The sequence below is a fragment of the Eucalyptus grandis genome, chromosome 2 (genome assembly GCF_016545825.1).
Source record: "Eucalyptus grandis isolate ANBG69807.140 chromosome 2, ASM1654582v1, whole genome shotgun sequence".
Lineage (NCBI taxonomy): Eukaryota > Viridiplantae > Streptophyta > Magnoliopsida > Myrtales > Myrtaceae > Eucalyptus > Eucalyptus grandis.
Window position 1 is genome coordinate 49312473 of NC_052613.1, and position 63172 is coordinate 49375644.

General features: G+C 40.0%; 8 protein-coding genes across 11 annotated transcripts in view; 3 read left to right on the forward strand and 5 right to left on the reverse strand.

Moving 5' to 3' along the window:
* Positions 1-5293, reverse strand: part of LOC104433348 (heat shock protein 90-5, chloroplastic) — a 7428-nt gene extending 2135 nt beyond the window's left edge. The window contains exons 1-14 of the mRNA XM_010046050.3: positions 4911-5293; positions 4440-4513; positions 4180-4305; positions 3994-4087; positions 3802-3885; positions 3535-3678; positions 2744-2860; positions 2218-2265; positions 2055-2135; positions 1766-1870; positions 1551-1691; positions 900-992; positions 558-635; positions 218-472 (exon numbers count right to left, since the gene is read on the reverse strand). Of these exons, the coding sequence (XP_010044352.2) occupies positions 218-472; positions 558-635; positions 900-992; positions 1551-1691; positions 1766-1870; positions 2055-2135; positions 2218-2265; positions 2744-2860; positions 3535-3678; positions 3802-3885; positions 3994-4087; positions 4180-4305; positions 4440-4513; positions 4911-5183 (1713 nt within the window). The 5' untranslated portion in view covers positions 5184-5293. The remainder of the gene's footprint in view (positions 1-217; positions 473-557; positions 636-899; positions 993-1550; positions 1692-1765; positions 1871-2054; positions 2136-2217; positions 2266-2743; positions 2861-3534; positions 3679-3801; positions 3886-3993; positions 4088-4179; positions 4306-4439; positions 4514-4910) is intronic.
* A 1028-nt stretch (positions 5294-6321) lies between these two features.
* Positions 6322-9441, reverse strand: LOC104433349 (alpha/beta hydrolase domain-containing protein 17B). Its single transcript, XM_010046051.3, has 6 exons — positions 8833-9441; positions 8642-8678; positions 7958-8194; positions 7797-7844; positions 6948-7396; positions 6322-6822 (listed from the first exon to the last, which is right to left on the reverse strand). Exons 1-6 carry the CDS (start codon positions 9132-9134, stop codon positions 6750-6752), a joined length of 1146 nt encoding a protein of 381 aa, XP_010044353.3. The 5' UTR covers positions 9135-9441; the 3' UTR covers positions 6322-6749.
* Positions 9442-19370: 9929 nt separating this feature from the next.
* Positions 19371-22104, forward strand: LOC104433350 (DNA-3-methyladenine glycosylase). Its single transcript, XM_010046052.3, has 5 exons — positions 19371-19812; positions 20810-20867; positions 20956-21039; positions 21152-21293; positions 21402-22104. The coding sequence occupies exons 1-5, from the start codon at positions 19419-19421 to the stop codon at positions 21678-21680; spliced, it is 957 nt and encodes a 318-aa protein (XP_010044354.1). The 5' UTR covers positions 19371-19418; the 3' UTR covers positions 21681-22104.
* Positions 22105-22985: 881 nt separating this feature from the next.
* LOC104433351 (transcription factor BIM2) lies at positions 22986-27279 on the forward strand. Of its 2 annotated transcripts, XM_010046055.3 has the most exons (8): positions 22986-23374; positions 23777-23858; positions 24228-24297; positions 24381-24476; positions 25231-25434; positions 25516-25631; positions 26662-26794; positions 26956-27279. In XM_010046055.3, exons 1-8 carry the CDS (start codon positions 23257-23259, stop codon positions 27055-27057), a joined length of 921 nt encoding a protein of 306 aa, XP_010044357.1. In that variant the 5' UTR covers positions 22986-23256; the 3' UTR covers positions 27058-27279. The 2 variants fall into 2 exon arrangements, with proteins under 2 accessions (XP_010044357.1, XP_010044355.1); XM_010046053.3 differs by having other exon boundaries at positions 22988-23374; positions 25231-25631.
* A 2312-nt stretch (positions 27280-29591) lies between these two features.
* LOC104433352 (protease 2) lies at positions 29592-39375 on the reverse strand. Of its 2 annotated transcripts, XR_005548356.1 has the most exons (12): positions 38765-39375; positions 37935-38095; positions 36701-36923; positions 36481-36625; positions 36156-36362; positions 35875-36009; positions 33558-33686; positions 32202-32590; positions 31498-31714; positions 30870-31063; positions 30434-30781; positions 29667-30021 (listed from the first exon to the last, which is right to left on the reverse strand). XR_005548356.1 is itself a non-coding variant. In XM_039306492.1 (11 exons), exons 1-11 carry the CDS (start codon positions 39130-39132, stop codon positions 30586-30588), a joined length of 2364 nt encoding a protein of 787 aa, XP_039162426.1. In that variant the 5' UTR covers positions 39133-39375; the 3' UTR covers positions 29592-30585. The 2 variants fall into 2 exon arrangements, 1 of the variants encoding a protein (XP_039162426.1); XM_039306492.1 differs by having other exon boundaries at positions 29592-30781.
* Positions 39376-39917: 542 nt separating this feature from the next.
* On the reverse strand, positions 39918-45024 carry LOC104433353 (arginine/serine-rich coiled-coil protein 2). 2 transcript variants are annotated; one of them, XM_010046060.3, is made up of 7 exons: positions 44881-45024; positions 44186-44333; positions 42555-43388; positions 42263-42406; positions 40868-40971; positions 40691-40759; positions 39918-40558 (listed from the first exon to the last, which is right to left on the reverse strand). In XM_010046060.3, exons 2-7 carry the CDS (start codon positions 44316-44318, stop codon positions 40064-40066), a joined length of 1779 nt encoding a protein of 592 aa, XP_010044362.2. In that variant the 5' UTR covers positions 44319-44333; positions 44881-45024; the 3' UTR covers positions 39918-40063. The 2 variants fall into 2 exon arrangements, with proteins under 2 accessions (XP_010044362.2, XP_010044363.2); XM_010046061.3 differs by having other exon boundaries at positions 40223-40521.
* Positions 45025-50866: 5842 nt separating this feature from the next.
* LOC104433354 (uncharacterized protein At5g39865) lies at positions 50867-52780 on the forward strand. The gene has a single exon (XM_010046062.3). It carries the CDS (start codon positions 51341-51343, stop codon positions 52580-52582), a length of 1242 nt encoding a protein of 413 aa, XP_010044364.2. The 5' UTR covers positions 50867-51340; the 3' UTR covers positions 52583-52780.
* Positions 52781-55958: 3178 nt separating this feature from the next.
* Positions 55959-58571, reverse strand: LOC104433355. Its single transcript, XM_010046063.3, has 4 exons — positions 58421-58571; positions 58269-58336; positions 58068-58128; positions 55959-56728 (listed from the first exon to the last, which is right to left on the reverse strand). The coding sequence occupies exons 1-4, from the start codon at positions 58530-58532 to the stop codon at positions 56553-56555; spliced, it is 417 nt and encodes a 138-aa protein (XP_010044365.2). The 5' UTR covers positions 58533-58571; the 3' UTR covers positions 55959-56552.
* Between the last annotated feature and the right edge of the window lie 4601 nt (positions 58572-63172).

Here is a 63172-nt window from a genome sequence, read left to right on the forward strand (position 1 = left end):
AAAAGTGAAATTTTCAGAAGGAAACAAAATACTCCATCTTCCTATTCTAATAAATGTTAAAGTTAATCAACCAGAGATGAAGCCAAGACTAAACCCTCCCCATCCCCCTTATTTTTTAAATTATACAGTGACATATATTTATCAAGTCCGCTGCATCAGAACAAACAAATTACTAGATAAGGCTCAATGACACTACAAGCAAAGACCAGGTACATACCTCAATATCCCTTTGAACCAATTTCTCCAAGAACGGAGCACTCTTTGCACTCTTCAAGCTGTCAGTTGCCAAATAATAAATGGCATTTTGTTTTTCACCCATGTTTTCAACATAATTGTCCAAGCTCACCAACTCCTCCTCACTTTTGGAAGTGTAGAATCGCAACAATGGTGTTATTCGTTTATGATTCCCTGAATCCTCAATGCATCCCAACTTCAAAAATCTCCCAAAGTTTTCCCAAAATTTTTTGTAGTCCTGAAAGCACACGAATCAAAGTTTTCAAATTGCAGCAAGCAAATCCAACTTATAGACACAAGAGAAATCTCCAATTGCTTCCCACCTCCTTATTTTCACTTTCTGAAAGCTCTTGAATCATGTCAAATGTTTTTCTTACAAGTCTCTTCCTCATTATTCTTACCTGCAAACACAGTGAAAGAGAAAGGTGGCAACTTATAGAGGTTGAAACTGAACCAGTCTGGAGAATATAATGCTCGTTTGTTTTAACAGGTAGGTGACAAAATAATACACAAGCACAACATTGTACTGAATAAGTAGGAGCCAGCTGTCAGCACAACCAACCAAATGACATGTGGATGTAAAAATCTATTAAGTGAGAACTGACAAAATCCATATGTAACACAACATTTCGCAGAACCAAAAGAATTGACAAATTAAAACTTACGATTCGGCTTTCTTGAAGAATCTCTCGGGAAACATTGAGTGGAAGGTCATCTGAGTCCAACACACCCTTTACGAAGCTCAAGTAGCGTGGAAACTGCAAACGCCGGATATCAATTATTTAAGTATAATACTTTTCTCCCAAACAGAATATTTAGACCCATCAGGCACATCAGACAGGCAATCATATGGAAAGCATATCATCAGAACAAAGATAAAGAATAATTCTTTTAAGTGGTTATAAACTATTAAGCCGTATGTTAAAAATATGGGGCTTTATGTCCAGCATACAGGATGGTTTGGTTAATCTAAATTGAGGCATAATAAGTTTAATCTCTGCTACTTATTAGACAATGCATAAACAGTCCTTAATAAACACCATATCTCAACATAGTAAACCTAAGACCCATCAGTTCATTAATTTAAAACACTGGACAGACATGCAAGAAGGTATAAAGTAGTGGGCGTTTGTAAGTGAGTCTAAGCAGCCACATGCTGAAACTACTGGAATCATGAAAAATAGCAAGAATGTTCAAGAGTATAAGAATTAACATGCCATTGCCAGACTTATCAAAAACCCCACACAAACCTGAAGAAGAAGAAGAAGAAGAAGAATCAGTTCCTCTATTCAGTTTGAAGCTATATTAAGACTTACCAGTTCACCATCAAAATCATCAGAAATGAACACACGCTTCACATACAAGCGTATATTCTTTGTTTTGGGGTTTATTACGTCTTCATTGTTGAGAGGTCCCATTCCTGGAATATATAAGACACTCCTGAACTCCACCTCACCCTGCACGTATTTTGAGTCAAGCTCCATATGGAGAAGAGTATTATGCTAGATGAATGAAGAAGATTATGCAGTACCTCAGTGGTGAAATGAGTGTACGCAAGTGGATCAAGAAATTCATTGAAAGTCTTCTTGTAGAATTCTTGATAGTCTTGTTTCTCAACTTCTTTGGGGCTCCGCATCTACACCATGCAAAGGACTATAAGTTCAGCAGGACACTGTTTGCAACCACGCGTTGACATGGCACAAGAGCAAGCAACAATACTCACTCAAAGAAAATATCAGCAGAAAAGAATAATTTCAATAGCATGGAAATGTGTTCATGAAAATAAGTAATTAAAGAAAAAACGACTAAAGACTACTTACCCATATTGGTTTTGTCTCATTGGTCAATTCCCAGTCCCAGTACTTCTCAGTTTTAGTTGTCTTCTTCATCTTTTTCTCCTCCTGCATCAAAGAAACAAACCCACTTAAATGTCATAGTAGAGAAAATGACACCGTTAACATGTGTGAATGCTGCATAAATTACATCTGGCTTTGCTTCTTCTCCCTCCTTTGGTGGCTCCTCCTCTTCAACCTGGCCAAATTTAGACATTGACATCAGTAAACTAATAACTGCCACCATTTTAATCAATGACAACACCCCTTTTAGCGCAATAGCAAATAGACATCCTACGTTATCTCTATAATAAAACCTGCATAAATTAGTCAGTGTAGGTTCAATTTTTAGTCACCGGCGTCAACCTGAAAATTGCCCAATTGGATAATACTGGACAGTCCACCAGAAAGTTGTCACAGTACAAATGAACGCATTGTTGATATTATACACTTATAATTATCTAGGCAAACAAATCAGTTCGAGAGGAAATTGATACCCGAAAATTCCAGGCGTTATACATCAAATAAGAAAAAAAACAAAGAATTGAGTGGCTATTCATGATTCTGGCTTTCAATTTCCAAACAACTCTTAAAAACATAGAGACCATTTATTCACTGACTTCAACCCTAGCAAAATCTCAGAAAGAAAATTACACATTGCATACAAAGGGACCCACCTCAATTGTCCTCGATTTTTCTTGCCACGTATAGATGGGGAAGGAAACAAACTGTGAATAATTTTTCACCAGATTCTGTATCTTCATTGGCTCTGAAAACTCGTATTTGTCATCCTCCTGCAACAAAAAAATTGATAATACTGTTAAACTACCATTGCAATCGATAGAAACTGAATAAATGCTTTCAAAAGCAAGAAAGCTGATTGTTAAAATTATAAAAAGGAAAGTACCATATTGTCCCCAAGGGGCATGAAATAATAGACAAGGAACTCTATCGCTAACTGAATCAAGATAAAGCAGAACCAATGCCATCACATGCTATCTATCATCAAGGTCTTTCTCAAAGACAGCCAGAGATTGAATATCTGGTATAGAGGGAGGATATATTGCAACTTCAAACCACAAGCATATGGCTCCCTAAAGTAATTCTCCTACTTACAAGTATAAAAGTTCAAACCAGATTCTAAAAGGGCAAGTAAGTTGGTGTCAGTGCACCAACTCCAAGAAATTAATTTGCACAAAAAAGTCAGAGAGAATAAGTTGTTTTACTTGCATAAGATATACGTTGACTCTTGACTATTGAGTATGATAACCTCTTATGTAAACTCCTTAGGCTTTAGTATGATTTGTTGACACATATTAGACTCAAGACGTCACACTCTTCATAAAACTATAAGCAATAATTGCAGCAAATACTAAAAGCCTAAAAATTAATGGAAACTAATTAAGGTGGATACATCAATTTTCATGGCCAATAAGTCACCAAAGTGTGCAATCAACTATCACAATACCCGCAAGTAAAGAGTAATTTGTGTTCCGCGACGAAGAAGCTTCTCAGGATCTGTCTCCTCTCTGATCGTATACGAACTGCTATCAGCTAATGATTCCCACACATACTGCTTATCTGATCTTGGGCTTTTTGTCGAAACAACAACCTACTAGTCAGGAAGATGAGCATTGCCTCAGGAAAATAATCACTATGAAAAGTGTAAATCACCATGCCAATGTAAAAGAATTACAAATAGACAAAGGTTCATTAATGGTTAGCTAAAGAACACCTTCTCAGCCACTAAAAAAGCAGAGTAGAAGCCAACACCAAATTGACCGATCAATCCATTGTCCGCACCAAGATCCTTATTTTCCTGAAAGTATAAGATTAAAGAGTTAGGTTCAAAATTCTTGATATCAATTGTACACCAACCAAACTATCATATGATGGAGTTCAGGGAGATGGAAAGCAAAACAAGAACCTTCAGAGCCTTCAAGAATTTTGAGGTACCACTCTGAGCAATAGTTCCAAGACAGTCAATGAGCTCCTCCTTCGTCATTCCAATACCAGTATCTCTGAAATCTCAAATATCACCATCCACATCCCACGAATTTCTCAATTATTATAAAATAAAACCGTATTCATCTATAAGCTACAACAGACTTACGTTATCGTGATGGTTCCATTGTCAGGATCTGGTCTGATTCTTATCTCCAAATCACCGGCATCTCCAAGAAGAGCAGGCTCAGTAACACTCAAGAACCTCAACTTATCAAGAGCATCACTAGCATTGCTGATAGAGGGGGAAAAAGGAAAACCAATTTTCAGCCATAAATCACAAATAAAGGAAAAACTTCAAATCTTCACCGAGAATTTAGAAGTCGTTCCACAAAGAAATGAAGATATATGCGCAAGTGAAATACTCACCTGACAAGCTCTCGAAGAAACACTTCTTTGTGGCTGTATAAACTATGGACAATCAAATCCAATAGACGACTGACCTGCAAAAACAATGAAAAGTTTAAATTTATCAGCGCAGAAGCGGAGGATGCAGTGCTAGACGATCGGAATACAATCTACAATTCACATTGAGATCACAAGTTCTCCATAACGATCGACCAATCATACTACCTTTCAGAGTAAATCCTAGTGTACTCCTCATGTCATTTTAAAATGTTCTACATGCCAATCTCCTTCAATATTTCACAACGTTCGGCAACAATCACTTTTGAAAAGTAATCAAGCTTTCATTTTTAGTCATCAGTCATGCTCTTAATGCCAGAAATACCGGACATGTCAACTGTGAAATTAAAACCTCAATTCTCACTCAGTTCACACCCAACAACTGCAAGAACTCGGACTCCAGCGTGATCAATCAAAAAACAAGGCGAAACCCACCTCAGCTTGATACTCAAACTGCTCGCCGGAAGTCTCGCCAGCCTCCTTCTCAGCGACGGCGGACTCGCAACGGATTGAAACCCGATTGTTCCTCTTCTCGAGCTTCCACTTCAACCCGCCGCACGAGAACCCCGTTCTGAGCCCATTTTGGGGCAAAAAAGCGCTCCTCAAGCTCAAGACTTTATTGCCCTTCTTCAGCGAAAACGAAGACGACGACGACGGGAGCGAAGCCAGAGGAGCACCGGCCAAGCCTCTGCTGAGCGCTGGAGCCATTTGGGCCTCGGAAAACCCTAGATGGTTTTTGGGAATTTGCAAAGCTCTTATCTTTTGAAGACGGGAGACATAGAGTAGGAGAGAGAGGGGGTGAAGAAATAGGGAGGAGGGTTGAGAGAGGGTTTAAGAGGAGGAGGGTTCTAGAAGTTTGAGACGCTGGAGAGGGAGTCTCTCTGCTTGGCAGTATGTGGAAAATTGTAAGGCCTTGATGCTGCCATTTCAGCAGCAACAATATCCTCTTGAAATAATTTTCCTTTCTTCTTCATTTTGGTTAAATAAAAAACAAACTCCTGTACTTAGAGTAATCAATGCACGCATTCCAATTTCAACAACAATCAAATCATGTCAATTTTACTTAAAATTTCGTATCGTTCTATGTTTGAAATGGAATACTTCGATTACATATAAAATTTATCTTAAAATTATGTCGTTTACTTTTTAATTTTTTTGGCATTTTTTGTAAGTGGAAGGTTTGCTACATCCTAGGATTTACTAGCATCCTTGCACTAAAATTGCATATAAGATTTTCTTTTATTATGTCGTTTTACTTTTTAATTTTTTTGGCTTTTTTCCGTTAGTGAAAGGTTTGCTACATCCTACGATTTACTAGCATGCTTGCACTAAAAAAGGTCATCTGGAAAAAAAAAATTGGTGTGAGTTTGGTATATGACAGGATCTATCAACATCTTGAGTTTGCCCAACAGATGAATCAGCTCACGAGATTGGTTATAGTTGGCTTTGGCCGAAAGACCAAAAAAGCTAGCGCTTTGAAAAGAATGGCCGAAATAGAGAACGAGGGAAGAAGCTTGCACAAAGCTCTTCTTTGTCTGTTTTTCTTCTGTTTCCAAAGTAGGTGGCACAAAGCTCTTCTTTGTTTGTTTTTCTTCTGTTTCCAAAGTAGGTTGCACAAAGCTTTTGACAGTGGGTATGCACATGGCTCATCTTCTTCACGGCTTCTTGTGCATAACAATTGCAACTCAGTGGCATGTGGACACTTGGGCAGATTCTACAGTTCCAGTGAAGAGGACCAAGTGCCCGTAGGGGTACAAGGGGATTGGTTTTCTCGCTTTTTAGACCTCCAGATATTCTTTCCGCTGATTTTGATCAGGTAATCAAGCAGCTACCTTGTACAGTTTAATGATACAAAGGATGTTCTTCAATACAACCTTCCATGACAGAACTTCCAGCTAGCAGATGCAGAAAGAACTGGAAAACCGTAAAAGATGCCGACTAGGTGTATAAACACAAGATGCCGACTAGGTGTATAAACACAAGATGCCGAGTACGTGTATCAACAAAAGATGCCGAGTACGTGTATAAACTAGGACTCAAATGACTAGAGAATCTAGAGATCACCTGATCTCTGGATCCCGTTCTTAAAGTGAAATTTCAATCACCATAGCAACAACACAGTGCATGATCATCTAATCCTTCCACTCTTTATTCATTTGCACTGGAGCGCCATGAAGATATCTGAATATCAAATGGAACCTGGTAAATAAACTCGATTGGCAAAAGAGAGTATCTGTACACAAGTTGTCACAAGCATTGGCACTTTCCTCAGGCTCAGGCTTCTAAAGCTGTTGGCTTCAAGCAATCGACATTGCACAACCCGACTGACCTCACCATATCTCCCAACCTGCATCATATATTTCAGAATGCAAAAACTATAAGATCAGTAATGAAGTATTTACAGTAGTCATTAACTGCATGGCCTGCAATTTCACAATAAAAAATAAAATAAAATAAAAAAATCAAACTAACCGGTCAAAGCTGTTCCTAGCTTTCTCCGGCTGATCTGTGCTGTTTCTTGATTTCATAAGCCGATCCACGCTCTTTCTTGATTTTTCTCTCTTGTCAGTGCTGGATCTTGACTTGTCTCTGCTGTCCGTACTTAGCCTTGCCTTATCCTGTTGCCCAGTGCTCGGCCTTGATTTCTCCCTATTATCCGCACTTAGCCTGGACTTATCCCTACTCGCTTCAGTGGCAATCAGAGGAAGTTCAGAATTATCTGTACTTTGTTCAGATACATCGCGAACACGAGGTAGTTTCTCAATGGCGGATATGAACTTCCTGAGATGCTTCAAGTACTCAGGGAAGACCTCCAAATTACAGTGGCTCCCTCCTTTAAGCCATAATGGTTCATACTTTTCTTTGCACTGCTCCCACAACTGCTTGCCGTGGGAGCAATCTACTACATCATCTTCAGTTCCCTACAGATAAAACAAGATGCAAATTTATAATAAAGCTTCAGAAAGATATTCATGTGAAATTATGTTTGCTTTCAGTGCCATGGTGCATCTCAAGAAAGGAGACATAGAAAACGCTCCTCGTGGATGTGATTGTGCCCACTGATCATCATGCAGTGGCTAATTATTTGCGACTTCCATTTTCAAGTAAATCCTCATTGTCTATGTCACACCTTTTTATTTCTAGACAAGGTTCAGATGATTTTGACATATCAACGACAGATAAAAATCATGAAACTGGTGAGCACTTATGTAAGAGAGAAGATATGAACATCAGAATAAGTAAATTGTTTCGCAAATTTGGAGCCACTGCATGGTGTACTGTGGAGTGCATTCACAAAATGAAAGCAATGTGTAAACTCACATGAATGACCAGAACCGGGCAGTTAACCAGAGGAATTTTGTCAATATTCTGCAACAGAGTAAAATTAGTAGCTCTCAAATAGATGAGGGGATCTATTTTGGCAATTTGAAAAAATCATCACAAGTAATCGAGAAAAGAAATCATATCACAACAAAGGAAACCTTATATATGTCAAACCAGAGTGTTCTCTTCACGGGATACATGACTCGAAGACCAGACAAGATTGGACTGTGAAGAATTACAGCCCTCAAACAAGGCAACCGTATGGCAAGCTCTAGAGTAGGTCCACTTCCGACCGACTGACCGTACAATATTACGTCTTCCTCCTTTGCTCCGTATGTCTCTTGAAGGCACTTGTAAGCCGCCTCTATGTCAGCATACGTGTCCTGCTCACTCGGCTAATTCAACAGATACTAAACTGAATCAGCTCAGCTGGCATTCAGATCTAGCTAAATCTCAGCAAAACAAAGAGAAATAAAGTTACGACTCAAGCACCACACTAGCAGACCACAATATCCGTGTCAACCTATTCTCTCCGCAGAAAGAGTAACTTAAAATGGCCATGGAAATGGAATGCTGGATCTGACCAAAACAAAAACAAAAAAGACAAAAAAAATGGAATGCTGGAAAATCCGTCCACTAAAATGACAATTGTTGCAACGGATGAATAGTTCATCATAGAAGAATTGTGAAGTCAGAGTCCCTCGTCTATCGTTTTACAACGGACAAATCAGAAGGTTTGACGTACTTGGAAGACTACTATTTCGCCCTTGGAAAGACAGATGATTCCATCACATCACCATGCACTCTACACCGAACATATAGAAAAGACAAAAAAATCGTACCTTTCCCGAAGATTGTCCATACCCTGAATAGTCATACCTGAATTCGGCACAAGAAACTCATCACTTCGCACGAAATTTCTGTTCACTGCGAAATTTCTGTTCACTGCTCTCTCTCTCTCTCTCTCTCTCTCTCTCTCTCTCTATCTCTATATATATATATATAGATAAAAGATCAAATCTTTTCGACGTACCCAAGAAGATTGACGCCCAGATGGAGGCTGAGCTCCACGAAGATGTGATACATCTGTCCAATATCGGCCGCGTTCCCGTGGGAATAGAGGAGGGTCAAGGAGGCCGACGGGTGCTTCACGTACACGGCGACGATCTCGTTCCCTCTCTTGGTCCTCAGCTTCATCACGTCCACGTCGTCCCTCTGGCTCACGTCGCTCATCCTCAGTCTCCCCGTCGACTCGTCCGCGTAGACGCGGTACGACGGCGGCGTCGGGGGGAAGAAGGCGAACTTCGCCGCCATGGACGACGTTGCAGAACCCATTATTTTTAGAAACAAAGAAAAAGGCAAAACCCAGAGAGAGAAAGTGAGTTTCCGGGGGGTGCGTGTCTTCTCAGTTGGGTTGGACTGGAAAAGTGGATGGACGAAGAAGACGACGGAGCATGACTTGACGTCTGCAAACTCTGCCGCGTGAGTGTGTGTGTTTCTGGACCGGTAGAGCGGGCGAGTTTCAATCCGAAAGGCAGAGGGCAGTGGAGCGAGCAGAAGAGGAAAAATGACAACTTTTTGGTGCAGAGAGAGAGAGGGAGAGGGAGAGAATATTTGTCGGAGTGAGGAAGGAGTGATTTCCGGCATAATAATTGTTTCGGAGCTGGAGAGGGAATGAGCCCCCTCCCCCCCATTTTCCAGCTCAGCAATTGGCCAACACTTTGATCCTATTTCTTCCTTTCTTTTTCTTCCCACGAATTTGAAATTTATAATATTATTGGTATGCTTTTTCTAATATCGAAAGCCAGTGGATTTATATGACGGAATAATCATTGATTGATTTTACGGATAACTGAATATGCAAGGGCGATCCTTTCGTAAATACTTTGGATTTATTGCTGATTTGTTCTTTCGTCATGTCCCATTCATTATATTGATCTCATTCTAGTACTAAAAATGACAGCGAAGTATGTCACATATATTTAAGAAAATTGATTGTATATAAATCTCATAATTTGCGAACTCTGAGGATTAAGACGGGGTAAAGCACAATACCCTCATGGAAATGAATTTTTTTCTTCGACTCATCACCGGTTCCAATGCCAATTCCAAACGTTGCCATTTTGCTGCTTATTAAAATCTAGTCTGACTTTAATCATAAGTCTGGGAGAGATGAATTTTGACAATTCTTTTTACTTATCTCCCAAGAACTAACTTATTAGCCAAATTATTGGAGTAAAGTTTGCCATTTTCGATGTGCTCTGAGTGGCTAGTAACATACATCCATTAAGAGCATGTCACTTTCATCTAATCAAACCCTATCAATTAAATATAAATTTTAGTCGGTCCAAAGAGTAAAAGAAATTCATAGATACTTAACATGCGATAATCGGGCAGAATGGATAAAGACAAGCGTATAATGCAAATAATACACAGCCTGAATTCGTTCGGATGGATGAATAAATTATGGGCGTATGAACAGATTTTTTTGGCATAAAGACATGACGATTTGACCACGACATGGTTCTGGAAATCTAATGAACAACAAACGTCGGTCGGGGAGAGAGAGACTTTTGGTGCCGTTAAAACGGATGAGTTGATGGGCCCAGTGTTCCCCATGAAACCCACGAATTATTTAATCAAAGAACGAATGTGGTCCTTGCCGGCCCACCAAGACAAAGTAGGAATGTCCTCTTATTCCTTATTTTCTATATCAATGACCTCTTCTTCTTCTTCTTTTTTTCATTTCCATTTTTCATTGGATTCTGTATTAATGACTTGTTTAATCCTGTCGCATCATCGCCTCAAAAACCGACGAAACCTTGTGGCTAACATTACTTGCTAGCAAGCCTAGCTTCGACATTTGCAGGGTCATTAGAAATGGCCGACGGAGATGTGGTCCGGTTATGTTTGCATAAATTATCTAATTCTTAAGATTATAGAATATTTTTTCCATGTAATTAAAGCTTTTTGATGGCCGCGGATAAAATCAATTACTTCAGAAATAAAAATCCACCTGCAAATTTCTTTTGCCTTTTTCTAATAAAAAAATTCCGGTTATCTCTACTTATAGATAAATAGAGAAAAACGATGTAGCGGATAGTTCATATTAACATAAACCAATTGCCCGCTTACTTTACCATTGAGATCCTAAAAGATTTTTCTAATTTTTTTAAAGTCAAACGTACCATTTCACGCGAAGGTTATTATTCCCATTTATCATTCCTAATGAAAAGTTATAAAAAAAAAAAAAGTAATTGGTAACTATTATTAGGCACATAAATACTTAGGTGATATTAAAAGGTTGATGATCACGGCCAAAAAGTGATTGCTGTAACTAGGGTGAGCATTGGTCCGATTCCACTCCAGAACAAACTGGTTTCAAATGGTTCCCAATTCCAATTTTTTGGAACTAGCAATATTCAATTTGATTCCAGGACACTATTCAACACCTTATTTTTTGTCTTACAAAGTAAAAAGACAGCATGTCTCCTTCCTTGCAAATCAATGTGGCATCTCACACTCGGACATTATTTTGCTTCTTTTTTTTTCACATTGTTTATCCTAATAAGGCGTCTCACATCGATCTACAAGGAAAAAGACATGCAACTATTTTTTTTCTTTAAACTTATTTAAAGAACAAAAGGTGGACAACTATGCTTAGTCTCGGCTCTCGAGAATCGGATTGGTTAGTTCTAAAACCGCTGGTCTAGTCCTAATTCTGGAACCAGGAGGTGAGTGGGAAGTGATAAGCCCTAGCTATTATAACTTACTTCCTAAAATATTGAATACTAGTGAAAAGCTACATCTATTTGGTAATCACATACAAAAATTATTAGTACTAAAACACACTTACTTTTATATAAAGCTCGAATATGGTGAAAGTGATACTTAATAATTAGTATAATCACTCAGTATTTGGAGAGTAGATTTCCATCAAATTATCGTTATCTAGGTGAAGTTTTTTACCAAGTAGTGATTCATGGATTGAAAATTCTGAATTCTTATATTTACTAATCCGAATTGCAGACAGTTTAGTTGGAAATTAATTTTTGATTTCAAGAAATCGCTTAGCAACATTTGGAATTGAAAGTTAAGTATTCTTGATGAAAAAAAAAACATATTAATTTTAATTTCAAGAAATCGCTTAGCAACATTTTATTCCTGATGAAGAAAAAAAAGCAATTATACATTTTATTTTATTTTGGCCAACGGAAGTATAGGTTGGTTGGAAAGTGTAAAAAAAAAAACTCCTTTAAACCTAAGCAATCATAAAATCACATGTCAGTGTTGACTGTTGAGTATAGCAATTTGCCGTTCAAGTCACTCAACGTACCTGGCCTGACCATTTCCTCTCGATTGCCTTCTCTTGCATTATAACTTTTTACGTTGGACTTGGACCACTAATGGTTAGTTGATCTGTCGAGGGAGCATTTCACGTTTCATGGCCAGCCTCATTATTTTTGGACACAAGTAACTCATGATGGACCTCGGTATGATCATAGTCTGGGATGATCTATGCCGATTCCTAGCTGGTATGCGTTTCAGAATCGAGCTAAAACTTGAATTATTACCCACAGTGGTGCCAATGTTGGTCGTACAAGAAAGAATACAGAATGTCTTTTCGCACAAGTTAGGATTCTCATACCAAGATTAAGTTGTCCACTGCGGTCCTAATATTGTCTAATCACACCAGTCTAATTTATGAGTTTGGCTTAAACATTATCAATGAAGTGATAAGTGTAATAGAAGAACTCTGTTAATTCTGTCTACTATGGTTAATAAAAAAAGTTAAGGCAACTTTTGTTAATACTTTCTTAAAACACGTGGTGGTAATGTCTTCTCCTGACGCGGAGAAGGTCATCCTTGCCTTTCATCGTCATCAACGCTCCTCTGCACGAAGTTGGGCCACAGTGAACACAGAGATGGTGGAGCCAAATTTGGCTCCAGCCTTGTCGACGGAGCCAAATCTGCCTTGATTGAAGGCCGCGGAACCAGATTTGACACCGTTGTCGAGTCGACCGTGGTGGAGTTACATCTACCGATGACCTCATCGCCAGAACTTGATCGAGATAGAAAAGGCTCGGCCGTAAGGCAACGAGATTTTATATTCTTCGTCAACGGAGGAGACCAACGAGCCCTGTGAAGAGAAATAGAGAGAGACCGTCGACAGGAGCGGATAGGATTGGCTGGTACAGTATCAATGGCGTCATTAGGAGGCGTTGCTGGTGCACTGGAGCTCGTCGCTCTGCCCAGAGAAAACATAAAGGAACACGGTCGGGCTGCAGATGTGCAGCGATGGGAGGATTGGAGCCGGGGGAGGTCGAAGTATATTTATCTTCATGCTCGCGGCTATGGCCGCTCGACAAACTTGCTGTAGCGGCCACTGGCAACGACCATCCATCGATGGAAATAGGGCGAATTCATGAGAAGGCACAAGTGTTCATAGTTTCAATGAAGTTATCCACTTTCGCAATCTTTGATTGCTGAAGGATTGTGTGGAAAGAGCTCTGGCATATCTTCCCCAAGTTATCGTCATTCTTGAAAAATCAAGGTTTTCGTGTTCTAAAATGTAATGTAGAGTACATTCTGTGGCGAAGGAACAATGTGTTTAACTGAGGGCTATTTTGTATAAGAAGATCCTTTCATTCCATTAAGCCTTCAACATACAAATCGGGGTTGCTATCTTTCAGTCCGTCCAAGTAGAGATTTGAAGTTTGAAATCATTCCAGAGATGGTGAGCGAGAAGGGACGAGAATGACGGAGATGGCTATGGTGGTATCGAGCAAGGAAGAAGAAGGTGCTAAGATCAAGAAAGAGTATGCCACATCCACACCTTCCTTTCCAAAAGATGATAAAAAAATGCCACGTCAGTGCTACATGTTTTAAGAAAATAGTAAAACAAGTCATATCGGCATTTTTCATTAATCAAGTTGAATGGGACTATTAACTTCCAGGAAAACGTTTTTCAAATTTTCGGTATTCATCTCACGGAAAATGAATTATTTGGGGAAAACATTTTCCATAAAGGGAAAAAAGTCTTATAAATTAGAGGAAAATGTTTTCCACTTTCCTCACTTGATCTCTCTTATCTCGCACCCCTATAAGTCCTCACCTCCTCCTCCTCTTACTCCTCCTTTTTCTTTTCTTTTTCTTTTTAATTCTTTATTATCCCTCTTCTTTTTTATTTTATGTTTTTTTTTCTTCTCTTTTTCTTTTTTTTCAAATTGAGTTTTTAATTCTTTTTCTTTTCTTCTTCCTTGGCCGATCGCCGGCCACTGTCATGGCTGACAACCAGCCACAAGCCAACTCCAACCTAGCCCAAGGCCAGATCCGACAAGGGTGAGACTTGAGCTCGTTGGATTGGGCGAGCCGCGAGCTCGCCAAATTTGGCAATTGCGTTTTGGTCGGCCTCCGAACAGCTGGCCATGTCGAGGCACACGGCGGCGAAGGAAGGATAAGGAACAAGGAAAAAAGAAAAGAAAGAAAAAATTAAAAATAAAAATAAAAATTCGATTTTAAAAAATAAAAATAATTTAAAATTCAATTTTTTAAATATATAAAAATAAAATTAATTTTTTTGGTCAATTAAAATATTAAAATTTAATTTTTTTTTGGTAATGTTTCCAAAAAAATCAAATTAGATAACGAATAATGGAAAACATTTTTCACTCAAATTTTAAGTTTCAACCGAATACTAGAAAATAATCATTTTCTTAGAAAATGACTTCCTAGAAAATATTTCAGAAACGTGATATTTTTCATGAAACAAACGGACGTTTAGTGATACTCGATACTCGATTGTACGAGTTGATTGCATATTTTGAAAATTTAAGGACCAAATTGCACTTTTACAACAAATTTACAAAATTCTGATGTGTTTAAAAGAACGAATAACCTTAATAGCTGGAGATTGGTCTCATGGTGCTTGCGCGAGCTCCCGGATGTTCACGGGACGGCAGTGACTCAATGGTGCCGAAACATTGTTTTGCGATGATCTGGTCCGCCGCTTCGCTTCGGTAAAACGGATCCCAGAAGACCTGCGAGTTCCCACGGTGGCATAGAATCGTGTAGGGGACTCGCGGCCCCATTCATCAGTTGCCTTTGATGACACAACATGACTTTCTCAGATCTGTTAACCCTGAAAGACAGATTATAGTCGGACTTGAAAAGTTCCTTTTTCTCCATCTGACGAAGGAAGATTGTTGGATTGCGGAAGCCAAGTGTGTGATGTGCGTGTATGGGGGGAAAGGACAAAGCTCGGCACTTCACGGCAGAGCGATAGCAAAAATGATGACAATGGGACAGCAAACGGAAAAAAGGGAGCAAAGATTAGAAACTTTATTGGATAATTTATTGCAAGTGGAGGAGCTTTCTTCTAGTGGATCTACTCCTAATTATCGTGAACAAACACCACTAAAGCCTATTCATAGGCCTTCTTTGGCTGATTCATCATCAAATAAATCTGAACATTGCATGCTGGCTATTCACTGGCCGCTATTTCTACCGGCCACTAATCAATCTAGACGCCGCAGTTTTCACCTGCCTCTCGTAGTGTTTTTCTGCCACTCCCAATTCATGCAAGTCATGCTAGAATTGAATAAGTGATCCAGAAAGTTCAGGAAATGTATCAATATTTAACACTCATCTTTGATCCATTTCCGCAATGCTCCGAACATACTTTGTAATGTCTGGAATTTTGCTTGTGGTAATGCCTTACTAAAATATGCCTACGACTTGTTCTTCCGTCTTGCAATAGTTGAGCTTGATCTCTTCATTATTTCATACTCTTGCATCAATTGATATTTAATGTCGATATGTTTAGTTATTTCATCAAAGATGAATTCTTTTATATAGCAATTGTGGAGTTGTAGTAGCATCATATTGGAGTCGGTCTATCTATGCTTCTCCAATGTCTTATAAAATTCTACAAAGTCATAGTGTTTGACTGGTGCTCATAGCAGCCACGACGTATTCAATTTCTATAGTAGACTATGCTATTGAGTCTTGTTTTTTGGACACCCATGAGAATATTCCAGAATCTAGAGTAAATGCATAATCGATTGTGCTCATTGTATTGTCAACTGAACCTATCTAATCATTGTTGATGTAGCCAATGACCTTAGCTATTGCACATGGGTGATACCAAGTGTTGTATTTTTAGTTCCTCGTGAGTATTTTAGAATTCTTTTGGTGCTCCAAAGTGAATTTGACTCAAACTTTGCATTAACCGTGATAATGGACTTATTGTGTACATGATTCCAATCGTGTAGCAATGAGATATAGTATACTGCTCTATAAAGAGTAACATTAGCTTTTTCTACTCCATCTTCATTTAGTAGTTTTTCATTTGTCACAAGCGGTGTAGAAACATTTTTACAATGTTGAATTTCTTCATGAGGTACTCGACATATTTCTTCTATGGGATGAAAATTCCTTCATTTTGGTCAACTTTGATGTCAAGGAAGTAGTGCATCAAACACAAGTCTGTCATCTCAAATGCCATCATCATTTCTTTTTTGAATTCTTGAATCATCTTTTCTCAATGTTCCTTATACATATGAGATCATCTACATACATAGAGACAATAAGAGTGTTGGGATTACCTTGAGTCTTGATATAAAATGTTTGGCTTGTTCATTCTCCTCTTAAATCCTTACTTGGTGAAGCATTTGTCAATTCCGCTATACTAAGCGTATGGTGCTTGCTTTAATCCATGGAGGGCCTTATTGAGCTTTGAAACTTCTTCTTCTTAGCCTTTAACAATAAAACTCGTGGTTGGTCCTCATGTATTTCTTCTTGAAGATATCTATATAGGAATACTGACTTCACATCTAGTTAATAGATCTTTCATTCTTTTTATTCTACTAGGGCTATGAGTGCCCAAATAGTATCAAGGCGAGGGATGTGAGCAAAAGTTTCAGTACAACCGATAGCTAGTTGTTGCAAATATCCTTTCTCCACAAGCCTTGTTTAATGTTTATGGATTGATCCATCTACATAGAGCTTTGTCTAATAGACCCACTTGACACTAACAATCCCTTTGTTCAAGGTGATTGACAAGCTCCCATGTTTCATTTTTCTTGATCATCTAGGTCTCTTCCTCAAATGCTTTTACTCTTCTTTGGATGCCTCTTCATAGCTTTCTAGTTCTAAGGTGATAAAGTTATAATAGGAGATTCTACAATGGATTCTTCTTGCGATGCAATAGGAGAGCGTGGTGGTGTTATGTCGTGAGTGGCAAAATCTTATATTTCATCTTCTCCTCTGTTGTTGACTCCTCACATACCGATACCGATGGTGTATAAGGTGACATACTTCTTCCCAATCTTCTCTTCCTCCTTGTTCCAAGTACCATTCTCGCCGAACTCGATGTCTCGACTAATTATTCACTTTTTCATTCTTGGGCTGTAGGCCCAATAGTCATTTGATTGGTCACTGTATTTAAGAAATATGTCTTTTTCAATCTTCTGGTCGAGTTTGCTTCTCTTTGATCAAGGATGCAGCCGGGTATTTAAAGATGCTTTGCTGATGGCAGTTCCATCCACTCCATGCTTCGGCTGGAGTTTCATCTTACTCTCATGGCCATGTGATACAACGGCTTTGCACAAGACCCAATAACAGTCAACCATAAGCCCATCAACGTGTGGGTCATTTAAGGTCCTGAGGTGAGGAAGGCTGGTGCCTAAACCAAAGGCTTAATTTGATACGGCAGGGGGAGCGAAAAAGGCGGCCGAACCAATCGGTCTAGAATCCAACAGCTGTTCGTCCGTATATTCAGCAAAGGTGGGCGAAACGTGGACAGAAAATCAACAGATACTCCCACATTTAAGAAAGACCACTCCACTATTTAAGACCTTCGTAAACTGGGAATCCCGGTCTATCAAAATAAGAATAAATAACCTAGAATCAATCATTCGACGTGAGAGACTTCTAATAAACATTAGCCCTGACTCCATTAATTTCATTCGCTAAAAGCTCAAACTGACTTGAGCATCGAAGGGTCCAAAATCCATGCCTAGAGGACTTTCTTACATGTGTTGTGTGTCGAGCGCAGAGAGCCAAGCCAATCAAACGATGAATTCGTCTGAGGAAGGTTGAGCCACAACTGTTGTCACTTTCTTTCTTTTTTGTCATAATCCATCTCAATCGACATTTAATAGTTTAGCCAAACCATGATAATTTGGTTTTGACAGTTTGCTTGGCCAAAAAGAGGGCTACACATCACTTTGACGAGGCCCGATTGGGTCGACTTTGCCCCGTTGCACTATGGATCATCAACACCAAAAATCTTCAAGTGGGCAGAGCATCAATGTCGATAAAGAACTGGCTTTTAGCCCAACAGACAAGCCTCGGCCGCGTACGTATTTTTCTGAACGATCAATTTGCCAGGGCCAGGGAAAATATTCTCCTTTTCAGTAGTCATTGCCTTCTCCTAAGTCCAATAGTACCATGTGTAGAAATGGTCATGCACTCGCGGTCGTGACGAATTCTGCTGCGCAAGAGAACCAACAAATTCACGCACACGCCGCCTTTGGAGTTATGGCTCCGGCCTGAAAACGAGACTTCACAGACCATTTGTCTCTGAAACCTGTCACGGTCAAATAGTTGACAGTGAAGGGAATCTACGAAACAATGCTGATGGATGAGATTTCTTTATCTGTGCAGGCAGAAGGCACGCCTCAATCCTTTGTGGAACTTGGAATTTATGAGTAGGGGTTAAGAATTCCAAACTGGACCCAGTTCGCTCGCATTGAGACAAACAAGGCAACTAAAAATCTCTCGTTTACTTAATTACTAAACTTCGCCTGTCCTGTAGAATAATGGAACTGCAGTTAACAATGCAACTAAATTCTGCAACTCCCACCCCCTGCCTCTTTCAGCTTTAGTTTCGTTATCTTCTTCACCCTCTTAACTATTACTCCCTCTCAATTTGGACAACAATTAGCCACCAATTCAAACCCAAAAACGAAAATAGATCACATAGAAGAACGATGCATTTTTTCGCGAGGAACCACAAATTCTAGCCATAAGGCATTTCACAACGTGCTAAATCAATGAAGTGTTACATTAAGCAAGCTAGGATGCAAAATGGATGACATGCAATCAAAAGGTTGAACCCTGAAGTTTAAAACGTAGTTGTAGTTCGATATTCAATCACTGCAGGTGCACAGCTGATGAACTGTAGCAGGGAAAGAAAGGGACTTCTTCAAATACGTATTAGTAGTATTATTATCCCATCGATGACATGACATCATTCTTACTTAAGAGGTTATATGTCATGCATTCTTTTCTGCATTTTCTTTATTGATCTTTATGATCTTCAACCATGGCTGGCGATTCTCGATTCGATCTACATATATGTTCTCAGCTTCATCATATAAACGCAGGTTCACAGGCATCTTTTTTGCTAAATGAATCTCGAATGCAACCGATGTTAATTTTTGCTTGAAACTCAGTAGCAGAAATTGTTCATACGCAAGGAAACATACCCTTCACCAACCTGCTGCTGGTCTGATTTTATCAACCCACCTTTCTTTTTCTCATTTAAAATCCCCCAAAGCCCTATAAGTCCCCATTGATAACCACCCCGGATGTTTTCCTTATCCCATCCAAACAATGTCTAGAGCCAGTGTTAGGAAAAATGTTCTGGAGACGAACAAATATCTCAATGAGAAGGATAAGTCAAGCCAAAGTTTCTTGTCCAGGCACCTGAAGAAGATATACCCGATCGGCCTCAACCGAAGCAACTCATCCCTCTCGCTCTCGTCCCTCTCCTTGTCGCTGTCCCAGAACTCCAACGACTCGTCCCTTACGGAGCCCTCTTCCCCACTGGATCACAAGATATCATTGGCCCTACGCCTCATCCGCCCACCGGAGAGAAGATCAGGAATCACTACGCCATTCCCTAGGACTGTTCGGTCAGCACAGAATCTAAACGTTCAGCCCGGAAGTCCGACTCCAAGTGATGGTGGGGAGGTGAGGAGATGCAACTGGATTACAAAGAACAGCGGTATGTTTTTGTGTCACATTGTTCATGAGAACGCACCAGATGACCTGTGAATTTTTTAAGCTTTTTACTTGCTGAAACATTGACATTGCTCATATTACGCGTTGACAGAGTCTCCTGTTTTTAGTAAAGATACCGCATGAGAAGAGATCAGCTTTGCATGCCTAACTCAATACGCATTATCACCATTTATTTAATGAAAATCTTATTATTGCAATACGTTGTTTTCGATGAGTTCATCACATCGACGATATCTTAGTTCAAAGACCTTTTCTTCGCCCCATCAATCGGTGTTTATTACCCTGTTTTCTGGCTTTTGTACTTCCAAGACGTTGATTTAGTCTGCTACTTACTCATTATCGATTAAGCAGCGTAAACCTCTTCGTTATACACGTGAGCCGAACCTGCCTTAAGAAGAACAAACAAAATAAGACGACAAAGCACCATTCCTCCAGGCAAAGTCTAAGCTTTTGCCATAGATGATGTGCCTCTTTAATATTACCAAACTGCACAGGGTCGTCAGGCAACGTTTCCACCTTTTTTTTTTAGTTTTTTTTCTTGACTTTGCATAGTTCCCAAATGATTCGAAGAAAGAGCAGCTGCGGTCGTTAGAGATGAGTAATCAGCTAGACAGCGGAAAGCGATGGTCAACCTCATAATAAAATCCGACAACTTGCCCCAAATTTAGTGTTTTCGAGCCTTCTTTACCAAGCACTTGATGATTTAACAGGCTCACCTTATTCCTAACGAAGGAACCTCGTCCTAGCTGTTGTCTTGTTCCCTCATCTTGACAAGAATATCGCAACGTCACTGCACCAACCATGTAGCATCTTAAATTTGTCAATGATTCATAATAATTAGTCCCCAATCTAGACAAGATACCAAACACTGATGGATCGTTCTAATATGTTCTCTTCCACCTACTTTGCGGTCTTAAATATATGCTAAACTCAATTCGGGGGCAATTAAGTTATTAAATGACAACATGCTTTGGTTACAGATGAAGTTTACGTGTCGTTTCATGATGAGTGCTGGGGAGTCCCGGTTTACGATGATCGGTATGCGAGACTGTCTCCAATTCTCGATTACATTGCCGGCTAACCTTTTTTTGTTGCGTTGCTTATCGTGGTATGCTACGCTGCGCAGTCAGCTGTTCGAGCTACTTGCCATGTCAGGCATGCTGATGGACTACAATTGGACAGAAATTTTGAAAAGAAAGCAATTATATAGGTAACGATCATCGAGTATTAGCTCGTTATCGGGCTTATTTCTATTTATTTGACTGAAATTTCATTCGTCTCGACATAAGTAGTTGGCCAAAATCATTGTGTTACTGATGCAGAGAAGCTTTTGCTGAATTTGATCCTAACATTGTTGCCAAAATGGGAGATGATGAGGTTGAAGAAATATCCTCCAACAAGGCAATGATGTTAGCAGAGAGCAGAGTAAGGTGCATTATAGACAATGCCAAATGCATTTTGAAGGCAAGCATCGAAGAACCTATACATTTGGTCACAATACTTTTTGCAGGTTCACGATATACAGATTATCGATTAATTAGCCGGACATGTGACTGGAATTAATTGACGCAGGTCGTGAGCGAGCTCGGATCGTTCAGCAGCTACATGTGGAGCTACGTGAACCACAAGCCGACGATCAACCGGTTCAAGTACCCGAGGAACGTCCCTCTCAGGACTCCCAAAGCCGAGATCATAAGCAAAGACCTGCAGAAGCGAGGGTTCCGTCTCGTCGGCCCTGTGATCGTGTACTCCTTCATGCAAGCCGCGGGCTTGACGATCGACCATCTCGTGGACTGCTACCGATACAACGAATGCATAAACTTAGCCGAACGGCCGTGGCGGCATATATGAACCGCCTCGGCCGAGAGGTTCACCGTTTTCCTTCTTCCCCATACAAAGGCAAAGGACCTGATTTCAAGAATTAGCCCAACTAATGTGTAGATAGTAAGCGACTATCTGAAACTGAAATACGTTATACGACCTTCGTATCTCTGTCTATGTACACTTTTTTTTTATTTTTATCAGTGAATCTTTTGTCTTTTTTCCGATTTCGTGCGCCTGTTTTGGTTCTTTACAGCAATTGGGAAACTGAACAAAGGAGGGCTCCTTTCGTGAATGCTGTCGTCGTCCCGTGTAGAATTGCGCAGCGCACATGGCCCATCATGTCGTGCCGGCAACAGGACGCGACAGCATAGACCACTCTCTTTCTCTCTTTTTTGTTGCTCGAATGGAAGTGCAAAGTTAAAATTAATGAAACGTCAGTGTCTTCGTATAAGCTTTGTTCAGTGGACCGTGCGATGCAATTGATGTCAATTTAACGAGTGTTAAAAGAAATCTTTCGGTATTTTGAGCATCGCTTTCATGTCGCCAGAATATAAATTTGTCAAATGTTTTCTGATTTTGTTATGTAACAAGATACTTGAAATTACATCTTAGTTATGAATATTACTAACAAGAAAAAACATCTTTAATGAAAAATGTCAAACGGAAATTCTATTGGAGTGAATGTATCATGCTCTTACTTGCCAAATCCATTTACCTTTTCAATTTAAGAAAGCCTCTTTTTTAATTATTCCTATAATGAACGATAAATAACACGTATGATTGTCGTAATATATTAACGCAAAACTCCATGAACATTACATTATGTCAATTTGGCTATTTTTCAGTTGGAAAATTATTGAGTTGGTTAGGACTAATACCTAAACGGATAACACGGCATTATAGGATTGGAGTGAGCCACCTTCCATGCCAAGAAGTACCCGACAATGGTGCCTAGCGTGAGTATTGTCTGACATACACATTTAATTCCGATATGAAATCGAAATCCCATCCTTTTAGGATAGCTTCCCAACCCATAGGATAGGACCAACAAAATGGATGAGCCGAATCGGGTTTGGATTAGCTTCGCAAAAAAGGTCAAAAAAAGGAAGCATTTTCGTAAATATCCTAGCATAAAAAAGGTAATTCATCAACAGCCGTAAATTCTTGTCGATTGTCAACATGTGTGCGCAGAGCACTCGTCAGGAAACGTGACCAAAAAAAAAAAAAGAAAAGACAACCTTTTCCGCCCCGAACCTCCGTGAGCTCACGGGCACCACGTGAGCTCGCCCGCACCGTATCGCGTCCCCATCACCTTCCTCCCTCTTCCCTCCCTCTTTCTCCCTCAATACAATACACAGTCATGGCTCCTGCAACAACGCATTTTTCGTGCTAAACAGTTGCTGTCCAAGCGCCCCTCCCACCCCATTTCTCGTACCCATCGAACCCCGCGTCTCCTTCTCCTTCCGGGTCTTCGCCGGTACGCCGATTCCCCATCGGACTCTCGGCCGGCGGCGGCGGAATTCTGTCTCCTCCTCCTCCTCCTCCCCCTCCTCCCGTTTCCGTTCCTGCGCGGCTCGCGCGCGAATTCGAGCTCCGCGGGAGGATGAGATCGGGCAAAGGGAGCCAGGAGTACGAGGATTTCGAGGAGGAAGATCTCAATTCCAAGAGAGATGGCCCGTCCTCGAACGTTTCCAACAGTAGCAACAGTGCGAATCCCAAAGGTACGGGCTTTCCCCCGATCCTGTCGCTTCCCGTTTGGGGATTCTCGCTTGCCCAATTGAATAATTTTTTCCCGGGGGGGGCGGTGATTTCTTGCTCGCCGTGCGTGCTGGTGGACGCTTGCTTGGTTCCGCCGGCTTTGGACCCGGTAGCTCCGCATGCGTTGTTGAATTGTGTGTGTTGGTATTGACTGACCATCCGGAAATTGCTAAATTTTGGGCCTTTGGGCGGTATGCGTTTCCTTTTTCAGTTCATTTGCTGAAAGTAGGCTTCTTCTATTTTTTTTGTTTGGCCTCTTCCGGGTATATTGACGTGTTGAGTTTGGTTCGGTGCTGAATTGTAGTTCTAAGTAAAGCGGGTGTTGGTCCTCTCTGAGTTGTGGGTATTTGCAATTTGAACTGCAGATAAGAGCAGTGATAAAGCACATGCCATAAGATCGAAGCATTCGGTCACGGAGCAACGGAGGAGGAGCAAAATCAACGAGAGGTATGTCCTTATCAGAGTGCCTGATTTGATTATGTTGTGTGTGATCAACCTCCCATGGTGAATTCTGTGAGAGCGTCACGGTCTTGTCAACAGCTTGACCATGATGCACCGTGTTCAATTGGTGATGGCATTAAAGTTGTGTTGTGTTAATGCACGGAAACAGGGTGCATGCAATCTTGGTCCTCCTATTATGTGACATTTAAATAAACTTTGCGTTATCGAGTATCGTTTTTTTCGTTCTTTCTTTTTAGTCCATCAGGATTCATTGTCAGCTCATCTGCTATCCCATAACATACAAGTAGCTTACCATGAATGATTACTTTTAGATCGATAGGGAGCTATATTTTCATGATGGAACTCTGGTTTCAGATTTCAGATATTGAGAGATCTCATACCGAATAGTGACCAGAAGAGAGATACAGCGTCTTTTTTGTTAGAGGTAAATTGAGTTCTTGAAGAAATCCTACTTCCTGTGGTTCCTGAAGATGGTTTGCCTAATTGATTGACTCTCACTGCCTGCAGGTAATTGAGTATGTCCGGTATTTACAGGAAAAGGTACATAAGTATGAAGACTCCTACCAGGGTTGGAGTTCAGAACCCACCAAGTTGATGCCATGGGTCAGTTATCGTGCTGGTTCTTGTATTTAACCAAATAGTTGATTGATGTATTTATATGTGGGCTAATGTGTGTTTGCTTGAGTGTGCTCCATCATGGTCTTCTGTTTTGATATATATTATTATTTGGATATGCCTTCTGTTTGTTCACTCTTCTGTTTTCTGTTATTTCTTTGTTAGACTTGTATTTATTCACTACCACAATAAGGATCCTGCACCCAATTTCTGTCGACAGTTGGTTCTGGGCCTTATATTTCTAAAACACAAACTTGGGGTGCATCTGTTGATGTACCTTATTCTGAGAGTTTTTCTCTATATGAAAGTTTTCTCTTTAAATCAAAGTCACTATTGTTCTTATGGCTAAGTTTAATTGTTGGGGTTTCATGCCTATTTGCGAGTTGTCTCCATTCACTGCATCATTTGTTGAATTTCTGCTAGGCAGCTTTGGATATAGTTTCTTGATGAATACATTTCATTAAATTAGAGGGACTGCTCTTCATTTTGCTCATTGCCACACAATGCAACGAGAAAAGTTACTGGAAGTGTACTACTCCAGAAGCAGAATGACATGTGGAAATTATTTCCTGAACTATGTGTTGAATATCTAGTAATTATTCTTTTCACACTATTTTGCGAAAAAGCAGCACATCAACATATATGAATTTTTTTTTTTTTTTTTTTAATTACGAACACGTGTGTTTTAATTTGCTTACTGAGTAGACTCCTCTTGGTAACTTTTGGTTCTTCCTCAAAGCAGAGAAATAGCCATTGGCGTGTTCAAAGTGTTGTCAGTCCACCTCAAGCCATGAAAAATGGTTCTGGTCCCGCGTCATCATATCCAGGAAAGTTGGAAGATAATAGCACTGGCACAACCCCAAACATGCTTGCCAGCTCACAGAATACATCAGAAATAGATCCTGGAAGAGATCTCTCAAGCAAATTCATGGTTCAGCAATCAGAGGTAGTCAAACAGGCAATGCACGTTGCTGTTCCTGTACCTGTCTCAGTCCGAAGTGACGATGTGATTTCCAATCATCTTCAGAGACCGTTTCCAGATGCTCAACCGATGGAGTGCACTGCAGACACTGCATCTGATCAGCAGGAAGATCTGACTATTGAAGGGGGGACAATCAGCATTTCAAGTGTTTACTCTCAAGGGTGAGCATGGATCTGTGTCTTCTATCTATATGTTTCAGTTATCAAAGATGGGCCTTATCTTCCTGCTACATCAGTACATCGCATTTCTTAGCATAGTGATGTCCATGGTGGCAGGTTTTTTTTTTTTTCTCATGATCAGTTTCCCCTCTTCATATCTAACCAGCAACCTGCATAAAAGAAATCTTCTATGATTTGTTCTTCCAATTCTCTAATTACCCATGTTGTTGATGTTGAGATTTTATCAAAGACACCTCTTGGAAATTTAGGTTTTTGATGACTGCCATTTTGTGCGATTCCGTTATTGGTTTTTAATTTCTATATATGAAACTTATATTAGCTTTAATATTGCAGTTACTATTTTATCCACTAAACTTATATAAGCTTCAATGTTGGACGTGGAGCAGTCGCTTTGTATTTTATGTTGTGAGAAACTTATATGGGCTGCACTTAGTATAAGCTTTGATATTGCAGTTACTTTTTTATCCACTAAACTTATATATGCTGCAATATTGGATGGGGGCGGCTGCTTTGTATTTTAAATTGTCAGCCATCTGGTTTGGAGGATGTGCACTATTCCATGTCCTGGTTCATTTCAAATGCTACTATGCAATTGCTTCCAACTTCTTTTTTAGGTATCAAATTTGTGCTTTATTCATTCTGAGCTTGCAACTACGCTGACTTGAACTTGGAGGGAGAACTATCTGAATTTGCATGTCATTTGTTGATTATTACAGCAGTACTCTTGAGCCACATAATTACAATATTGTATTTTACTTTGCTAAACCATTGATCCTTCTTATTTGGTGTTCTGTCTATTCACTTAATTGTATGTCAATTAGACTACCAAAACTTACCTCTCTGCTCACTCAACCAATGTGGTATTCTTACTTCATAGCAGCTGAATTTTCTAATCATACCATTGTCAGCTGAGTTGAGTCTGATTCTTCGGCATATTGTAATAGCATCATCTTCTTGGATTTACATAAATAGGTTGAAAAATTAATTTCAAATTCTATAACGCACTCTGCAGGTTATTAAATTCACTGACAAATGCATTACAAACCGCCGGTGTGGATCTATCACAGGCCAGAATCTCAGTCCAGATTGACCTTGGAAAGCGGGCGAATAGAGGAGTGCTTGCGACTGGAACGTCCATTCCCATGGTATGATGTGCGCAATAGACTTGGTTCTTTTCCTTTCACACTGGTGGTTATGCTTGTCTTGTTACCTTCACTTACCTTAGTGATCTAACTCTCTCTCTGTCTTCTCTGTCCTTTCTTCTGGTTCTGCTTTTTGTTTCCAACATTTTCTTGTTGCTCTTCAGGATCATGGCAGTCCTAATCCTGGCAATTCAACAATGGCCCATGTTACAGATGCGAGAGGTGAAGAAGGTTTGGATCAGGTGCAGAAGCGCCAGAAGACGTGAAAAGTTAGATGTTTCTTCCAAATCTCCATTTTCACTACTTCTTTACTTTGTTTCCATTTGACCTCTTCTCTCTCTCTCCTCTCAGGCTCTTGTTTTTTTCCCCTTTCTTTCTTTCTTTTGAGGGGGCGGATACCGTCTTGTCATCTCTTGTGGATATTTATGATCTGATATGGAATCGAATCGTCACTGTTTGATGTGGCTAATGGTTCAGAGATTCCATGATGTGTGGTGTGCTACATATGGATGTTCTTCATTGAATGCGGTTCCCTATACCGATAAACAACAGTCGCCAAGGGGCCTGTATGAATTAGCTTACATTCAGTTGATGAGCTATCAGACACATTCTGCAGAACACATCCACTAAAAATGGACAGCGAACTAATGGCAAACGAGTGATGAGAGCGTATAAAGTGACGACGGTCATTCATAAACCAAAGTCGAGTTTCATGATTGATTGGGGCATAATGTTGAAAAAAGGAACTCGAGACAACTGATTTGCTGGGCACTGGAAATCACTCACTTTGTTATTTTTATAGAACAATAAAGATGGCAAATTGCTCCTTCATGGATCCACAATTTTTACCGGATATGATGGCATTAATAATAATGATGATGATGCATCCAAACTTATACCCGGGCCTGGCTCTAATGTAGAAGAAAATAGGTCCATTAGCCCTTTTTCTTCACTCGGGATTGGATTTCAAATTCGTTGAAATGATTAATAAAAAATAGAGTCCATCTAAAATTAAGTTCAAACCCACTTTTCAAAAGTATCATCAAGGTCGCTCCCAAAAAGGAAAAGAAATTGCATGCAACCTAATACATATTCATTTTCGAGCGTGTGCATTTCTCACCGAAGCAAGCATTAGCTCGTAATAACGTAAGGTTCTCATAAATTCTGCTGAATTATGATTGATATTGACAATCACGTACGAGATTGAAGTCACCCTAACTTCAGAGTCACGTCGATCTCGGAGATTAAAACGCTTTGAGTTCTTAGAACAAAATTCATTCCATAGTCTTATCAAACTAATTCATCAAACTTTAGAGACGTGATTGATCGATTTATATGTTGCATCCGGACAACAAATATTAGTTGCTCACACGTCAGTATCTTCTGCAATGACTTTCTTCTCACTTCAATTAGGGCTTGAAAGGAACATTTTTTCTTTTTCGCAATAATTGATGTCAAGGAAGAAGGGATTATGAAACCCACTCGTCCCCAGGAGCCACACTGATTTGAGGTATTGTGCCGATTCGCTTCGCCATTTACCTTTTCGCTCAATGTATAGGCTAATCAACTGATTCATATTCACAAGAAAAAAAGAAAAAAAAACAAACTTATATTACCAATTAACCTTTAGCCAATGCTTAAAATCATTCACTTAATTGTCACCAAATTAAAATAAATTTAATATAAATTGCTAAAATCATATCGAAATTATAAATTCTTATGAAAAAATACATTAATTTATATTATATTAAATCTATAAATTCATATGAATATAAATAAATTTATCTATATCAAATTCATTTTCAACATTTTCGACCTACCCATAACAGCTGACCTCGAAGGAAAGACCAGAAAAGAAGCGGCACTAAACAGCGTCTCCTTTTCATTGTTATCCCCTATTTTCTCCCCTCTTGGCCCCTCACTCTCAAACCCAGCCGATGTGGGACAAAAAGAAGCTGAAGTACTCTTAGACCCGTTTTGCCTCTCCTCGTTTCAAAGGACGTACATGATTTCGCACCTCGCCCGTGCTGATGAAATTTAGCTGTTGAGACTAATCACCTGTGGATAGAAAGATATTGTACAAGTGGACTCTGGTTTTAATAACAAATAAACATATTAGCAGGAGATTCCCCGCTGCGGCTATGGGAGTTTTGAGGACTACCAAAATCGTTGAAATTAATCCAATCGACTCCGTTTGCGCAAAGAGTAACTAAAATTTGCAGTAAACGGCAGCCGATATCGGCCTGCTAGCAGAGGGTTTTGGGGGGTTGGTGTCAGTTTACATACCATAGGTCCCGGGTTGAATGCCTTCTGAAAACAAATATAACATTTGCAAACTCAGATATGCGTTCTTGCTTAATAACTCAGATTTGCATTTATGAAAACTGAAACACGGCTTAAGTTGATTAGCGATGAGTTCAACAGGTGAGGCGCCATGTACTTATCCATGATGATTCCCCACTGAAGACAGAGAAAAAGAGGGTGATGGGTTAATAGATGGTGGAATTTGCCATCGGATGACCGCAGCTGTCACTTAAGTTAATGCTGATGAATACCGGCGACAGGAACACAATCTAGCAAGAAACGCACATCCAGCTTCTGGAGGCCTTTTTTCTTTGACGAGATAGGTATGTTAAATACAGCTCTAGTTCGAGGGGACGAACAAGAAAACATATTAGCCACCACCAGTCCAGCAAGGAGTGGGGAAAAGGAATCACAAATAGAGGGCATTTTCAGTGTTTAACTGGCCTGTTACTAAAACTTGCTCGCTGCAAAAATGATACCGAGTCAATTTAGCAAATGAAAATCAACCGTCCCTGTAAATTTCAGTCATAGCCTGTGTAACCAAGTGCAAATCAAAGTGACATGGTGCAAGGGAAAAACAGCCTTAAGGATTGCAAATGTTACCCCGGCCAAAAGTTGATGGATGCATAGTACATGTAGGACTAGCATGTAGTGGTGTAAATTATGTAAGAGACTCAGAACAATGTTCAGATCAAGAATGGGTCTGATATTTGAGGCCTGTAATCTTGCATAGAAATTAAAATTTACAACAACAGGCTTTGAAACTTAGATAAGCGTGCATAGATGGCAATCCTACGCCCAGACTCCCAGTACACTAAGGGCAGGCAACTGCTCATAAGGTGCAGGTGAATGCATATCAAGCGGCCCTACATACTGAAGCTTGGGAAAGGGACTGGAATTCCCAGGTGTCTCACATATAGAAACATCTGCATTGTAACAATCAACTAATTGAATGAAAGGCTTCAATCAACAAGGATTTAGGGCTTCCTATTCTGCACTAAAGTAACTGCAGGAAAATATATAAACAAGAGACAAGTTTCCCAGGTCAAGCAAAGGTATATATTCAAATCTCGAAAGCAAACATGACATTTTCACAAGTTCACTTCACTTGGACTCCCTACCATCGTCCCATAGGACTGCAAACTACCACCTGATAGAACTTGTTAAATGAAAGACGTTTCATGCATGCACTGAACATCAAAACAAGTTAGCCAGAGAAGTTTTTCCAGGAACAATATACTCAGGTGAAAACTTTTCCTGAAAGGAAAATAATTCACATGAATGAAACAATCAAATAGAGATATCGAAACAAGAACTAACTAGGAGAGGATAGCTTACAATAGTGCCAAATCCCCATAACAGCATGCAGCAGTCCCTTGACGCCAGTGATAAACAAAGGATAAGCGTGTAGCAGGAACTAGTTAGTTGAGCGCAAACCTCAACACATTCTTTTTTTCAACGATAGGATTGACTTTTCAAGCCTTACAAAATCACATGCTGAAAGCCCCAGTAACTTTCATCAGAAATGCATAGTCAAAAGCCAATTCCTCAAGATGTCCATAGTGTCCACCTTCACCAAAATGTCCTGCACTCATATTTGTTCTCAAAATTACTGAATGTGAACAGTGGGAGCACCCAACTTCTCTCACTTTAGCCACCCATTTTGCAGCTTCCCACACTCCAACCCTGGATCAACAAAATCAGAGAAAGCCACATCAAGCCCATGAGTTGAATCACAAACATACGCATTTCTACAATAATGAAGACATGCTACCTTGAGTCAAGAAATGACGCTGAAACAAGGGTTGACGGATGACATCCCCCTTCGCGAATGTTATTATAAGGTGCATAACTCATGATGGACTCAAATTGTGGCAAGATTCGAGGATCTCCAAACTCTTCATGGTCCAATAAGGAAAGCGGCATATTAGGATCCAACAATGTATTGCATATATCTAGAAAAGGTACCTGGGGCACATTATCTTGGTGTCATCACTCAGAAATAATCAAAAGCAAAGGTTCGGCATGATCTGATTACTCAAACTGGCAATAATGAGCAGCGTACAGCAGAATTTGATTACACTTTGGTAATTCAGTTTGAACCAGATCAATAGACGATCACTCCAAAAGATGTAAAATTGTGAAGCTGCTGCAGCAAGTGACAGGATTACGAATCACCCATAATGATGTTAAACCTTTGCTGTAATTGTTTGAAGTAATTATGTTTATCAGGAGAAACTGATGCTTTGTGAGCAATGAAAAGATAAATATTGGTAGAGCCGTCTGAGGTCTATCTCACAGAATTCTAAACAAGGAACTTTGAAACCATAAACAATGTGGATAAACCTCTGTAGACAACAATAAAGACTAGATGCATGTGAACCACACTGGAAAGTGCTTACCTTCATGATGGCAGCATGAAAGAGACCTGGATACATATTTATAGCAGCCCCTACAAGAAGACAGCCCGCGCTATGTCCTATAGAACAAAGCTGATCAGCACGAACATAACCCTCATGAACAAGGTATTTACCACATGAGGCAAAGTCATGAATGGAGTTCTGCTTGTTTGCCCCACGGCCAGAAGTATGCCACAAGGAATTAACACCACCCCCACCTCTGCTACATAGAAAACGATACGTTAAACTACAATATGCGACAAAATATAATTAATTAAGGGGATCATTCAGGCGCCAGCTAAATAACTGAAAACGAGAGCCTGGAATACAACAGACTATAAACAGAATGTGCAGACAACAGTTTTTATACCTAATCCAAAATGTGGTTTTGGCAGATAACAAAGCAGTAATAAGCTTTGAAGGAGTTCTTATTCCTTAAATTTTTCAATTTTCCTTCCAGTATCTATCATAGGAAAAAATTTCCTCATTCATAGTTTTCAGGACAGCTAGTCACTGTGCTTTGTCTAGTACTCTGATTGGGATAGATCAGCACATCTGATATAATCAACGGACCAGCCATAATGTTCATGCCAGGGAGAAAATGCAAAATTTCAAAATCAATTAGACTAACCATGTTGAAATCCTGACACGAGCTGTTGCTCCCATTGGATATGTATAAAAAAAGAGACAATTCTGGTTGAACCAACCTGACATCAGCAAAAGCTACAACCCAACCACGGTTGAGTAGACTAAGACGATTTGAACACCAGCTTATGTCTAGAACTTCACCATATGCTCCATATCCATGCAAAAGGCCTGGACACTTTCCCTTCTGCCACAATGTTTTAGAGTAAATAATTGTCAGGGGTATCCTGACACCATCGTGGGAAATAACATCCTTCCTTTCACAGCAGTACAGATCCGAAAAGTCCTTCAAACCCTCCTCAATGTTCTCTACATTTATAGGGCTGACAAAGTTTTTGACATAGTCTGTGGCTGACAATCCAATGTCAGCTGAAACACACCTCACTTCCTCCTGTTGGATGGTGGAGAAAGTATGTCTTGACATATCATACTCAACAACTACATCAGGCATCTGCACTTCAAACAGGACAAGTATCAGATCGAATGAACCCAACATACCTTTGAAAATTTAAGCCTTTGTTTTGGCACTACAATTGCAAGTTTAAGGCACTCAGTGATACCAAGAGATTGACAAAAAAACTATCTTGAGTGGGAGAGAACTAAAAGCTCTTTGTTAGATGAGAAATGTTATTGCTTTTGCTCTCGCATTATGTTAAAAAGATTAATTAATGCTTATTTTATGCAGGAAAAATACAGCCACTCGGAAATTCTTTTCAATTCCCTTTTTTATAGGGGTAAAGGATCTTCAAATGCGCACAAATTACTATGATAAAGTGTATTTCAAATTATTGACTTCTGTTGAACTTAGCAATTAGGTTGTGTCTGGCCTAGCTTTCACATCTACCCCCACAAGTGATTTTAAGGGCTCCCCACATCGGCCTAGTGCATTCAGAATTTAACTTCCGGAGTGCACTTTACAGGACTTGAACCCAAGATTATAAGGAGATATGAGATATAACAAACTCCCCCTGCCAACTACACCACCAACTTGTTGGTAATTATTGATTAAAATGGCTCAACAGTCAAGAATCCACACTAGCAACTAAATCTCTTTCAGCCAATTGCTGCAGCAAACATTTAATCATTATAACATTATCAGTCGGCAACTGCATTCCAGGAAAGGTTTGAGTACAGGCTGAGGAACTCGCTGTGATTCAAGTTCAACTAGCAAGGCAGAACATAAAGAATGTGCTTAAATCCAAAGATGCCTAGCTACTTAGGAAGTTAAATCATACAAGAGTCCAACTACATTGCAGCATCCAGAGGAAAGCAGACACAAAGCAGTTTAAAAGTAGGTAGGAATGGATAAGAAAATAAACTTGACAAGCATAAAAGATGTCAATACAAAACCAACATTCCTCAAGTTAGGAATCCATACTGAATGTGCAAGTTTCCTCTTAAGATAAGACAATATATACCACAGGAGAAGATAGCACGACACGGTATGCTTGACTCATAAAGTCATGGTTGGAACCAGGAAGAATGCTGCAGAAATTTGAAGGGACAGGAAAAAACCATGGGTTTAGATGCTCAAGGATCACTGCATGCTGCAAAACAACAGGGAATGATCTGAATATTAGTACAAAAAGTGTGACAATCGGGACAAATGAGAAGCTAACAATAGAAGTCGCTATATCTATCCATGTTCTGCATGACAAGCACCATCCATCTCAATGATGGACACTGAGCTAGCTATCTAATGGCTATGTAAATAATCATCATCATCATCATCATCATCATCATTATTCCACCAAAAATCCTAAACTATGCCTACCACAAGACATTTAACCCAAACTTTTTATCATGGCGCCAAAAATCCCAAACTTGTATAGTGTGACACATTTGTCCCAAACTTCTTTTTGTGACATCAAAACTCCAAGCCTGCATCCACGTGACACATTTACCCCAAAAATTTGGTGTCATTGAGAAAAGTATAGGTTTTTAGTTTGGGTGAACGTGTCAACATGTATAAGTTTGGCATTTCTGGTGTCACAGAAAAAAAGTTTGGGATAAACGTGTTACACGGGAACAAGTCTAGGGTTTTTTGTGTCACAAAAAATAATTTAGAGTAAATGTGTCACAACGGGCAAAGTTTGGAGCTTTTTGTGGCTTTTTCCATTATTATTATTATGCCACCTTCATTGTCATCATTATTATCATATGCTATACCCCACAATAGCTAAATCTAGACATGTATAAAAACCCTGAATTTTCCGATAAGTAATGCATGTAAGCAGTATGATATACGAGAAATGCAGTAATAATACTTGTGCTTCCACTCTTGTTTGATGCAATTGCATGCAAAAAGTGCTCACACGCACTAGTGACTCAATGTCAAAGAATTTGCTAAACAAGACCCACAGAACTATATCAACTAATTGCAGGAATGCTTTCACTAGAAATAGCTTCATGATTTTTTTTTTCATTGTTAACGCACTAAAGATCCTGACTACAAGAATCCACCCAGACATAAGACAAAGGTTCTGCAGATTCCTAGACATTAGGTATGTGAGATTTCGTGGAACCACTACCAATTATTTTGAAAGTTTAAGCTATTAGATGAATGCATGATTTATTATTTACATATTCTAACACTCCCCCTCATGTTTAGTCTAGTCTTTTTGCCTAGTACTAAGCATGGAAATTTAACTAAGTAGGCAAATAGAGCTGGAAAGATTCGAACTCATGACTTCCAACTCTAATACTATTTGAGATTTGGTGGGACCATAATTAACTGTTCTAAAAACTTAAATTATTAGATGAAAGCGTGGCTTATGATCTAAATATTCTAACAAGTTACATAATCATTAAATGAGCTTGTATTGACAAAATGCTGATACTCACCTTCACCTAAAAGCGAGACATAGTCCTAGTTTTGCTAACAATTCACCAGTAAGTCTAAAAGATGTTATCTCATATCAATAGCATCCCCACTTTTAGGGTACTTGGCCACCATATTTTATTATGAGAGAACATTTCTAGAAGCTATGAGGCTTTTTGGCATAGAGCAAAACCTAAATTAAGTAAAAAGCAGGCAGACTTTGCAAGTCAAGAAATAAGTTGGAAAAAAAAAAAAAAAAAAAGTCAAGAAGCAGGGTGATGTCATCAAATCAAAAGATGCAACTCTGAAGTAAAAGCCAGCTCGTCAAAACAAAGAAAGACAAACAATTTCCAAAAGAATTCAATCAAGGCAAAAGGCCACAAAAAGAAAAGATGCACCGAACAAGCTCTAGTGATTATATTAAAATAAGCCAGTTCTGTATTTCTATCAAAGGTATCTTTGCAGATTAAGGTGAATGTAAGAGAAAGCCTACACAAGATCATGGATACACTAGCAATGAACTTGTGCCAACAGCACAATGAGAATAATACCACATACAATTATTTCAGCCAAATTTTTACTATGATTAAAAGTTGTACTATGAACAATATAGTAATAAACATTTGGAAACGAGAAGATAATAGATATGTAATATATTTATATATCTATTGTTTGTCTGAAAATGTTTGATATTTTGCGACAATCTATAATTAAAATGTATTTCTTGTATGTATAAGTGAGAAGTGGAAATATGCATTGCGCAATCATTTTCTTTAATTTTTGAACAAAAATTTCTAATAATTGAACATTGTAAAAAAGTTCGAGACATTCCTGATTTAAGTTATTAAATTTAATATATAGAGATGTTTTCTATTAGGAAAAAAGAATAGATGCAGTGAAAAGATGTGACGGACCTCAGAATTAACATTGATGGGCAAATTGATGGAGCAGAACATAGGTGCACCCTGCTTATCAATGGAAAGCACCAGGTGTCCATTGAAAACGTCCATGTCTTCTATAGTGATACTTTCGCCAGGAAGGATGACATTCTGCTAGGAATCAAAAGCAAAAGATAAAAAATTTGCAGGCGACAAAAAGGAGAAAGAAATAACGTAATATGATACTAATTTACAAGAGAAAAAAATTAAATTATAACATCCAAAATCAAACTTGTAGCACATTACAAAATAGTCACCTGAAACTTGCCCAACTCTGGGTCCTCAACCATGGATCTAGCCAAATAATAACCATGACCATTCCATTCCACACTTCCACATAGAGGGGCATTTGTGAGAATATAGAAAGAACCATGGTGATGCTCCACAAAGAACCTCACATCAGATACACGTTCACACATTCTTCTCAAGCCACCAAGAGGGTTGTCAGCATCTATCACATAAACCTGTAGGAAAGCAACGGGCTATATTGACAACCACCGTTGACGACCAAAGACATACTAATATCTCTATGAATTCATAGCAATAGCTTATTGAATGAAAATGGAATAGGTAAGGTCCTTCCTCAGATGAATTCCTTGAGCTTGAATTAAGGGTTATAAACTTGCCATCTTTTGTTCCTGTGATGTCCACACAGTATTTAGAATCTCTTTCTGTGAAAACCACTGCGTTCTCCAGATTACTTGATCTTAAATTTGTGCAGAGGACCCTGGAGGCAAAAACTGATAATAAAATTTTAGGAAACCACAGAAATTTGATCAACTTCAGCAATCAATATAACTACCTATAAGGCCGTTGATGCTCGTCAGATAGAGTATAGAAGAGAGTGGAGCCATCCTTAGCCCATGCCACACTAACAACCCCTTCAACTTGGATATTTGGAAGTATACATCCCTTACTAAGGTCCTTGACTTGAAGCTTGAACCACTCACTTGCATTAATGTCAACGGTATAAGCGAGAAAACTATGGTCTGGGGAAACTCGACACATACCCACATGGACATAACCTAAAGATGAATAGAAAAGTCATTTCAATTCTAAAAGAGATGCATATGCAGGAAAGAACATACTTTTTTTGTTAGAAAAAACATGGTGAATTCCAACTCAAGTAATCATATCCACAACTATGTTTCATTTACTCCAGAAGTTGGTCTCAGACATCTACCAACTGAAACTCAGAACTCATATGAATCATATTATTTAATGCATTGATGGGAAGATATCACCCAACACCGAGTCAAAGTAAGAAGGGATCTTGCAAGAGTCACTACATTTGTAAAGATACACCATGTGTCCTCTTTTCCATCCATATATACTACGGGAAGCCTTTATTAGACCAATAGGAGAAAAACAGCAAAAATTCTGACCCTATGCAAGAGCTCCTTTGGATGGGCGTTTGCCCCAGCCTTTTGGCATCAAAATCAATTTAATGAGCCAGCTGGTAAAAGAAGAGCCACAACTGCACCCCCATCTTTTGGCTAATGCTTTTTTGGCTTTTCTGTTAAGTTTAAATAACTGCCAAAAATGACTTTTATGCTCTGTTTGGGAGCTACTAGGCGAAGAAATTGGGAGGAAAATACTCACAATTTTAAATATTCCACTCAGATTTGCATAACCCCCATTTTCCGCAATCTCCCAAACATAGCATTACAGTGAGAAATCTAATGTTACAAAATATCTTGATCTACAATATTATTATCTTTTGAATAAGTTAAAAGAGATTAACTTCCAATGTTACACCTTCAAAACACTGCCACTACTAAAAGTTACCCAAAAGTTAAAAACCAAATGCTGAAAGCCATAAGTCAAAAGACTACAGCGAATAGCCTACTCCCCCTAAACAGGAGTTACTCATTGAAAAAAGAAAAGAAGCAGGCTCTAAACAAGTTGATAACAAAAAGGAGATATCTCAAAGGACTAACATTCTATTTATCAAAAATTTGCATCAAGCGAAATAAGACCAGACTAAGTCACTGCTCTTTTCCTATAAGCTGTCAATGAGCATAAAGAAAACTTGCCATGTTGCTCTGCTATTTCATTCCAGTCAAGTAGGACCTGCTCTCTTCCCTGTTGTCCTGTCACATAGCTAAGAATTGCTTCTGCCCAACCTTTTTCAGCTTCAAACCTCCTACATAACACTGGAAACTCCTTCCCTTCAGGTATGTATTGGTAATATAGCCTGTTTAACCATAATAATGATGTCAGTAGAGTTCACTTATTCAGCATTGTAGCTTCCAATTTCAACAACACCAGGAAACACCCAGACAGTCGAAATAATACTGTCAAAAGGCACGTTCAGAAAGGACTGGGTTGAGGTGGAGAATGTCAATCAACCCATGACAATGTGTAGAAAACAGGCAATTTTGAAGCTTGAGGCAGATAGGGCAGTGAAATCTGGAAAAGCATGTACCTTGCACCTCAGGCAATCAAAATACTACAAAGTACACCAATGAATTTGAATCATCTCCTAGAAAGCTGTTATTTTTTTTTATTTTTTTCACTAAACCATATAGGCGGGACTTGGGAGCAAGCACAAACAGACTTTTCAAAGCAAGCCTCCCAATTGGTATTCATGCCATGGGAAACAAGAAGCAACGTTAGTCCATGAGCTCGCGTAGCATCAAGCAACTAACCAACCAAGACACCCAAACGAAGCAGACAAAAGTACGAGCTCATGATAAAGAACACTCCTTGGTCCCTCAAAGGCCTAAAGTCCCGCTTCAAAACATCAGTAGCACCAAATGGAAAAACAAGAAAACCAAAAAGATCAAAACCAGTCTGGAATCATGACCGAGTAATCAATATCTGCAAAATAAAAAAAAAACAGAGTAAAAGACAAAGAACAGACCAGGGACCCCATCGCTCCGGCGGAGTAGCAATCTCGGCGGGGACTCGACTCTTCATTTCGGAAACCAGCTGGGCCTGAAGCTCCCTCGTGTCGGCCATGAAAGCTTGAGCGTAGGAGTTCTCTCGGCCGAGGTGCTCGACGAACTCGGGGTCGTCGACGTCGGACATCCAGTGGAAGGGGTCTTGCCACGTCCGGCCGTGGGCAGACACGGCGAAAGGGATGCGCTTTGGGACGGGAGGGGGTTGTCGAGGGAGAGCGAAGGAGGTCGCTTTGCAAGCGGTGGACAGGAAGCGGCGGCGGCACGAGCGGGCGATGGCGGCGAGGGTGACGAGGGAGGCCCTCGTCCGTCGGACGGAGGGGAACGCCATGAGAGCGTCGAGCGAAGAAGAACGGGGACTGAGTGGCTCTGGGGACTGAGGAAGCGTGCGTCCCCGACCTTGAGCTCTGTCGTGTTCGACGTAATGCCTGCTGCTAGTTACGACGTTCCTGTCGCCGGACTCCGCAACGTATCATATCTACAACGCAACGTCGCGCTCCGATACGGACCACATTACTATTCAAAAGGGGCCACAGCGTTCGAAATCCCACTGCCAAGCATGATTAACGCGGCGGTGCCTGTGCTCACGAGACGGATTTGACGAGAAGGCCCGCCCGACGCTGCCTCACGGAGAGTCGCGACTTAGCCAAACCCAAGTTGGTGCATCACTAATTTTGTTAAGAAGCTATTTCTCAAATAAGTTATCATTAAATCTTTAGCGAAACTTCAAAATGCAAAAGAATGATGAGACGAGATCGCTCGAGAGTAGAAAGCTCTGACTCGGGCAGACGAATTGAGCCACGACCGAAATTTTGCGTTTGAATCGTTAGTGGCTTTTTGCCCTGTCAAGAAGGGAATTGTGCTCGATGGTTTGTTTATCCGATCCAGCAGTCACTCCTGATATTTCTTCTTAACCAGGAGTCGAGCGATACAATCATGCATCCGATAGCTAGAACAATGGCTCTAGCTATTAACTACAAATAATTTTTATAGGCAATATAAGTTGATTAACCTTCGACGAAGAGAAAGGTCAGTAGAGAGAGACGTTATAATAATAAGCGTTCTCTCCTCCAGATGAAGATACGACATCCTATAAGAAAATATTGAGAGGACAAAAAAAAAACATTTGAATAGGCATTTCATTTGCCTCGCTATTGTCTCCTATTCGCGTCACCCCCTCTTTTGACAAGGACACTCCCCAACGCTCAGATCATTGGTAGCTGAGCACCATATGATTTCTATATAACCGAAGAAATCTCGAATCAACCTGTTAAATAAGCCTGCTTCTGGTAAGCAGTCATTATGTGACTGTGAGCCAACCAATAAATTAGTTGGCCGAGGATGGTAGATGCTCGATGTGCCAAAGTGCTAAGAAATTGTGCAAGGCATACCAAGTTATCGCGGCAAAGCTGCACTTCAAATTTTCCCAGCCAAAAAACTGAAATTCCGGGATGCAAGTCAGCATCTTTCTTAGTCATACCACAACCTAAATGTACTAGAAGCATAGTTTTTACAAAACATCGCAGCAAGAAGTCAAACAGCGTAAATCTGAAAGTCCTTAGAGTCCCAGACCAACCGTTCGACCATCCCTCCTTCGAAGTCCGGCAGTGTATTGTTTCTCCAAATCCAATTGCAGCTCCTTCTGTTTTTCGGCTCGCAGAAGGCTGCTCCCATCTTGGCTGTTTGCTATCGGCTCTGCCTTGAGCTCGCCCTTCACACCCTACAATTGGCCATAGGTACCAAGGCAACCTCAGACTCTAAAAAAGTGTTAGTAAGTGAACTCTATGAAAGAGGATTTACTTACTAAGGCTAAGCAACAAGAGATTCTTGACAGTCCTTACTGAAAATTTACAAAACAACGTACATTAAAAAAGGGGAATGGGGTTTACCATGAGCTTGCTAAATTTTTCTTGCCGTTCAGGCTCAGCAATCATTGACACATCCCAATGGTGACCAGGCTGCAAAGATTGAGAGGCATGAGTATAGATTCTACGAAAGCAACAAAAGCAGGTGTAGAAAGTTTCATCCAATGGGCAAGATCTAAGCACAAGAGAATATCACAATACCTCTACAGTAGCTGTATTTTTCTTGTTCCCCCAAAGCAGCTTCTTCTTTTGTTCAGTAGATAAGTAGCCAGTTGGTCCAAACCCACCCGCAAGATTCTTATTTACTGAATTAAATGAGACAATATGATCACCGCAGAAGCAATTATAGTTACAGAGATCAAAACATCATCATAACACCTCAACTTGGAAAGGAGCATGGCTTTGGATAGCAGATGAGAACTTCTCGTTAAATAACATCCTTAAAATCAATTAACAAAAGAAATCAACTCGTGCATATCTTTGTAAAAAAGGTGTGCTGCCACAAGAGGGGGCCGGGTGATCACTTTCCCCAGTTTCTGACAATTCTCCTAAATTATTTGATTGATAAACCACTCCTGCTTCCAGGAGGGTACGACAAATGAATCAGGTTTCACAAGCTTTGTATGAGGTTTCTTGTTTAACTATTTACCCAGTTCATGGAAACTGTAAAGGAAAAGATATTACTGTATCAGGAAAGAGCAACTTAAATTATAATGCCCCAGAATAACCTTGCCTTCGAAAGAAACCTAAAAAGGCTCATAAACAAGTCGAATTCTATATTATTGACAAGGTGAGAAAATACATAACAATAAAAAGCATCAAGAGAAAGCTCTGATGAGGGAACGATAGAATTAAGAGATGACAGTCTAGGCAAAGGTCAAAGACCAAGCAATCAGAACAAATCAATGCAATATTACCACAAACTGGAGTAAAAAATGTTACTAAAATGAAACATAAATGAGAAAGATCAATTTTACTAATCAAACAGCTGAACAAATAATAGAGCTTATATCATTGAATTCATCATCACATATACTACATTCCTTATCGAAGCATATGCCAGGCATCGCAAACCAAAATTGAAAAAGAATCTATCAGTTAATTGATAACAACCAAAAGACATCCAAAGCCATGCCCCAGAGAGAATAGAGGAGAAAAATTCTATTGCAAATATAAGACAAAATGAACTGAAGCATTTTTTTGCCTCAAAAACGTGTCAATATCAATGAGACATATCATACCAAAAACCATCCCCTCGTGAATATAGAGAAAGAGAAAAGTTATCATTTAAATTGTAAGAGAGGAATAACTGAAGCTTGCCTCAAGGAGATATAATTAATACTAAGAGGATATTTCCAGCAGGAAATTAATGTTGTTTATAAGAGGCCAACATACGCGTAATAAATCAACACCACCTTTTTATAACCATTCTCCAGCAAGATAAGTCACAACCAGGAAAAGTTAGAAATGCCACATGCAAAACACAGGGGCATCCTAGCTAACCAAAGTGCCATGCATCAAATCATAATAAGGCAAAGAGATCCATCCACAAAAAACGAAGTTAGAGCTTAAACAAAAATGGCGAATTGAACATACCCATTTCAGCAGCCCTCATAGCAGCAGATTTTGCAGCGCTCAGATCATTAGCAGCCTCAGTTCCACTGGCATGGGGATGTGCTTCATTTGCTTTGACACTGGTCTCCTGAGATTCCTTCAGATCCAGTGAGTGCTTCGCATCATCTACCATAACAAATAGTAAAATCAACAAGGCAATATGAGGAAAAAGAAATAGGAAAAACCACATTTACCAAAACTACTAATACCAGACCATCTTGAGTGAAAAGAGTGGTCAATAATGTACAGTTAACAACTGACAAAAATATATTACCATCCTTGGTGAAGATAGAATCCCTTTCAGAGCTGAAAAGCCTTGGTCTTTTGGTTGGGGAACTCTTGTCACTCTTAAAGGCAGTTGCATCATCTAAATGCTTCTCTGCTCCTCTTTTCTGCAGATCCTTGTCCTTCGTAATGTCGCAATCATCGGTACTCTTCTTTTCTTTGGCAAACTTTTGATTGTCCCTATCCTTCAGATCGTTTCTACAACCTTCTTTAGATTGCTGTCCATCAGTATCCTTTCTAGCTGTAGAAGAACTATGGTACCCCTTGGATTCTTCTCTAGAAAGAGTCCTATCAATTCGCCGATCTCCTGAACTCCTGTGATAATCCCTTCTCTCACTTCGATCATCTAAGTCCCGCTTACGTCGATCCCTCTCTGTCTCTTCAAAATTATTGCTTCTCCTCCCAGATTCTTTCTCCCTATCTTTACTTCTGTGACCAAAGTCATCATACTTATCTCGAGAATATCTGTCCCCATCCTGCGTAAAGTCCTTGGATCTGCTATAATCATTTTCTCGCCTGGTACGATCAGAATGGGAGCCCCTTCTTGATTCTCGACCCCCATGAGTGGACTTGTGATGATCCCTCTCTTCTTCATCCATGCGATGTCTGGTCTGCTCATCAATTCTAGAGTAACCACGAGAACCCCTGGAGGCACGACGATCAGCATACTTATATGAATCACCGCCCCTGCTGTAGTGGCTCCGTCCAGAATCCTTGTATAAATCCTTCTCATCAGCCTTCCTTCTTTCTCGATATTCAGGCGGCTTAGATGCATCATCCCTTGCATACTTTGGGCTAGATGCCCGGTCATGCTCTGGACTCCCTGATGAACATAAAGAGACACGTATCTAACAGCAATTACTGACAAAATATTGCAAAACACATATTACTTATTAGGCAGCATTGCTTTGTAACAAATTGTCTTCAGCAAGAGAAGTGCTTTTTCAGTATAATACCTCACTTAGGTAATAATGATACAGAATAATCAACCAAAAAAAGAATTCAGTACCGACATATCTAGTAGCCAACGCGCACACGAATGATTCTAAAAGCAGATTTTTCTTTAAATTTTATGGCAACTTTGCAAATATTGAGAGACATATATCCACCAATTTTTTTAACTATAATTCCTCTCAGAGCCTTTCCTCTAATTTGCCAAATGTAGACACTGTCCTTGAAAGTACATTCTTATGCAAACCTCACCATTTTTTTTTCCTACTTATGCCTCTTGGGGCAACATATTAGATAATATCCTAATATTGCTGAAAATAAATTGCATGCATGAGCCATGAAAGATCAAATGCCGAGCAGCCATAGTTGTGCCAATGAATTTCACACATTATGTAAGCAACAATACAGCTCAAGCAATATGACCTAATCAGTTAGAGACATCTGAGACCTAAACCCTTCGGAAAGTGCCGCACTGAACTAACAAAGGTGATATAGAGCAGTGAAGATTCAATCAAACTAAAATTTCATCGTAACAACAGCACAGACCACTGTCCACTAATGTCAACATGGTCAATAGCTAGCAGTTCAAGAATTAACATATATAACAGACAATTATCAAGACCTCACAACACCACAAGCCACCCATAGAAAGATGGAAAAGGAACAGACCGTCAGATGAAGATGAGTTGCTAGCCGGAGAATGACGCCGATAGTTCCTATTAGACGCGTCATTCGAAGGCTTGTGGAACGCGGCCTTCACATCAGCATTATCTGGCGGCGAAGACTGCGCTTTGGCGTCCATGATTGACAGCAGCACCTGCCAAAACGGTCATCTTTCTCAACATAATCACATGAAAGAAGGAAACAAAGCATGCCAAGTGTAATGCCACTGGACACGAACCGATGCAGGCACTTCAGTCCCACCAGAATTCCAAACTCTCATCATACCCATCAACGTAAATAACTCAAAAAAATTCCGCCTTCGCGCATTTCGCCGGCCAACCAAACACCAATCAACTAAGAAACGTGACCCGAAACGCGGCTCGATCGTCCGACATAAAGAAAAATAAACGAACCCATTTCCGAATTCAGGAGACCAGAAAACCTTTAACCTAGCCCGAGCTCTGCCGATTCTATCGAAAAGCAAACTAATTCGACGACGACGACGACATCGAGAGAACAGGGCGACACGTACATCCCCGAGAAATCTCTCGCCCTCCCTGAGCAAACGGCTCGGGCGCCCCACGAATCGATCTAAACCTTCGCAGAACCAAACCGCGAGGCCATTTCGATTGCGGAAATCGTGAAGAACCAACACGAACGAACGAGGCATGGAGAAGGAGAACTGAAAAAGATTCTCGAACCTGATGCTCAACGCGATCGATCGGCTGAGGAAATCGTTCGGAGAAGAACGCGAATCGGTTCGCCTCGCTTTCCGTCGGCTCGTTAGATTTTTCGCGAGAGGGAGGAGGGGGCTGCGTTCGAGTGAGAAAAATATCTTCGTCTTTTTTTTTTTCTTTGGGTGGAATCTTCGTGCTTAGTCGGTGGTGGGCTTTGTTTGTGTGGAGCAAGCATTTGGGCCGATTTAATTGGGCTTATTACAGCTTGTGTACACGACAAAAAAAGCTTGTGCTTAGTCGGTGGTGGGCTTTGTTTGTGTATGCATTTATTTTAATAATTGTGAATTTTTCCCACTTTGCGAAGTTCTTTTTTTCTTGGGTAAGTCGACAAAAAAAAAGAAAAGTAGCCAATCCCTTTGCCGGCCATCGTCGTCCCCAGTCAGGCAACAGCAAGGTTGTGCTGTTAGAATATTTAAATAACGAATCATGCATTTATCTAATAACTTAAATTTTTAGAATATAAGAAGTAGCCTTTACAAAATCTTACATAGTATCAGAGTTAGAGATTCTAAATTTGAATCTTTCTATACCCTATTTGCCTCTCTAATTAAATTTTCATGCTTAATACTAGGCAAACCTAGCAAAACTAGACTAAGTAAGAGAGAGTATTTAAATATTTAAATAATAAATTACGCCACCTATCCGACCACTTAACAGTTAGGCGAACCCTAGCAACACCTTGCCCCCTTCTCTATCTCTCTTCTCTTTTATTTTCATTTTTTTCTCAAAATTTTGATCCTATTTTTTGTATTCTTTATTTATTTTTATCTACTTTGTTATTCTTCAAATGCCTTAGGGGTGTAAGATCAGTATTCAATGGTCACTTAACGGTCACATCAACATTATATGTCCGCAATTTAGTCGAAATGACCAATTTAAACAAAAACAATGCATGGTTTGGAGATACAATTATACCCAAAAAAAAAGTCAAGACCTAATTGAACATTTTTGAAATTTTTCAAAGACTTTTGTGTATTTATTCCTTAATAAGAGAGATATAAGAAATTGTTTCAAAACTTTTTACGTGAGTATTACTTGTTTTTTTTTTTTTTTTTTTTCCTTTTTCTTTTAATGATATACTTGACTCGAATTATTCTAGCCCCTAACTCTAGGAAGACTGGATAATATTCACAAAGTTCGTGAGTCAACACTCGAATAAGATAAACTAAAAGCAAAATTTAAAATGCCCTGCTCAAGTTTCACCTACATTTTTGCATACTATACTTCGAATGCTTCCACTTTGCACCTTAAGTCACGTCATTCGACTTCAACTTAAATATGAATTTAGCCAAGATACTGAAATTATTTATCAAATGTCCACTATCCTCCCAAAAAAGCTTGCCTGAAAATGTGTTGGGCATGACAAAATGATAGCGTGGTGAGAATTAGGGCTGCCAACAATCCCAATTTGATATAGATAACTCAGGGCGCAATTGATAACCGTTCTTGTCAAAAATTAATTTTTGAACAAAAATTGATTTTCCTATCTCTATTCCTAGATGAGTTTCCAAGTAAAAATATGCATTTAATAACAATACAAAATTTCTATTCCTGGAATATAAATTCGTTTAATAACAACACAAAAATTCTCCCTCTTAAGCGACCACTATTCACCATCTATTGTTTGCCATTGATTGCCAGCCGTCGTCCGCTATCGGTAGCCGAACAATCGGCGATAGTGGTGGGCAGTGACGAATGGATGGCCGAATAGTAGAGAAGAAAAACGATGAGAAAAATTATTATTTCTTATTTTTGTTTTAAATTTAGTTCTAAACTAAAAATTTGTCCCACAAATAGAAAAATGAAATTGAATTATCAAACTGATTTTTGTTCCAAAATTATTTATGGAAAAAATAATTATGAAATGGAAATAAAATGATTATCATGCTTGTCATTATTTTTCAAAGCTGAAAATACAACTCATAGATGAGTCACCTATGACCCATATTTTAGCCCTTTTTTTCCAAAGCCAACCCGGTCCATCACTTGAAGCAGTTAAATACCTAAGCCATGAAAGGCATCATTAACTGCAGGACTATCGCAAAGTTGAAACCATTTTTTTTCACTCGTCGTCTTATGAGTGGCCTGTGCATTAAATATTAAATGCGTGACCATATCTTTTCACATGTCTGTTTTTTTTTTCTTTTTGGTCGGTTTTTCACATGTCAATTATCCAACAATGAATGCAAAAACGAATTTTAAACCGGCGGGCCACGTAATAAAGATCCCCACATTAGAAGGCGAGCATGTAATTCGCAACAACTGGATCGCCTTTGCCTCTCTAAAAAGGCAGAGAGAGACACTGAAGTTGAGCGATGGCGATTGGACCAGCTAAGGAACCCGACATTGCTAGCAAATTGAGCTTACGTTTTTGTGGTCAAATTAAGAGTCTTGGATCAGCAGTAGGACCCGGATGGTCCACTGAGTTCATCACCAGTCCACTTCAATCTGCATCGCAGGTACATGTGGTATTAATGTGAGTTGTATGAGTTAGCAAGAGACAAACCCTTGAAACTTTAGTTCATCTTTATTCTAGTAAGAACGATTTTTGTGTTCTCATTTGATAGCTTTTTCATCATTACAGATCTGCTGCCTGTGCCAGTTTCGTACATTCTCGCCCCCTGAATCCCTTTTGATCAATCCTGTGCTGGGTTCGTACCTTCTCCCCCCCTGAATCCCTTTTGATCGACCCGTGCCACTACATCGAACGTATCGAACACACTTATCGACAAAAAACCGCACCGCCCAAGCTCTACAGAGCAATTAGTCAATGCACCATCCACCCATAAAACATCTATGGTATAATTGTCACCACCATCATAATTGTTGGGATAGTTAATTATTATATCACGCCTTTGTATAATAACTTAAACTTTTTGAATAGTTGGTAGTAGTCTTACAAAATTCTCACATGATATCAGAGGTGGATGTTATGAATTCGAATCATTCCGGACCTTATATGTCTCCCCAATTAAATATGTTAACACTTTGTACTAGTCAAAAATACTAGTTTTAAGAAAAGTTGGTAGAATAATTAAATATTATATTATGCATTCATCACGGGCTTACCAATTCGAGATTTTCAATAGCCTAAGAATTAGTTTAGGATAAATTCGTCATCTCAATTTGAGATTTTTCATAATATTAATATGTTATAATTTTTTGGTTGAAACCTACTAAAAATTAAAACATGTGATATTTGATTGTTTTTCTTCGCTTGATGCTCACTAAATGTGCGGGCAATTGGTGACGAGCTGACTGCTGTTGCCCTGAAAATTTGTCCTCTACGTTCTCGGCTTGATCGGGAGACATCCAAATTTAATGATTTTATTCTTCTTTAAATCCTATTATTTTAACTATTAAATCCAACTAAGATACATATACATGGAACCGAATCAAGTTGTGATCTAGGAACATAAATTCGAAAATTGGAAATAAAGAAAAAAAGGGTTACTGGAAGCCCTAAAAATTTATCACAGAAATGCAATTAAGTATTAAAAGTAGTAAAAAGTGCTATCAAATTGTAAAACTTGTCAAATTAATGCAATTTAGTCTTTCTGTTAACTCCATATAATTTGGGTAAAGGAATTAAAACTGACATGACTTTTTGAAATATTTTCTCTTGCTTACGTGGTAATAGCGCGAGTAAAACGACATAGTTTTAGTCTAGATTTACTTCAAACAACGTGGTTAAAATTATATTAAAAATCAAATTTAGACCAAAACTATCTAGTTTTAACCATGCCATTGCCACTTAGGAGAGAGAAAATATTTAAAAATAACGTCAATATTTTCCATTAGTCAAATTAGATAGAATTAACATACGGACTTGATTGTATGAATTTGATAAATTTTATGATTTGATCGTACTTTTTGCAAGTTTCAGAATTCAATTGCACATTTATAACAAACTTTAGGACCTTTAATGCCCTTATAAGCAAAAGCAAGAGGAAATATAAAAATGACCTTTTTTATTTCTATATATATTTTAAAAGTATTTCCTCATATCGAATTTAAAAAAATCATGTTATTATTACTTTTTTTTTGGGTTTGCGTGTTCTTATTACTTAAAAGCTCCTTTTTCATAAGGCGAAAAGCAAAATCTTTCTTTCTTTTTCCAAAGAAACTTGGGGGCAGAAAGCATGAGGAAAAAGCATATGGTGTTTCTTAGTGGATCCGATCCTTAGACACTACTTGCTGTCTCTCATTTCCGGTCCGCATTCTGAGGTTGACGACTAGAGGTTCGGTGGTTCCATCCTTCGGCGATGCTCCTAGTTGTTCTTCGTGTTTTTTCCTAGCGGGTTAATGCCCTTGTCCTTTTTCATCGGTTCCCCTTCACTTTTGCCAATCAGCTAAGAGTGTAGGTTTTGGATCCAATCTTTTGTAATCTTGTCCATGCTCTATAAAATTATTACCTTTACCAAAAAAAAAAAAGCATATGGTGTTCGAAATCTCCCAATTGACCATGATGAAAGATCTAATTCAAGCAACTAGTTCCATGCACATTGCATGTGAAAAGTACAAGTTTTTACACGACGAATGCAAGCTAGTCCTAAAATTGTTTATTGATACAATCAAGTCATAAATATTTATCAAAAAATTAAATTGATTTTTTTTGTCAAGAAAATGCTATTGAGGTCTAAACCTTTTTCAAGTTTATCGCTAGGAATGCATAAAAGAGATTAAAAGAACGGATGAAGGCTCGAATGCCATAGATAATGCCCAAAAGAAGGAAATGTGACGGACAAACAATTGAGTTGAGGGATAATGAAATAAATGGTTTCTAAACTTTGGTTTAATGTATAATTTAGTTTTTAAATTTTTATTTAGTGTGCAATGTAGCTCATGAACTTTTAATTTATTTAATGTGGTTTTTAAAATTTTGGCATATGTTCAAGTTAGTTATTGGATTGTGTAAAAATGTTTAATATTGTTCCTGAACTTGAGTGTACGAAATTGAATATTTTCTTATAATCCAAGGAATGAATTAAACATGTACCATAAGTTCATATATTACATCGGACCAATTAAAAGTTCAAGAATGATATTACACATTGAGCTGAAGTTTAAGGATCACATAATATGAATTTAAAATTTATGGACCATTTGTATCATTTACCTTTAAGTTAATAATACAACAAATCTTAGACTGGTACACTTGTGCCACGTTTACTTCAAACTAAATATGTATCATAAAATACTCAAAACTGATATATCCGTGTTGTCACAAAAGAAATCTCAAATTGGTATACTTACTTGAAATTGATTTTTGAGTCACCAAAAATTTCTAAATTTGGATAAATGAGTCCCGTGTATATTAGTTTGTGGTACGTTTTGTGACGCGAAAGTTAGTTTGGTGTAATTGTGGGGTATGTGTACCGGTTTAGTTTTGTTTTTTGTAATAGGGAAATTATTTTAAGGTAAATGCGGTTGATATGAAAAAATGTGATAATGCCTCGCGGTTAAATTAATTTAAACAAGACAGGTATTGCCAGCGCGAGATGCCGACATAAAAGAAACATTATCAAACATCTTCAGTCATAGATTATATTCATATTGGAAAAAATGAAAAGAAAAAGAAGAATAACATCATAACAATTGCATTAAAGGTATCATAACTCCCGACAAAATTACACGAGTCGCTTTTAAAGTCGAGCGTCTATTTTCAGAATTTCTTTCACTTATTGGGAAAAGCATCTTCATCTTGGGGTTTCCCTCGAGGCACGGTCGCTAATCACGCGGCGAGGACCAAGACTTTTTCACGTCTACATCGCTGTCGCAAGACAAACGCGGTCCCAGCGACGAGCATAAAGACAATAAAATCTACCTTTTACAGTCGGACCAATTGCATACTTGATTGAGAAAGCAATAAGTGCTGGTTTCGTTTTAATTCCACTAGTGTTTTACAGAAACGTCTCAAAAGTAACAAACACGATCCATTATAATGAACCAGCAGCCCCAAAATCATAGCTAAGCTGGCTAAATTTTAAGGACGGGAACTCTGCAGTCCTAATCTTTTTATAGATTGGCCGAAAGATCGCCATGAACTCTGACGTTTCGCGGTAAAAAGAGGAAGCATTTACGATCCGAATCGAAACGATATCCTAGAATCCACGTCCTTCCATCTCTGTCTCACTTCCCTGCTGCATTCATTTCATCTTCTTCCCCCCACCCAACTCCTCGAAAGCTCCTCCTCATCAAGAAAACCAAAGACCCTCTTTCTCTTTCTCTTTCTCTCTCCTCTGTCAAAAGCAGAAGCCAAAAAAGCAAACTTCAAACATTTCCAGAAAGAGATCAGCAGAGAGAGAGAGAGAGAGAGAGGGAGAGAGAGAGTGAGAAATCAGCAGCAGAAGCCAAAAAAGCAAACTTTTCCAGGGAGTGAGAGAGGGCAGAGGCATTTTCCCTTCCATCTTCGGTTTCATTCATGGGCTGCTCGGCCTCAAGGCTGGACGCGCTCCTCAGCAAGTACCCGGAAGAAGACCACAAGTCTCCGTCCTCTTCTTCTCTGTACTCCACCGCCACCGCCCTCTCCCTGGACTCGTCGCCGCTCAAGAAGGCCCGTGCCCTCTCTCTCCCCGCTCCGCTCGTCCACCACCCGCCTCTCCGGAAGGGCGACACCCATCACCTGGTTTGTCTCACCTCCACCACCTACGGCTCCCTCCGCCTCACCAACCCGGCCAAAACACCGGCACTCGCCTCCGCCGCCGAAAGGCCCGATTTTTCCGGTCGAAACACTGGCCACGACGGCGGCGACGACGCTCGGGCCGACGACGAGGCGAGGAAGTCGCTCTCGCCAGACTCCGTCATCAACACTTGGGAGCTCATGGACGGTCTCGACGACTCCGATTTCGGCTCTGAGAATCCCTCCGGTAAGCTGCATTCTTCGAATAACGGCTTTGCGACGAAACCCAGTTCCTGTAGGTACACGAGCTTTGATGGGTCTGTCAGGAACGTGCGTGAATCGCCATCTTTTCCGGTGAAGTTGTCGGAGATGTTGGCGATAAGCCCGCCTTCGGAGACGAAGCCGTTGTGGAAGCATTTGTCCGAGGAAGCTCTGTTGGCCAAGATGGACCCCAATGTGGTTTATAGTTACAGGCGTGCGTTGTGTTCTAGGCAATCGGAGAGCAATCCGAGCCAAACACAAACAGTTAAGCCCGTGAGACCGGCCAGTGTTAAAACTTTGGCGTGTGATGATCAGAACTGGTCGAGTGGCGTAGAGGATAAGGTCTTGCTCTATTTCACTAGTTTGAGAGGAATTAGGAAGACTTATGAGGATTGCTGTGCTGTGAGAATGATACTGAAGGGATTTAGAGTGCGTGTGGATGAGAGGGACATTTCGATGGATTCTTCGTATAAGAGCGAGCTGCAGAGCGCGCTTAGAGGGAAGGCGCTTAGCTTGCCTCAAGTTTTTGTTATGGGGAAACATGTTGGTGGGGCGGAGGAGATTAAGCAACTCAATGAGGATGGCGAGCTAGCAAAGCTCTTGGACAGATTGCCTGTCATAGATTCGGGATCCGTCTGCGAGACTTGTGGGGATGCTAGATTCCTGCCCTGCTTGAGCTGTGACGGTAGTAGGAAGATATTTGACGAGGATGAGGGGCAGACTCGGAGGTGCCTGGATTGCAATGAGAATGGGTTGATTCGGTGCTATAGTTGCTGCCTCTGAACTCGGGTAATCACTTTGATGTGTAAATTTTTGGTGCTAATCCCTATTCTATGCTTGAGCGATGTCAAGATATGGCTGGACTTTGTCAAGATTTGTTGGATTAGCAGTGTTAATAACCAATAGTGGTAGAAAGAATTGTTCATTTGCCCTTATGAACTACTTGAATAAGACTACTATTAAATTACTTGGTTTCTGTCATTCTTTCTCATGGTCATTTGGAGAGGTTGGCTTGCTATTTAGGCCTCTGCTTTCTTTCTTTCTCCTGTTTAGGACATGCGATTTGATGAAAAAATGAAATATATTTCTACAATGAATCATGGAATAATTCACTCTCGTATTACACAATCATACATGTTTTCTCATCAATATGGTCTTATGGCCATCCCAGTTTGTGTTAGCGGACAAGTTCTATACTTCAAAATGATACATAACCACTGTCTGATTTGATGCTGCTGTGTTGTTCCTTTGAGCGGAAAGAATGTATGATTAAGGAAGAAAAATTTGTTTTCCGCTTTTATGTCTTTTACTAGTTCTTGTTGTAAGGCGGTCATTTGTACTTCTGACATGACTGCGAATAATGCTCTTGCTCTGCTGCTATGAAATATAAAAGAAGTCATTATTTTTAGCTTTCGAGTGGTTGGCTGGGGTGCCAACAGCGAAGAGTTCAGTTAGAAGAATGTCTCTGAATATCTGATTCACAGAAGAAGTGTCGTGTGAAAGTCCGACATGTTCCAACTAGCTAATGCTTAAAGTACGATGTGCACGTATTTATTAATTTAAGCTTAATGGTTATGCACACACTTTTTACATGGTATTAACGAAGGAAGTCTACTTCGTATTATCCATTTATGATTTGCATTCTTTTTCTTTTGGAATCTCACCGGCCTTCGTGTGAGGGCGAATGTTAGGATCTGCATTCTTTCTTTTTAACGACTCCAAGAGTCGCCCCCTACCTTTCCGACCTTTCCAATCAATCCAGACCAATGTTCTGCTCACTCTTGAATTTAATGGACACAACATGAGCCGGGTTTCCATCGAAACTAGGCGACTCTCGGGTTCCTTACATTGCTGCAACTTTTTGACCCCTTTATGGCAGGGTCATGTTTTGCAAGTGTATCGGAAGGATATGCTTGTCTTTGGGTTAAATTCGCGACCATAAACCAAGTGTTGTTCTGGGATTCGCTTACATGAAGCGAATCCAGCTTCGAGGTGATTGATTAATTTGAGCAAATACTGTGATCATGGAATATGCTCTTAGATGAATTAACCTCGTCACAAGCAGTTTCAATTGGCTCTATTGACTGTGTTGTGCATGATGAACTGAGAAGTTCCCTTCCGGAGCTTCTTCAGGGCCTCACGCCATGCCACTTCGGTCGCTTTTGGTATGATGTATCCAGTGTCCATGGCTCTGCTGAAGTTGGCAACAACCATCGCGTGTGCACGCGTGCACACCCATCCACATGCATTCTCTCTCTCTCTACACAGATAGGTATATACATGTAAATGTACATGTATACATATAAATGTTTATCACCGCCACCTTCAGCGAGAAGGAGACGAGGGTGGTGATGAGTCCCGGACCCAAGAATTGGGTCGAGCTTACAAGTTTTAGATCTGGTTTCGGCACAGCTCGATTGGAGGCAACATGGGGCTCAGTGGTGGTGGTTGTAAATGAGTTTCCGTGATCGATGATTGTTGCCGACCTCAAGTGTGGAGGCGCGGCATTGAGAGAGAGAGAGAGAGAGAGAGAGAGAGAGATAGCAATTCTGGATGCAAGCAGAGCCAACAAGCGCGACTTTGGTGGTGCGACGACCGTGCAGAGGCTGCACGGCCAACGGAATGCATGCCGGAGGCGTGGTTGAGGTGATTGACAGCTCCAGTGGTGGCGTGGTGGTGGAAGTCGAGGCTGGAAAGAGAGAAGGCGAAAGTAAGAGAGAATGCATAGGGTTTTCTCTTGGTTGGTGTTTGGGCAAATCTAAAGACTAATCTAAATGAAGACGATAGGTTGAGTACATTGGTCACAAGTGATGCCTCTACTTTTGCCTGAAATTCAAATTGTTAATCTATTTTTTTTTTTTTTTTTAGTTTAAAAACATCTGTCTTCTTTTTAAAAAGCGTCATAGTTCATCCCTCGATCGGTTCAACGATGTGGGTTATTTTCACTTTTTCTAAGCATTGACTGTCCCTTTCGATCGGGACACACTGATGACAGATTTTGCTCATATGGCATTAACGCTCTTAAATATTTTTTGACTTGAAACTTATTTTTTTCCGATTTTTTAAATATTGCCTCTTCCTTTGACCTGGACGGTTTAATCGTGGACTTTGATGACGTGAAGTCAACACGGTGAAGTATCTTCTTCTTCTAAAATGTAATTTCAAATATTCACTCATGATCACCCTTTGCAACCATGGCCGTGACTCAAAAGCTCAAGTGGTGATGATGGCTTCGAGCCCAGGTCCTCAAACTAGAGCAACCGTGGCCGTGAGTTTCGAAGTCAGATGTGGCCATGGTGGACGCAAGCTTCGAGCTCGAGTGACTAGGGTGGCTGCGTTGAAAACACTTATCGTGATCAATTTCACTCTCACCATCAAGAGATCTTTATTGCTATTTATTTTGGGGCTAGCGTTGGGATGTGACTTCTTAATTGGTCCTCTCTTTCTCTCTCTCAATTATTTAGTTTTCTAGCTTTCATGTATACTGATGTGGCACATTATAGGTTTAAGGGACTCATAACATAACACGTGCCTTCCACATCCTTATAGCAATGTGGATCCATGTTAGCAAAATTTGATTGGTAAAAGAAAAAAAATTAGCAAGTGAACTAAATTTTTTAAGAGTATAATGTCGTTTTTGAATAAAAAAAGAAGTAAGAGAGACGATTTTGGATTTTGGACAAGAGTAGAAAGACCCCTTGATCCCTTGACCTTGCCCGGTTGATATCAATTAACCAACAACGCAACAAAATTACCAACTCACTGTTCTTGTCCACATTCAAACCGCAAAACTACTACTAATTTTTAGGTCGGACAAGGCCATCGAGGGACAACGTAGGATTATCACATGTTCAAAAAGCAATAAAACGCTAGCAACCTCGGAGATTTTCTTTTCCTGCCAATACTTACTCACCAAAAAAAGACGCTACAAAGTTTGTAGCATTGTTCTTTTTGGCAAGCTAGTTTGTCTTGAAAACCTAACGCAATCTTATCGGTTATTGAAAATCGAAATAATGCATGTCGTTACGAACATAATTTTGGTTAAAACTCTAAATTCCTAGCATTACTTTCTTTAACAAGAAAAAAATTATAGCCCAGCCACAAAGTGAGATATTTGCATCGACCAACCATATATTGCGAGTTCCAAGAACTCTCAAAACATGAAAAGCCCACTCCACCATTTTCACTACGTTTGAGAATGAAACTAGCCGTGGGGGCTCTGTACAATCATCGGAACGTTCAACAACATCATCGCTTCGTGTCAAGCATTCTCGGACCGAAAGTCCCCCATGCACATGCACACTTTCCAAACCGTACGGCATGCAAAGATTGCACGAAAGATGATAACGAGCACGAAATTCGATTCATTCTCGTAGTTTCATGAGCTAAAAGAACGCTCGACCCGGTTTGACTGGCCTTGGACTGTACTTGATTTTGTCCCTGAATCGATTAAACTACGGAAACTTTTCCATGCACGAGACGAAGAGATAAGGGCCACCATGGGAATGCTCGTGGTCGGGGTGGGGGTCCAAAGCTTAGGGTTTTGCTCGACAATGTCGGCCACGAGAGAGATGCTTGAGACACTTCCCTCATTTCCCTACTCCCAGAAAAGACATGGTTTTCCTGTCTTTCACAAAATTTTGTAGGGCGAACAAGGGGGGTTTTTTGTTTCGAGTGCCCTAAAAAAGAGAGACTATATATATAAACATATATGTTTTCCTTGGGCAAGAAATCAAGGTGGCAAAGGGCTTTTTCATGGACCAACCGGCAAGGACTTGTTGTGAATCGGGCGTCGTCTTCGGACTTGGGAATAATCCATGGTAAAATATTGGGTCGGGTCGGCCCCCTCCACCCATTCTCTCCATGTCCCTCTCTTGTCCTTCCCATGCGTCATCGTCGCCGGTTCTCTGCCCCGAGCGCCATCCCCACCTGGGACATATCACATCAAACCCACAAAAAAAGAAGAAGACTTGTTTAGCTTGTCGTTAATCTATACCCGATCATTAAGTTAATGATATCAATGGAGATGATGTTGGGAGTTGGTACGATGAGGTCCGCTTGAAACACGTTCCTCATGTTATGTTCGCAATCTCTGGTTCTCGCTTTGCTTGTCCTTACAAGGAACCGTCACTGGCTAAAAAGAATGATAAACAATCTGATCTCATCGATTGGAGCAACGGTTTTCTGGGTCCTAGGTTAAATTAATTACTGGTCGTACACGAAGTATGTTCCTTATTCAAGCTGGTCCCCATGCAGATCTTCCAAGTCATTTCGTTATTCGTGTTTAATTGTCCCGTGCTAGGCGGATGCATGAGAAGTTCAATGAAACTCGAGATTAGATCGATCTAAGCTACACTTTAACATATACGTAGGTTTCCTCTTCCTATATTCTAGCTAGAGAGGTAATTCATCTATATCTCTATGTAAGCTATGGTCCCAAACTATGAATACGTTGTGATAAGGACCGATGATGCGACCACAACAATTTTTTTTCATATAGGCGGTTAAATTGTAGCTTTGCTTATATCACGTTGTTCCTGATTCTGATGTCATTAGTAGAAGGATAACAACTTGCCTTTTCAACTAAAAAACAATGAAAAATAGCAAAAAGAAACATGCTATTTGCCCTTTGCATCGGTTGTAGATAATTTATTTTAGACTACAAAGAGAAAATATATTCACAAGCTAAACATGAACTTGGGCTGACACGCCGGAAAAAAGTCGAACAATGTCATGTTTGAAAGGGAAACAAGGCCATAGTACCCTTGGACATTAAAATAGAAGACAAGCTTTTAATACATTATTTTTAATATAAAGGATCTACAGTGCTATAGCCAGCAATGAACCAAGCGCTTATGTAAAATGAATCTAGTGACGTGTGACCGATTTTATATATTTCAACATTTCCACATCTTTATCCTACTTATTTTTAGAGATAGTGAGGATCATAACATACGGAATTGAATATGTACAAATGAATAATTTCGAGTCTCGAATCCGTGATAAAGTACTTTCTACGATGACGTGCTAAATTGTTAGTGGAGGAATATTCACAAATGAACCTCATTTGATGATCCAAGTAGTCTTGGTACATCGAACTTATTTTGTCAATTTGCTTTTGTGTCTCTAGTGTTATTCGGTGGTTCAGATGCCGTGATTTGGTGAAAGTAATAGGAGGAGAAAAGAAAATGCGGAAGAATGCTTCACAAAAAAGAATCTAGCAATATGTTAGGATGCGATCCATGAGAATTTAAAATTAACTAATTACCCGATTTATCTTCTTTCTGCTTTTGCGCCGCCAAAGAAACTTCTTTGTCATGTCCTTTTATCTGTTCCCATTTGAAAGCGAGATGAAAAGATGGAAGTTAAAGTTGAGCTTGCATATATATGAAAAGTACCATTAATTAAGCTGGAAAAATGAACTAATGTGAACAATGAGCTTCTCAGTTAGTTTGGTAGGATTGCTCACGGTGACTTGCTCGAAGAGTCTGAGCTTTCTTGGCGAGTTGAGAGGAGCCGGCAGCTGAGCTTCTTGCGCTGGACAACATTACCAAGCAAACCTATGTTCACATGGCAGCACAGAGAGAGAGAGAGAGAGAGAGAGAGAGAGAGAGAGAGAACCTTGCTGAAGAGAAGGGAGTGCATGAACTCGGTGAGAAGCGTAGGACAAGGTTAGAACGAGCATGCTCAGGCTAAGAATGCAAAGCCTCGCAGAAATAACCATCGAATCCATCTCCGTCTCAACGGTAGACTTGCATATGCGAGTGAGTTTCTTAAGTAGGCGTCTGGTCTGAATAAATACTGGTGCGAGAGAGAGAGAGAGAGAGAGAGAGAGAGAGAGAGAGAGAGAACGACACAACACAGAACACAAAACGCAGAGTTCGAAAAGAACAACAAGAAAATCTACGCCTTAGCTTCGTTTTAGGAGGTTTTCACGCAGTTTTGAGTTGCGTTATGTCCCCAACTCATTGTGGGGTCAGTGTGGCCTTAGGGACTCGCAACATTTTTTTTCCTACACGCTTCCCCATCAACACTTTATGCAAACATTTGCTTCATCACATTCCGTGGGTCAGTCTTTTCACAAGGATGTTGTTCCAATCCTCTCATTTTAGGGGTAAATGATGAGGATGCTGCGTCCGTTGACAAAATATCTAATGATTTAGGTTTATTTTATTTGTAGGTGTATTAATCAACAAAAAGTATCCTAATCACCTGCCATTAACATTTAGGCACCTGTGTTTATTTGTAGACACATAAAAACGTCAATACCCCCGTTCACATCGCCTATAGATATGGTGAATGGTACCTGTAATGCACCTCCTAATTCAGTTTGATCAATTGATATTTCTGATACCGATATATCCAGTTAACGAAGCTGGCACCTCCCTTTCTCTCTAGAATGATCACATAGATCTTGCCATGGTTGTTAAAATCCTTGGATTGAGGATCTCCATGCTTCCACAACCTAAATTTGAGGTTGTGGGCTCTCAATGGCGAGTGATGGATGGATGTGGTTACGTTAGATTACTGAGGTCGCGGTGGCACCCTATTCTTGGACACACATGACATGCGCACCCACAAACACAGGCCCCTTGCCAAGGTTAGGCAACGGGAAATGATTGTGGTGGCCGAGCAAGCATTTGGACAACTGGGTTTTGAGGTTTTAGATGGTCGAGCATAGGATGTCACAGGATTGTACTACGTGAATTGATGAAATCTGGGTCCTAAATTATGAAAATGAGAATGGAAAACTGTAATTTAGAAATGAAGAGGTGCAATCTGGTCAAAAGAGACTGTGAGGATGGTCAGGGCAATCTTTTCGATGACCACATTGGCGGGACCAAGCTGTATATCAGGGTTAATTCCAGCTGTGTCTAGAGAGACTTTTTGGGGCACTTGCCAACTGGCATCGCAAGGCTTTGGTCGAAACCGTGTCCATTTTCGTGCAACTTCAATTGTGCACATGGGTAACCCTAGAAGCAAAGCAAGCCCGACCCTGCAAAAATGCGCTGAAAACACAAGAACGAGAGCAAGCGCAAGAATAAAAATTGAAGGAGTGGTAGGAAAATCATCATTCCCAGCTAGGCTGCTGGCTATCATTAATAATTCAAATTAGAGACCAAAAAGCAGAAATTTGATGCCAGTGATATGACAGAAGAGGGCAGGTTCCCTTCCTTGCAGGCGACGTTCTCTGATTCTTTTTCTTTCAAGGGCTTAGCCTCAGCAGTAGATGATAATCGTCAAGAAGAAAAAACAAGATCAGACGCCCTTTCATGTCACGGTGACATTGCATTCGACTTGAGCAAGAGTCTTGAGTTTGGTCAATAATAGCTTAATTACCAAACTGGGAATATAAAGATAGGATAGCTTGTAGTCTGGTTGAGAAGGATTATATGAACTAGAATATTGATAGATTAAGAGCTTTTGCCAAATGGAAGTGATGGTTTTATATGTATTGGGCTCAAGGCCCGTCCGCCCATGCTGGGCCCAAAAGGCCCGGCCCACGGGAATAGGGCCCGTGGAGGGGGAAGGTATAAAAGGGAGGAGAGAGAGAGAGAGAAGACAACTCTTGGAATTAGAACGTACGTACGTTCTCTCCCTCGCTCTCTCTCCAACAACAAAAAGGACAGTAAGCACAAGGCCACTGTTTTCTCCCCTTCAAGCGTCATCGGATCGAACAAAGGACAAATTTCTCTTCCTCTATCGGCATTGGTGTCTAATCTGTGGCTAACAAGGTACGTTCGACTCCATGGTGTGCTTTACGATCGGTGATACGTGTTTTCCGGGCTTCGTCTTCCGCATTGATTTAGGGGTTCGATTTAGTGTCGAATCCGGTTTTGAGATCCGTTATTCCCAACATTGGCATCGAGCCTAGTTCACGTTTTCCCGATCAATTTGATGTTTTTGATTGATTTTCGCGAAAGAACTTCGGCCGTACGGATCGGGGCGAAAAATCCCGACACCCGAGCGTTGTTCGGCCATTTTTCTGAGTTTTTCGTAAGTCGAAATTGAATTCTGAAAGCATTGGGTGAAAGAGGTCGTCGAGACGAGTCCGGCGACATGTTGTGCGTCGCCGGATGACGCTGCACGCGCCCACACGCGCCGGTGACGAACCGGCACGTGCGCGGGCGCCGGGCGAACGGCACGACGCGCCGTCCGCGGACCGACGCGTGCGACGCCACGTGATGACGTCACCGTGGCGTCATCCAATGGTCGGTAACCTTCGGATGACGTCACCGATGACGTCATCGGCGACGACGTTCGCTGGCGGTCACCGGCCGGCGACCCGACCCGACCCGACGACCCGACCCGAACCGCGACGCCGACGCGCGCGCACGTGCCGGTGACGCCGCTTGACGTCATCCCGCGCACGCGTGCGGCACGTGCGGACGTCGCCGAACCGGCCGACCGGTCTATCCGGTCCGTCCGGTTACCGGCGACCGTTGACCGTTGACCGATCGTTGACCGTTGACTTTGACCGTTGACCGGAAAAAAAAAAAAAAAAAAAAAAAAAAAAAAAAAGGATTTTTTTTTTTTTCCAATTATGTCTGTGTGGGTTGTAGGTAATCCATTTTTATTCTGCATTTGTTGCATGAATCATGGAAATTTATGTATTTTCCATTTTGTTTATTATGGATTATAAGTGATCCATTTTAGTTCCGCATTTGTTGGGAACTATGATGCGTTATGCACGGATACCTGTAATCCCAAGAATGGACGAAGGAAGAGCTAGACTGAAAAGGCTGATGAAAGAGTTAGCTGATTATCGGTGGCTTGATGGTGATTTAGTATCACACATGGTTAAGGTCAATCAAATGATACAGGAAATCATCTGGAATGGTTATCTTATGCCGGACTTTGAGAAGGTGCCGGCTTTGATGAACACTCTTCCACCTGAATGGCAAGCAGTGTTAGATCAGCTATGGGAGGTCAACGTGGTCCCGGATTACAAGGGGCTAGTGGAAGCTTTTGTAAGAGAGTACTATAGGATTGAGTTGGCCAAAACTTCAACCCTTAGATTGAGCACCACATGGCGCAAAGTGAATGCGCCTTGGTGGCGACATGAGAGCTCTCCAAAAGTTTTTCCATGGTCGGCAAATGTACCTTCAGTTTTCTCAGATGTTTTGACTGATAGATTAGAAGGGACATTCCCTATTTATTTCTGAGATTAGTTATGAGATGTTTTTATGGTTAAATATCTCTTTCGATGTTGATATTTTTCTTTGTATATATTGCTTAGTGTAATGTATAGTTGTATTAATTGAAAGCATTATTATTTTTTAATTGTATGTCAATTATCTCATTTGCTTTCATTATTGTTCTTTGTGGGTAATTAGCGGTGGGTAGTTTTAGAAGTTTTTGTAACTTCATAGAATTGATTTTGCATATGACAATCATATTAATGATAGTTTTAAGTTAGGATTTTGGAGGATGATTGGAAACGTAGTGACCTTTTGATTCTGAAGCCTTACTTGAAATTATTCATTAATATGATGGGTCTATGCAAATAGAGATGCATAAATGATAGGCATTAATTATTCGTGTATGGATGTCGATGTGTTCGGTAATGATGGTTCAAAGCAACTAAGAATGTAATTGCGATATGAATGGCAACAATTGTGAAATATTGAATATGAAGATTCAATATGTGCTGAAAAAGCAAGAAGCACTAGAAGCTCTTGACCATGTTATGGAAGATCTTGAGGATGCAGTGCGCCACTTTGAGCTAGCTGAGGACCGACTAACAACATTTGAGCCGAAAACAGACATTTGCAATGCTGGTTCTAGCTCAGAAAGGGCTTTGAGCTCTAAGCGCAAGCGTATTGATTCGTTCAATATGTGGGAATGCAAAGGATCAAGTCCTTATTGCAAGAGATCAAGAGTTAACCAACACAAGAGAGGAAAACGTCCTCAAGTGAAGAAAATGTCAAGGGTGAGATGTTACAACTGTGACAAGAAGGGTCATTATGCTCACGACTGTTGTGAGCCAAAAAAGATAAACACCTCTTGCACATTTGAGAACTTTGCTTATGTGTCGAGTTTTGCATTATTGGTTGAATCCAATCCTTTGTGGACTGTAGATTCAGGAATGACAGACCATGTAAGGAAGGATAGAGGATCCTTCGTGGAATTCCGACGAGTATCAAATGGAACAAAGTGGATCTATGTGGGAAACAACTCCAGAACTGAAGTTAAATGGATTGGCACCTGCCAATTGAATATGCGTGGTGGACGCACCTTGTTCCTACATGATGTCCTATATGCTCCAGAGATTCGTCGAAATTTAAGTGTCTGTTTTTTATGTTGGTTAAGCTTGGTTTTAGTATGAACTTCCATAATAGATGTGTAGATTTGTATTTGGATACAAACTAC

Excerpts from the sequence above, each read along its gene's own strand:
- LOC104433354 (XM_010046062.3), top strand. The coding sequence starts at position 51,341 with ATGGGCTGCTCGGCCTCAAGGCTGGACGCGCTCCTCAGCAAGTACCCG.
- LOC104433353 (XM_010046060.3), bottom strand. The coding sequence starts at position 44,318 with ATGGACGCCAAAGCGCAGTCTTCGCCGCCAGATAATGCTGATGTGAAG. Across the intron at positions 40,972-42,262 it reads TATGAGGGCTGCTGAAATGG|TAAATAAGAATCTTGCGGGT; the intron begins GTATGTTCAATT and ends CATTTAATTCAG. Across the intron at positions 40,559-40,690 it reads AAAAATTTAGCAAGCTCATG|AGTCTGAGGTTGCCTTGGTA; the intron begins GTAAACCCCATT and ends ACACTTTTTTAG.
- LOC104433350 (XM_010046052.3), top strand. The coding sequence starts at position 19,419 with ATGTCTAGAGCCAGTGTTAGGAAAAATGTTCTGGAGACGAACAAATAT. Across the intron at positions 20,868-20,955 it reads GTCCCGGTTTACGATGATCG|TCAGCTGTTCGAGCTACTTG; the intron begins GTATGCGAGACT and ends TACGCTGCGCAG. Across the intron at positions 21,040-21,151 it reads AAAAGAAAGCAATTATATAG|AGAAGCTTTTGCTGAATTTG; the intron begins GTAACGATCATC and ends TTACTGATGCAG.
- LOC104433351 (XM_010046053.3), top strand. The coding sequence starts at position 23,257 with ATGAGATCGGGCAAAGGGAGCCAGGAGTACGAGGATTTCGAGGAGGAA. Across the intron at positions 23,859-24,227 it reads AGGAGCAAAATCAACGAGAG|ATTTCAGATATTGAGAGATC; the intron begins GTATGTCCTTAT and ends CTCTGGTTTCAG. Across the intron at positions 24,477-25,230 it reads CCACCAAGTTGATGCCATGG|AGAAATAGCCATTGGCGTGT; the intron begins GTCAGTTATCGT and ends TCCTCAAAGCAG.
- LOC104433352 (XM_039306492.1), bottom strand. The coding sequence starts at position 39,132 with ATGGCGTTCCCCTCCGTCCGACGGACGAGGGCCTCCCTCGTCACCCTC. Across the intron at positions 36,363-36,480 it reads GCTCAAGGAATTCATCTGAG|GTTTATGTGATAGATGCTGA; the intron begins GAAGGACCTTAC and ends GCTTTCCTACAG. Across the intron at positions 32,591-33,557 it reads TCGTGCTATCTTCTCCTGTG|ATGCCTGATGTAGTTGTTGA; the intron begins GTATATATTGTC and ends TTTGAAGTGCAG.
- LOC104433349 (XM_010046051.3), bottom strand. The coding sequence starts at position 9,134 with ATGGGTTCTGCAACGTCGTCCATGGCGGCGAAGTTCGCCTTCTTCCCC. Across the intron at positions 7,397-7,796 it reads GCCCGGTTCTGGTCATTCAT|GGAACTGAAGATGATGTAGT; the intron begins GTGAGTTTACAC and ends TTTTATCTGTAG. Across the intron at positions 6,823-6,947 it reads GCTAGGAACAGCTTTGACCG|GTTGGGAGATATGGTGAGGT; the intron begins GTTAGTTTGATT and ends TATATGATGCAG.
- LOC104433355 (XM_010046063.3), bottom strand. The coding sequence starts at position 58,532 with ATGGATTCGATGGTTATTTCTGCGAGGCTTTGCATTCTTAGCCTGAGC. Across the intron at positions 58,129-58,268 it reads GACTCTTCGAGCAAGTCACC|ATAAAAGGACATGACAAAGA; the intron begins GTGAGCAATCCT and ends AAATGGGAACAG. Across the intron at positions 56,729-58,067 it reads GCAGAAAGAAGATAAATCGG|GTGGGGATGGCGCTCGGGGC; the intron begins GTAATTAGTTAA and ends GATATGTCCCAG.